Below are 70,747 nucleotides of genomic sequence, written 5' to 3' on the forward strand. Positions count from 1 at the left end.
ACATCATCCTCCTTCTACACTCATTAACCTTATGGTAAACCTTATTGAAAGCATAACATTTTCAATTAAATGAATGAGATGTCTTCTAACTTCTACATTCACTTTCTTTATGTCTAAATTTGTTGCAAGAGAAATGATTACCATTAAAAAATGGAAAATACTTGATTTGAGTAGGAGTATGATACCTCTCAAAATCCTGCTTGTTTTGAACTAGAGGGAAATGGTTTTTATTAGAGTTCTTTGCTTCATCCATAACCTTTTCTTTTCAATTATCATCTTTATTCAACTTGTTCATGAATTCTCACTTGTCTTCTACTACTATCTTGTCTATCAAACTAGGTACCAGTTCCAATGTCCAACTTTCCTCTATTAGATTCAAATCCTCTTCCACGATCTTTATCCAACTTTAATATTTTGAAGCATCTTTATCTTCTATAGAAATAGTAATTAACTCAATATTAGCTACACCATCAATCTAATTTTATTCCTCACAAACTTATGCTAGCAAACTATTTCCTGCACTATTATCCTTCACATTGCAAACATTTCCATCAGTTTTTATACCTTTTGTAACTAATCTTTCAGAACTACCTTTTATTATTTTACATCCAAACCCATGAAATATTACCTTATAACCTTTTTTTCACATCTAACTCACACTTAGGATATTGTTTCTCAAGCCCTTAACATAATAAAAATCATCAGTCTTATGCTTACCATCAATTGAAATATTACTTCAACCATATCTAGGTGTAGCTTCCTCTCTTGCAAATTTTATAGATCCACAATCATTATTATCAAGATCAATGAACTTTTCTTTTTCTCCTATCATATGATTAGAACATCAAGAATCAATTATCCATGCCTTAGACTCAACTTTCACATGTAGTGCATGCTTCACATAATTCACTTGTTTTTTATTGTTCTCAACTCCTTTTGAATTACTGAACCTTTCATCACTCTTCTCTTCTATATCTAGAAACAATTATTCTTCTTTTGAGTCATTTCAATCTTCCTCTTCAAATTAATCACTGTCCATTAAACATAAATTCTTCTTAGACTTGTATCTTTCATCTATTATCCTATTTCTATTATTCATTTGTGATTATCTCTTCCTTTATTGTCATCATTAGATATTCTATCATAGTCTTCCTTATAAGTACATCTACAAGAATAATGACCAATTCTTCCACAATTGAAACATTTGAAGGGTAACTTACCTTTGTACATTCTAGATCCTTTCCTTAGTCTTCTTACAAATCTTGCTTCTATCTCATCCATGTCATTGATTAGTTTAGGTTCATCTTCAATCTTCCTACTAGCCTTGAATGCAACATCTTTCTTCTCTTTCTGTAACTCATCTAGCTCAACAATCTCAAAGGAAGATAATGAGCCATAAAATTGATCCAAAGTGTACTTGTCCATATCATGACCTTCTTCAATAGCATAATTCTTAGGTTTGTATCATTTAGGTAGTGTCATTGTCACCTTTATCACAACTTCACTTTCTTTTAATGTATCACCAATACCCTCAATTGCACTCACAATCTCATTTACCTGGTGTATATAGCTTTCAATGTTGTCACCATTAGACATTCTTAGTTTCTCAAACTTATGCATCAGATTTGTTAACTTGGCTTGCTTTGTCTTCTCATCACCTTCATATACACTACTTATCTTCTCTCATACCTCTTTAACAAATTTCAACCCAACAACTTTAGAGAATATTGCATCACTTAAATAGTTGATAATTGCAACTTCACCCTTAGTATTTTTCTCATGTGTGTTAACCTCATTCAAAGTCTAAGGACTGTTTTCCAAAGTACTATACCCATTCTTGATACTCTCCCATATCCTAGTTGGTAGAGATTTCAAATGACATTCCATTCTTTCCTTCCAATAAGAGTAACTTGTACCATCAAACCATGGTGCTTTGAAATTTACTTCCTATTCCATTCTATATTTTCCTCAAGAAATTACGCTTCTCAAAGAGGAACCAAGCTTTGATACCAATTATTAAACACACCATAGGACTGTGAGGGGGGAGTTAATTTGTCCAAACCTGAAAACACTTTGCTTCTAATTAATTAAACTTCAAACCATAATTAACTTGTTGTCGCAATTATGAAACATGAAAGAACAAATAAAAATGCACATGAACACCAATTTTTTGTAGAAAACCATGGTGAGAATCACACTCACAATATGAATAACTTACTACAATGTTTAGGCTCAAGGCCAAGGATCTCACTCCCTCTTAAAGGAATTGCAAGAGTAAGACCCACAACCTTAGGGAAAGATAAAAATGTGCACAAACCACCAAAAGGAACACACCTTATTTTGGTAGGTGTAGAGGATTAAATGAACTGAAATGAATAAGATCTCTTGATCATGAAATTATCCTTGAACCACTGCATCAAGTGACCAATGTCATCACAAAAACATCAAACTTAAAACTTTGTCTCAATGCTCTTCATGACTGTGTTTTACACTTTTTCTATACCAAATCTACTTGCACATCACTCAAATCCACTTCACATAAATTCACATACATCCCTTTTACAACACACAAATTCTTCATTCCTATATATACAAGATAATTCATTGAAACCATAGATAAGGGGCGACCACAAATGGATCAAACAATATTGACAAATTTAAGCCACCTGGGTCTATAACATCAAATCTTATCCACTCCAAGAAATATTGTAATGTCTGCCAAAATACCCTAGAGAAAATAAGCATCTAACAAGCTAAATGAGATAAAAAAAATAAAATTATTAAACATCTAATATCCACTAATGCAACACATAACTCCATTTATAATTTATATCTAATAGAGATTAAACATTAGGAACATGATTCTTAAATACATTAACAAAATTACGGAAGTGTAATAACATAACATCTCAACCATTACAAATATCTCCATAGGGTACATTAACATCATTACTTAATTAACTACCATAAACATTAACATCTACTCATTTGATTACTACACTTATCATCAATTAATCCTTAATCCTATCCAAATGAAACATGTATATTTTTTTCCATTATGATATGAAAACTACTTGATCATTTAATCCTTATGAGATGAACTCTACTCTAACATGATACACTTATTCTTTTCCATGCAAGCCTAATCCCCTTTCTTAAGTTCATTTTATGATCCAAATTCAAATGTGTTTTAACCCTTAATCATTTACTATCTACATGATCATTATTCATTTACAATGGTAAAATTGCAATTCAAATGCATAGGCATATTTATTCTTACTTATCTATTATCCACACTACACATGAATTCGAATTCCTAACATAATCATTTCCTTCATCTTGAATCCTATATGCATTAATGCAAGAGTCTTAATTCTTTTCTTAATCTTATATCATATGCATACTTCTTAACTTCCAATGCATTTGCATAAACAACATCATATCTACATCACATCATTAATTATCCGTAATTCCTATAGTATATGCATTCCATTTTCTTAAGGCCATTACACATATAAGTCTACTTCTAGATAATGGCCATTAAATCTAAGCTAATACAATAATAACATGAAACCACCCCATTACAAATATAATTTCCATTAAAATGTCTAAGTAAATGAAGGTCATATATACATTAATTATACAAGAACATTACCATACATCTCATGGTCACAATAATACAAATCATGTCATAATCCTAAGGTATCAACTACAATACAATTATATTTATAATCATATGAATAATACATCATGAGCATGGCTCTTCCTAATTCATCTACCCTATTTACATGATAATACATTGCATAAATCCAAGATATCCATTGTATAAAACTGCTAAAGAAACATCCATATTTGCTTAAGAATCCACATCCACACATGAAAAATCCATATCCCAATGGTTGAAAAGCACTAACCACCCAACCATGTGGAACCAAAGGAACCACCCCCTATGCTAGGAGATGACACACAAGGTCCCAACACACACTCTACATCTAGGATGACACTCAACAACCAAAGAGACCCAACACAACAAGGACTCTCAAGCATGAACCAATCACAAAAAATCACAAGTAAGAAACTCCCAGAGGCTTACAAATCCACAAGACATAAATGCAAATCCATAAGGCATAAGAATAATCATCAAGGGGACACATGTAGGAGAGGGGTGTCATCACATGTCGTCCTATAACAAATACTATACATAAAGGCACAAGCTTGATGGACATGTAGAGCCACTCAACCTATGAGAGACTAAGGGAGATTGACCTGCCATCGCAATGGCCTTCCAAAGCTTATCCTAAAACATCCTCCCTAGGATCAAGTCATGGGGCTAAACTAAAAATTATCTTGATTAATGAATCTAATTACCCATCCCATTAATTCATTATTAATCTTATCACTTGTTTACAATCATGGTAAACTTGCAATGTGCCCTAGCGACCTAGACTTCATGCATCCTTACAAGGAACCTCATGCGAGCCTATCTCTCATGATCCCAGTCATCACAAGGAAGACCACTCCCCCTAACATGTTCCCAAACATAAATATAACAAGAGTCTCATAATCAACAATCAAATCTAAAAACATAATCAACATCATGCAGCCATACGCATACATGGACATCCAATAATCATAAAGCCAAATAACAACGAGCCTCATAAAAAAGTATCACATAAAAGCTATAAATAGGCAGTCAAGTATACTCAAAAAATGAAATAAATACCATCAACAAGGCACATCAACGTACTAATTAAGAGAAATAACTCAAACCTCTCTATCACGGCTTATCAACATGATAGAGGACTCAAAATCTTAAAAGAAATCCACAACACTAAATAGAAGTAAAATCCATCAAGAATCATCAACCATAAATCTAGAAGACATCATCAAATATCTAAAAATCCTTTGGTATGAATCAAACATAGAAAAATCTAAAAATAAATCACCAAACTAACAAAATACATTTTGACTAGAGATTAGCGCATCTGGTTAACAGAATAGGGCATTTTACCATTCCTGAAGCGCTTTTGATCGGTTCTAAAGCACTTCTAATCATTGTTTTAGTGCATTCACCAAACAGAATGGTGCATATATCAGACATAATAGCGCATATGATAAACTCAGTAGCACATTTAACAAAATGTTTAGCACATATGACTCAGATCAGAAATTGACAGAAAAAAGTCCAGAATACAATCCAATTTAAAAATTAAGGAAAAATTCTAAGGCATAAAAATAAATTGATAAATATCGCCCAGAAAAGACATGGTGAGATAAATAATCAAAGTTACAAAAGATTAACCACATAAAGACTTATCATTAGATTTCTTTCAAGCTATGGAACCGAAAAAACTACTCTCGGAGACTTATAGAGAGTCTCACCAAGATAAACAACAAGTTTGAACATCCACAAACTCTAAACAAGGAATGAAGACACATTCTAAAAATCAAACAAGGGCCTTCAAAAGAGAGAGATGAGGAAGAATCTATGGAGTTTCTTTCCCAGCCAAGCCAGATCCAAAAACTCATAGACTCCTCATCCTCACTCCAAAATCCTTTCAACAAAATAACCAAAGCAAAGAAAACACCAAAACCCAACCTCTTACACAAACACAAACAAGATTCATTCATAGGAACAAGGTATCAAAAATTACAGAATCGTGCATTCACGACAAACCAAACCAACCAATAGAAAAGGAATATTTTCCCCAAAACCTATAGTTTCAACTATATAATATATTTTATGTGCATAAATCTTTCCCATTTACTATAGTCTAAACTATATAATAAATCATTTCTCCCCAAAATAAATGCACATAGCCATTTCTACATACACGACGCATACACAGGAAGAAGTAAAAATATACAAGAGAAAAGATCTCCAACCTACAACCAAAAGTGATGGAATGAAGTTGATGAGGAGATCCCAATCCAATCCAAAAACCAATCCAACCAGCTCCAACAATCCAAAATCCAAAGTTGAATCCAAGAGCCAAGCAAACTTGCAGAGAAAAATTTCTAGAATAATCCAACTCAAAAAACCTCTCGAGAAACAAAATAAAAAAGCCATACAATAAACCAAAACCCTAGCCTCCACGAAAACCAATCAGAATACTTGATTCTAGAATATATTTTACCAACCCACTATATATTATATTTTTACCTCCCATTTCAAATTCAACCAATGAGAGTAAGGGGTAGGTAAAGTAAAATATGAAATCTGTTTATACAATCTAAGTGGGAATTTTATTATTTTTATTTTAAAGTGTTTATACACCCCACTTAAATAAAATTCAAGCTATATAACTAAAACATAAGCCACCATAAATAATCAAATGGGGGATATAATAATAAATAAACCAAAGGCACATAAATAAATTAAAGAACCAAATAAAATATTAAATACCAAATAAATATTAAACTATAGGAAATTAAGTAAAGAAATAAATAAATACCAATTAAATAATCAAACCCCGATAAAGATTAAATCATAAATATTAAATAAATATTAAACAATAATAAAATCAGTAAACATTAATTACCAAATAATTAAATACCTATTTAAGCCAATAAATTAATATATTAAATAAACATTATTAACTATAAAATCACACTCATCAAGGATTAAATAATAAATCTAGACATAATTAAATAAATCAACAATTGTTAACATACTCACAACACTGAGAAGATCAATCTTACTAGCTAACATGGTGAATTACGCTAAGACATTGATGACACACAGTGAACAACTTAGACCCAGAGTATGTGTAGGGAACTCATGTCATCTCTAGACCACATAAACCATTGGGATTAAAGAAACACGGAGACCTGTGAAGCTAGGTGGAGTTGATGTCTAGTACCTACAAATCTTGCAACCACAAAGCAACGATACAAAATATACAGATATCTCATAATAGACAAGTGAGAGGGAATCGCAATGGGACATCCCACTCACAATGAGTGATGTGGCATCATCCCTCTCACAAAGACAATCATACAATAATCAAACACATCTCATAAACATCTCATCATAAGAAATCATGAAACAGGGTTAGTGTAATCATAATAACATCAAATCGATGGTCAATATAAGTCATAAATAATCCATCATAGAGTAAGCATATAGAATCCATGAAATCACATATATCCATCGAATCACATGATCAATAATGATAGCATCATCATCCATATAAACTTTTAAAATAGCATATTATGTCCAACAATGTCTAGCATCATAATGGGTAACTGAAACACATATATAATCATAATCCAAAACATTATAAAGAGTCTAAATAAGTCTATCAAGCATGAAATAAAAGTCATGTCTAGTCAAATCAAGTCAAGTCAAGGGTGGACACTACAAATGGAAAGGACCCAAATACATCACTACACATCCTTTTCAAATGATTACAATGAACCACACACACTAACACACCCTCCAAGATCTACATCAAATAAAACATGTAGATAGACAATGTAGCACACCAACCAGTGAGCCCAAAAACCATTCTCCAATGCACAAAATAAAATGCAAATATACACATGACATGGTGAGACCCATATCAATATCAAAATTCAACCACCAAAGTATATCTAGGCCAAACATGCATGATCTAGATAGGATACACCACCTCGGTCAACCAAAAATTAACCCAGCTAACAACATTGAACTTAGAATGCCATAACTTAACTTTCCAATCAAAACATCACTAGAAAATTGAATTGGAACATTGCACAAACCAAATAAACATGTCTTTCAATCTGTAACACTTGAATCCACAAACTAGAGAACTACTAAGCTTTCTCTAGGCCAGTTCTGATAAACCCCCACTTTTAGAAACAACAACTAACTCCACCATTCGAGCAACAAATTACATGTAAAATTGATAGTACAATATACATAGATCATAAACATTATATCTAGAACCGCACTCCATATTATTTACATACCAAATGAATGCAAAGCATTTTTCCACTGGCAAATTAAAAACTCTTTCCTGCACAAATATTATTTCTTATATATTGAACCTTCCACTACACCAACCTTCCAAAAATACCTCAATATCACTACTATATCACACAACAACATCAAAACATGTATTTATGCACCATCTACAACACATAGTGACATCAATGACAACACCAAATAGGCTGACATCAATGACAATACAAGATAGGTTGGCATCAATGATAACATAAGACAACAACTCAAGTTTCCAACAAGTGATGTCTACTAGGTGGTTGTACTAGTCAAAGGGGGGTCAATGGGCACTAACTTTATACATAGTTTGGTCATAAGGGCCCAAAATCACTTTTCTATAAGCACCACATATGTGGATGTCCTATGAAACATGTGTTAATGCTCATAATAAATGAGATAGGTATATTAAACATATATATGAGGATTAACCTACATTAATATTCTAGTAATGATAGCATACCATGACTTGGTTGCACTAACTATGGTTGTGAGTATTAAATGCTTTATTGATTGGACTATACTTATAGGTACACATTGACTTTAGTGTATAGTTCATAACCCTTGGTGATACTAAATAATGTGTAGGAGGGCAATAATTATGGAGGAGTAATGGAATGCTAAGTGAGAGCGTCATTTGCATGATAGTATGATGCTATTCCCCTTAATTGAGAAGCTTTTTGGCTAAGATTACACCTTGTCAATGGATGAGGTCATCAAAAATGTCTTTGCACTTATAAGTAGAAAGCATGTATGTAACTATTACATGATATCAAAAAAGTTAGCATAATATATAGCCTAACCTGGAATGGTATTTGAAAGTTTCAAGATAAATGTACGATGCTAAGAAAATATGTAATATTAAGATAGATATATGAATTTGTGTAGCATTACCCTATGTTGAGTTTGGTTGGAAGATGCATTTATGTGCGAGGTGATAATTTATCACCTAAAACTAGTGCTTTATTTACTAGGTTAATCCTTGAATATCCTATGATGATTTATTATACACATAAGATATGATATTGAAGTACAAGCCACTTCTACAAGTATGAGGACTACAATGAGTCCTAACAACCATGTTTATGGATGTGACATAATGGGCCCTTACTTCACATGCTACGGAATCATCTATTTTGTGTAACATAAATAATGAAATTGTTGCATAAAACCTATGTATTAATTATATTCATCTTGGCTTTGTAAATTGTTGCATAAAACCTATGTATTAATTATATCCATCTTGGCCTTATGTACAAATTGTACATTGGGTGTGCACATGTTATAATTATCCTCATGATGTTTAAGTGATTGAACAAGTATTAGGGATGCACACCACATAGTTTTATTGAGGCTTAATGACCTATCAAAAGTTACACAACATGTTGAAAACTTTTAAATGTTGAAAGGGGGGTGAAAAAGATATATTTAAAACTAAATCAATTTAACCATTCATTTATCATTCATTCTGGACATCATATGTGTAGAAGTGAGGAAATGAAAAATGACAAAGAAAACACACATGAACACCAAGATTTTACATGGTAAACCCAACAAGGGAAAAAACCATGGTGATAACTATTCCACTATATGAAAAGAAAGTTAGAAAGTTTTAGGCTCAAGGCTAAGGAGGCTCACTACTCCTGATTTTGAATTACAAGAGTAAGTTGCACAACATTAGGGAAAGATACAATGGACTTACAAATTTTGAAGATCACTTCTCTAAGGAAAGATACAAAAGATCTGAATACAATGAATCAAAATGGTTGATTTGTAGAGAAACACTTCCTCTGATATGTTGATTACAGATCACTATTGTTACACATCTAAAATTGACTTCACTTCTTAACTACACTTGAGAATATTCATACTTACAAGATACATAATGCAAAACTTTGCATCTCACTCATACACCATATCTCATCCTCCAAAAATATTTCATCTTAATATACCCTTCACAACCAAAGAAACACCAAGTAGGTCAGCCTAATTAGATGTAACATGTAGGATATAAACAATAGGCCCAAAAAAATCTCCAACGAAATGTGGAGGGTAAAATGTGTTGTGTGTGAAGTATCACAACATGTCAATAAATTGTCATGTCCATCACAAATCAATGCCTATTGTAACTAGGAATTCAGGCATAAGGTTCATAACACATAAAAGCCAACCACATAGCTAAAATGTTATGAAATAAATCCTAATACATTAAATGAAAGCATAAAAACAAAGCATTAAAAGGAAATGCAAACCAAACAAATGCTCCTTCCATGTTATTCCATTGTTCTTCTTTCTCCTCCAAATTGGGCTTGTGTGGATCTCACCTACAAGTTCAAAAGCATGAAACAAGATTGATTTTGATAGTGCAAGGATGCTTGAAAATAGTTGATTCAAAAGATTGATGAAAGAGACCAATTTATAGAGAAATTGGTGAAATCATGAAATTGTATGAAAGAGGATGAGAAAAGCAATTTGATTTGAAAATGGAAAATTGATTCGAAAAGAGAAGGCTTATGACACCTTCTATGTCACGACTATGATGAATTTCCCATGCAAGGTGTGAGGACAAGTTTCTATGTCAAGAGTTATGACATGTTGCTATTTTAGCACTTATGACAAATCAGAGAATCATGCTTCCAAGTTATGACAAAGGAAGCACAAAATTAGGAGCAACTAGAAGAGGATAATTAGGTGGAAATTGAATTTAGAAAATTAGAAAATGAGGTGGAATTAGGAAATTAGAAAAAATTAGGAAAATAGAAATTAGGTGACATTAATTAATAAATTATCATTTATTAATTAATTCACAAAAAGGGAGGAAATTCAATTAGCCAATTAAATAAATATTTAATTGTGACAAGAGGAGACTTAGGATTAAAAAAATAAATTTATTTAACCTAAAAGGGAAATGATGAATAGGATTAAATGAATAAATCATAAAACCCTAGAAGATGAAATAGAAATGAAAGGACTATCAATTAGGTCATGACAATAAGCAATTAATGTAGGTTCAATCATGATTTTGGTTGATAAAGGACCAATGTTGATAAATGACTAATATTGGTTGACAAAGATCAATGACAAATTGACCAAGATTGACAAGGAGATTAAATTGATAGGTGTCAACTAATGAGGACCAATGACTAATCGATCCAAATTGACGAGAGATAATGGTTGACAAACACCAATTGACGAAGACCAATGACTAATTGATCCAAATTGACAAGAGATAATGATTGATAACAGATTCAACATGATCCAGGATGACTGATAATTGATCCAAGATGATAGGAGATGATAAAGACCAAGAAGAAAACCTTAATTTGACATGGAAAAGGGTTGGCAATGTCCAAATGACATGATAGGATATTTACGACCATAGATTGCAATTCAAAGATGATGTCAACAAGACCTAATTGAAAATGCGAGAATCATAGTTGAAGGGGGAAGAAATGCAGAAGAATGACAAGATGTCAACAAATGATGAAGATCAAGTGCATGACATAGAAGAAATGTCAATAAGATGTGAAAACCCTAAAAGAAGGTTACGCGGACATGTTAAAGTATGGCACCACAAGGGTTAGCCATTTTTAGATGCCTATATTTTCCCCCCATTTGAGATAATGTGATTATGAGCATTGTTTCAAAGAATAAAGAAGACATATGCCCCAGACAATGACAACATGTATGCATGGCCCCTTGAGGAATTGGCTGGAAAAATCCAAAAAAGAGGCCAATTTATGGAAAATAATTCTAAGATTATACCAAGATGACTGCAAGGACTGACAAAAGAAATGTTAGTAAGAGGAAATTAGATGAAGAAGAATTAGTGGTGATGAAAAGCTTGCTTTCACAAATGCACAATAGTAGGTGAAAACCTTTATTTTGATATGGCAAAACGGATGCAGCACACCATGGCAATGAAGGCCAAGGTGGAAATACAATCCCTTTGCATAAAAAGAACACATTGTAGACAAGGAATGAGTCAAAAATAGCCTAAGACATACATGCCCAAGAATGCTATGAAACACTCCGCAAATAGAAGACAAAAACAAAAAAGGACCATGAGCCATCCCAGCCACTCTAAATCACTCAGTGACATCATCAAGAAACATAGGAACATGGTCAAAGCCAAAGATAAATCAATAAAAAGACAAGACGAGCAAATTCAAAAAAGTTAAACAAACATCCTGATCTTGGTTGTCAAAAGTGATAATGTTGTGATAAAAGGATGATCATGTTGTTTGGTATCAAGGAGTGTAGTACCCTATATAAGACCCATGATAATACTGATAAAGGGATCGATAATGTTGATGTTGTTGATTGATATGACAACTTTGTTCAGTTTGAATGCTTGATTGGTTAATAGTTCATTTGTTGATACGTGATTTTGTTAAGTGCAGTGTTTATCGTGTTTCTGTTTGATGTCTGCTCAAATATTTGTCTATGTACAAAAGGGACAGTTTATTGGCAAAATGAAATGCAAGTGATTGTTTTTGGATTTTTCATGTTTTTTTATTTTTAGAGTTTTTTGAAAAAAAAAAAATTGTGCTTTTTTCAGGACATTTTACAATTTTTTTGTGATTTTTTCATGACATTATCTACTTTTTAGGTATTTTTTAGGACTTTATTTTATTATTAGGGAATTTTTTTAGGACTTTATTTGATTTTTAGGGATTTTTTATTTATTTTGCTCCTAGTGTCTAGCAAGGCAAGGAACATGACAAATGAATAAATAGGCTTGCTGAAATGTTGGTGGATAGATGTAAGTCAAAGGCCATTTATGATGGAGACAGATGATTCAATTCCCAAGGGTTATTGCATGATGGGATAAGAGATGATATATGACAATGTAAAGCAATAGACGAACATGAGGTACATGTCAAGAGGTTTTTGAAACCATGTGTTGCATTTTACGTCCTTGTGTTGGATCAAGATCAAGGGACAAGAGTGTATGGACGGTGATAGGATTATGAATAGGATAAGCAAGAAAAAAATGGATAAGGGATATAGACTAAAGGTTGTGATAGGCAAAAGGATAGTGACAAAAGGTTGCAATAAGCCAAGGAATATGGATGAAAGGTTGTAATAACCCAATGGATAAAAACCAAAAGTTGTGATAGACTGAAAGTTGTGAATAGGATGCATGGCACTCATGAAGATCCTTAGCCTTGTCAAGATCGAAGGTGGAAAAGGGGATGTGGACAAGATAGGATAATGGAAGATATGACAGGGATATGATAGGATATTAAAAATGATAGGATGGTAGGATAGTGAAGAGCAATAGGATAATGAAGGGTATGATAGGATAAATGAAGGGTGATAGGACATGATAGGATAGCATAAATGGAACCTGCCCCAAGTGTGAAATGTAAGAAGTTCATGGATTACACATGACACCTATTTGCCAGGTTTTCATCATGGTACTTGTCCAAGATGCCTGTTTGCCAGGTTTTCACTGGAGAACGAATGATTTCTTTACTATTTTTTTTTGAATTTTTTGAATTTCTATTTTTATTTTGGATTTTGACCTTTTGGAAGAAAATGGGCATATGATAGGGGATGGAAGGACTCAAGCATCTTGTTATTGGGATAGTAACCTTGAAATTTGTACTATAATGGACAATGGATAAGAAAGGTATGCTCAAAGACATTGGCATGATAATGACATGAAAATGAGATGAGACTAAGGATTTAGGCCAAGGATTGGATAGGATGGATGAAAGGATGGAAAAGAGGTGTTGGATAATGGATAAGATATTGGAATAATTGGGATTGAGGGGATGGAAATTCTGGCAAGATCAATATTGCCACACACCTTGAGGGGTGGTTGAATGATGGAAGAAAAATGGATTTTGGATATTGAGATTTTGATGGAGTAAAGGATAGGGATTTTGGGGCATAAGCAACCAAAATAGATGAAGGAGGTGATGGAGGAATAGAAATTTTGGATGCCAATTTGTATGCTCCTTTAGGTTGTTGTGCTTCAAGGATTTTGTTGGGAATCCACATAGTTTTTTATTTTTCATTCTTTTGTGGTTCCTTGGAACGCATTGCTTGCACAAGGGATTTAGGAACCCATATAAATTTAGACTTCACTTTCTTTTTCTCAGTGGGCCTTTGTGGCCTTTTGAATTTTTTCTTTTCTTTTTGGATCATATGTTTCTTTGTTTTGACATGTCAATTAGATGGGACATGTTAATCCTTTAATACATGTGGATTGCTAGACTTATGACTTTTATGCTTGGCATCCAAATTGCATGTAGGGGGAAAGGAATGTGTGTGTGGATATTGATGGGATGGGGTTTGGGATAGACTAGCCTAGTCTATGCTCTTGGATCCTTTCCTTGGATCACCAGGTGCTCTAACCACCCCTAGGGTCTCTAGGACTTCCCCTACTTATGGAATCCCCTAACCTTGCCCAATCCACCCACCAACAACTTGAAAAACTACTCCTAAGGTCTTACCTACTCATGAGATTCAAGAACCCTTACTTAGGCTAATAAGGGTTTGGCTTGTTCACACCTTCCTAGGTCTTAGAAAGGTTAGGTCAGGTCTAATACATTGTTTTTCCACCCATTCATGTTCCCCCAAGAGGTTTCAAGCTTCCTACCCCTTACCAATTTCACAATTTTGTCTTTTGCCTACAAAATAGGGCTACAAGGATTGTGACCAATTAGGCCTCCTACCTAGTCCTTTAGGGCTCCCTCTTGCAAACGATGCACTTTCTTGTGAAACTTCCTAAAAGACCTGCTATTCATTTGGCAAGGGCTCAAGGATTTTTCTAGTTTTAGGCCTCCAAGTGTCCGTACACTACCCTAGGTGGATTTTAAGGTTTTTAAGGGTTTTTAAGAGGGTTTTTAGGCCTGCCAAGGTCACAGTGTAGGTTTGGTTCTCTTTCCACCTTGTCTAGATTATTGGAAGCTCCTCCTTCACACCAATGGTACTCCACTCACCCCTCTATATCTCCTCCAAAGGGTGCCTCTTCCCCTATCCTTCCTTGCTCTCCAAGACCTCTGCAACTTAACCCTTCCTAGTCGGGCACTGTCCAGTCTCGCCTAGGAGTGGGTCTTTAAATGGCCTCCCTACATATTCAAGGGCCCTACATGCTTTGAAGTATGGTATAGGGTTTTAACTCTCATTCCCCATGGTTTCATGGTGGTTCCACAATGGGGAATGGAGTTATGAACCCATTGACACAAACCAGTCCAAAATTGGATAGTGAGTAGGCAATTTACAAAAGATTTACAAACACACACAACCTACAAACAAAACCTAATCTAAATGCTCATAATGAAATTAAATACACCATACAAGACACTCAATACAGTTTTTCTCAAAAATCAATCCATTAATGATCTTGTCTTACTCCATTTTGTGTCGACTGGCAACAAAATTGCAGTCACAGTCAAGTCACTTTTCTTGGGCCGTACAACAATTGACATCCAACCCCTTCTCTTAGGGTTTTCAACTACTTATACTACCCTTTCCTCAATCTATGTGCTCATATTAGGGTTGTCCATGCTAAACTAAATATTTTGACCTCTAGGTGGAAAAGTTGCTTGACAACTTTGAAAAGTTGTCATGCAACTTTTGAGCAACTTTCTCAATGTTGCTTTTCTTGACTCCTAGGCCCACATTGGGCTAACCTAAGGACACCACCATGCTAAGAAGGACCCCTAAACACCATAAAGGCACACATACCCTCTATTTTCAAGAAAATCTCAATCTTGACTTATGACCCTAAGACCAAACTAGGACCTAAACTAGGACCAATGAGCACATGGCTCTTATTGTATATACAATGGCTTCTTAAAGAAGCAAGAACACAAGAAAAATCAAATGATGGGAGCCCTTTTAAGGGGATGGAAGGTGCTCAAATATGTATGCCTTTATTGACCGTTCATAGGGGATGAAGGGATATAAGGACCTAAAATGGATAGAAGTGATGAAGGGGAAAGCATATGTTTGGATTTTGATGAATGGATACCAACATCTTGAGGAATGTTACTGACACCATGACCATTAATATTTTGACTTGTATGACACTTTTTTCTTTGGGAAGGAGACATGAGTCCATCATGAGGTGGACATGATATGCTAGAAATGATGGAATCACAAAATGGATCAGACTAGACCAAAGTGGAGGAACTCATTGTGCATGTAGGGGGGTCACAAACATCTTGCATAGATATGTTATAATCATGAGGGGGATTGGGATCATGAGGGGGATGAAGATCAATGAGAGGCTCTTCATGAGATGGAATGAGAGGAATAATGAGATCATCAAAGGAAATGAGGTCTTGGATTGGACATGGAGGATTAGGACATGAAGATGGAGGGATGACAACATCTTGTGGTGGACATAAAGCTAAAAGGATACTTTGATCTTGACAAGGGTAATCACTAGTTTTCCTCATTAAATGTGATTTTCTCTTGACTTTCAGTGAGATCATTGGAAAGGATGGAAGGCATATTTTGACCTTGTGTAAGGAGTGGAATTTCAATGGGATTTTGGATAGGTTGGACAACAATAGGGGGATCATCATGGATGTCTGGGGAGATGAGATCCTAGTCAACAATTGGATTTGATGATAAGGTTTCAAGATGTTGATCTTCATTTGTTTTAGGACTCATTTCTTCATGCTCTAAATAATCCTCTTGACATGGGGTTGGACTTTGAACATGTGTGGGGTATTCTAGCAAGGAATCATTTCTTGGACATAAAGGAGATGGTATTTGAATGGGATCTTCTGCAATGGGTAGTGGAAAGGATGTGCATGGTGGCTTTGGGCCTGGTATTTCTAAAGCATGGTAGGGACTTGCATCATTAATTGGATTAGCATGGAAATAAATTATGGACAACCCTTGGGGAATTTCATCCTTGGGTGTATCATTTGATATGGATGATGTGGAAGACCCTTGAACATTTTCAAAAGGTGTAGGAATAAATGCCACTGGAGATTCAATTTTCTTATGAGGGGATGAGTTGTTGCTAGACATAGGTAAATGATTTTTATCTTTCTCAGAAGGATCACTTAGGATTTTCTTTAAGAGTTGTATAAAAGAGATATCTTTCTTTTGAGATACATTTGAATCCTTGCGAGGTTTTGACATGATTGGCTTTGGATCTTGAACTTGTTTGGCAAGAATTTGTCTTGGCTTGATGTCATGTTTTGATTTTGAATTGGTTTTTGGTTGAATTGCTCTGACATGTTTAAAATTTGGTCTGGTTTGTGTTGCAACTTTTGTTTTTGAATTTTGGTTGTAAGTGTTGATATTGATTTTTTTATTGAAAATGTTGTTGATATTCCATAGTTGGTTGAACCACTTGTTGACATGGTATGTTTGGTTGAGCATATTGTTGAAATTGCACCATTGGTTGTATATGTTGGACCATTGGTTGTTGTTGGATCATTAGTTATTTTTGGATAATTGGATGTTGCTAGATCATGGGTTGTTGATTCAAAATTTGATTGAATGGAGTTTGATCAAATGAGGGTTGATAGATTTGGTTGAATGAAGTTTGATTTAGAACTTGATCAAACGAGACTTGATTTGGAACATGGTTAAAGTTTGTCCTCTTTTCTTGAAATTGTTTCATAATCTCTATTTGTGAGAGGAGAGTAGGTATGTCTAGTTTTTGAATGGGATTCTTCACATCAACTAGGTCAAGGTTTGTATTTGAACTTTGAAATTTTCAAAGTGTTTTCATCATTTGGGATCTAATCTTGTAACTATTTTTTGCTTTTTCTTCTACAATCTCTATTTCTCGAGCTACTTTTTCCTCCAATTTTTGTATTTGGACACTTAAATCATCATAATAAGTTTGATCCAAGTTTTGAGACATGTAGAAATTGGATTGACATGATTGACTATTCAATTTTGATGACATTGCTTCATAAGAAGGTTGGGACCTCATTTCAACAAACATGTCACTATGCAATGCAACTAATGGAACTGACAAATGCAACTTAAAAGAACAACAATGAAACTTATGTTTTTGGACTCGTTTTGGATTTTTAGAATGACAATGATATGCAACTAAGTGCAACCTAGATGATTGACAATACACCTTATGTTTCTGGTCATTTTATATTTTTGGAATGACAATGGTATGCAACTAAGTGCAATCTTAAAAGATGATAATGACATCTAGGGAAAAAATGCAACCTATGTTTTTGTTTTGATTAATTAAAAACAGGTTTTTGAAAGGAACCTGGAACCTTGTTACAAAGCAGGAGAAAGATAAAGTATAAAAGAGGCAGATTGATCACTGACACATAGAACAGTTCCCAGCGAAAACAAAAAGGGAACACAAGACAAAGGAAGCAACACTAGACAGCCAAAGGAAAGCACAAAGACAACACAAGGATAGCTAAATGTTTCTCATAATTTCTTCAGCATGAACCACCATCTGCTTCATATTGATCGCATAATTTCTCATTTCTTCTAGCTCTTTTTCCTTGATATCAACCTATTTTCGAGCGTTGGCCCTTGTTCTTTTTTCATGACCCTTCTTCTCCATCTGATCCTTATCACCCTCCTTGCCTTTAATCTGTTCAAATTTGTTAATCAGGATGTTAATATGGTCAATAGTGTCCTTAAGGATCTGGAATTTTTGCTCGGCAATCCTCTTCATAGTAAGCTCCATCATATCCATTCTGTTGAACAGATTGTTCAGGTTAATATCCAAACCCTTAGCATCTTTGTTCCCTTCTAACTCCTTCACCTTCTTTTCCATTTCCATAATTTTACTAACCATAGCCTCAATTGCTTCAGCCTTGTTAATAGCAACCATTAACTCTTGTATATTTTCAGAGAGAGGCTTCTTGCCCATAGTAGCCTTTTTATCACATTGAGGTCAATCTTCAAGTCACTAATCTCTTTCACCATTTTGCTAATGACCTCATAAAAACCCTTGATGTTGTCATTACCAATGTTACCATGATAGTTATTTTGATTTCCCATGTTGTTCTCCTGACCCTCATTCTACATTCTCTATGTGCTCAGGTTCTCATGATCACCATCCATCATTTCATCTTCCTCCTTACCCTTCTTATTATTGGTTTTTTCAACCTCAGTATCCTCATCAGAAGAAATAAAAATCTACCTTTTCACCTTGTTTATCCCCTTATGGGTCTTCTTGGTCCTTTGGGTTTGCTTACCCATACCCTTTCTCTTCTTTCTTTTTATGATTTTATCATCAAAAGACTCATGCTCAGAGTCTGAAAGGTTAGAATCCACAACAGTCCCCTTTCTCTTTCCCTTGGTCTTCCCCTTGTTGCTGAAATCCTCAAACTCGCCTTCAGTTTCAGAGTAGAGATTGAACCCACTATTCTCACTTTCAGTATCATCATCTCTAATTTTTTTGCCTTTACTAATGGGTTTCTCAATAGTTTTTCCCTTCAATAGCTTATAAACTAAAACCATTAAACCCTGGTGGAGGGCATGGTCTCTTTGAGAGTCTTTCTGCACTTCTCTAATAGTATGATCCATAGAGAAAGCAAGATAGTAAGGCAGACTAGCCTTGTCACCATGTCGGACGTGATTAAGCAGCACAAAATGATGCCCATAAGCCCTTGTGAATTCCTCATCGAGAGTAATGTAGCTGATGGTGGCAAACATCACAAACCTCCACGGCCTACAAATATGCTTAGGGGAATGGTAGGGATTATCCACCTTCACCAATTTCCTTTTTTCTCCATTAGTGATAGGAAACCTATCCATAGCCTTTTTAGACACACTTTAGTCTCTATAAAATTTAATACCTTCTTTAACCATACCCATAGCTTCAGCAATAACATCTTCATCCACCTTCTTCATCTAGGTACCACAAGAACCTTACCATTCTTCCATTTTTTTATGAAATTCTTGGGTCTTTGCTGCAGAGCCTTTCCATAAAAACACTCAAGCCTTCCTCTTGAAGAATCTCCCAGACTTCATTGTTTTTCTTCCAGTCCAAGAAAGAAGTCAATTCAAACCTCTTTTTATTACCTCCCATATTACCCTTAGTTTCACAATTCTTCCTTATCCCAACTCTGTTATTTTCTCTGTGATCTCTATGAAGAAACCTAACAATTTTGTTGTTGTTATGAAGAACCACCCAGAATCCGTGCAAAGTAAATATGATATGACTAATAATAAAATAAGCCACACCATCATAGTGAACAATCATAGAAAAATGAGGAAAAGGCATTAGAAATCATGATTAGCAAAGACACGTTGCTTCATCTGGATACGGTCCGATTCAATCATAGATTTTACCTCACACTTGAGATTACTCTCACCATAAAGGGCAATGATTTTGTCAGAATGGCAAGCTAGGTTGGCAGCCCAATCAGCACACTTGTTGGCTTCTCTATATACATGTGTGAAAATACACATTTCAAAAGTTTCACTAATTTCCTTCGCAGTTTTCATGGCATTGTGTATAGACCAAGAGGGAGGGAAAACATTATTCAAGCAATTAATAATGTTCAAAGAATCACCTTCAACCCAAACTTTAGTGCAATTGGAATCCTTAGCAAGAACCAACCCATGATAAGCAGCAATGGCCTCGGCAACATGGTTGGTTTGATTACCTATAGGAATACATTTGAATTTTTATCCATCCATGAGGGGGCATTCCCATCTCGCCTCTTCTCTAGGGTTAGCATGTATGATGTCACTCCCCTTTATTCTCCAATTCTTGAAAATGATGTTATCATCTTGATCTTTAGGGTTGGTTATTCCACCAGTGATGTAGAGGTTCTCCACCATATGTCTTTTGATTTTCTCAAAAATAATTTGAGCTTTTGAAGCCTTATCTCTGAACACTATATCATTTCTTTTTTTCCAGATTCCCCAACAAATATGAGGTAAAGAAAATCTCCATAACAAAGTAATTGAATTGTTCTTCAAAGGGTGGAACTGGGAATTAAAAACATCTTGGATAGCTTCAGGGAAGACCCATCTAACATTGAAGTTGTCCAGACATCTAGCCCAAATATCAACAAAGAAGGGACAATGGATAAACATATGATTAATGGTTTCCTCATTCTGCATATAAAGATGACAAATACTAGGCAGACAAAAACCTCTAGTTTTGAGATTGTCACTCGTCAGAATCTTATTTTGAAGGACAGTCCAGAAAAAATATTAATTTTGGGAGTAAGTCCTTTCACCCAAGCCTTAGCCCAACAAGGACTCTCTTGACTACAATATTGCTGAATATAAAGAGAGGAGACAAAAAATTTACCATCAGCAGTAAGTTTCCAGATAAGTTGGTCCTCGTCATCAACCACCACCATAGAATTCATAAATTTATTCAGATGATCAAGGGAAGGATCAACAGAGGATAAGTCCTTCCACTGGCGTAAATTCCAATAGTCAGCCATAGTAGTACCAAATTTTTCCTTACACTAATCTTGAAACTTAACCCAATCAGGATTTTCACTAATGGGAGAGTCTAACAACCAAGTGTCTTCCCAGAATTTAATGAAATTACCCTTCCCCACCTTCCATTTCACTCCTTTGACTATTATATCTCTAGTTCTAGTGACATTTTTTCAGATGTTGGAATCAATCAGAATATCTTCAGGCTTGAGGAAACTATGAAGGGTAGGGAGCTGTCTTTTATACTTATTGTCCTATATCAATTTCCATTCTCCCTTGGTATTATAACCTCTCCATATATTCTTAGCCATGAGAAACCCATTCATATCTCTGATTCTTCTAAGACCAAGGCCTCCTTTTCTTATAGGTTTGCACACCTTATCCCATGCAATCAAATAAATTCTCTTCTTTTCCTCAACCCCAGTCCAAAGAAAGGTTCTTTGAATTTTTTCAATAGCCTCTGCAAACTTAACAAGAATTCTAAAAAGATTGATAGCATAGAGAGGGATACTTTGAAGAGTAGATTTCAGAAGCTGGACCTTTTCGGCTTGGCTGAGCAAAGAGCCTTTCTATCCAGATAACTTCTTATGAAATTTATCCACAAGAGCACCCCAGAAGGTATCATGAGGCACCTAACATAAAAGGATCCCAAGATAGGTGGCAGGGAGATTCCCAATTTGGCTACCCAAAATGTTACTAATCTTTGTTTATCTTCTCTTCGGAGTGTATGAAATAAACAAAACTTTTAGACTAGTTAATCAGTTGACCAGTAGCAATCCCATATCTGTCTAAAGCTTTCTTTAAGCTTCTAGAATCTTTCACAGAAGAATTCCCCATAATAATCAATTTGTCCACAAATTGCTGATGAGAACAAACTTGGTCAGCAGATGAAGGTTTAAGCCCTCTAAACTCTCCCTTCTCAACTAGTTTTCCAATAAATTTGCCCAAGCATTTCGCTATGATTATGAAAAGAATAGGGAAGAGAGGGTCCCCCTATCTGAGACCCCTAGAGGACTTGAAAAAGGGGGAAGGGGACCCATTGACCAACACAGAAAAAGAAGCAGAGGAAACTAGTTGCATAATTAGACTGATGCTTCTAGAACAAAATCCAAAGGCAGAAAGAACAATCTGCATAAATCCCCAGTCAACTCTATCATACACTTTAGATAAGTCAAGCTTCAAAAAGAAACCTTCTTTTTTAGCCCTAGAAAGAGAATGAATGTTCTCATGGACCATGATTATTGAGTCCAAAATTTGCCTCCTAGGGACAAAACCACTTTGTTGGGGAGATATGATAGAGGGGAGAAAAGTCAGAATTCTAGAGGTCAAGACTTTAGAGATAATCTTGTACAAAGAATTGCAGAGGATGATAGGTCTAAAAAGATCCATGGAGTCAGCTCCCATCATCTTGGGAATAAGAGAAATGAAAGTACCATTCAATTCTTTCAAAATTATCCTAGCACCAAATAATTCTTTCACAACATTGGAAACATCCCTTCCAACAATATGCCAATACATTTGAAAAAAGAACATAGGGAAACCCTCCAAGCCCGAGGCCTTATTACCTTCAAAAGAGTTGATAGCTTTCAAAATCTCACCATTAGTTGGGATAGTAGTAAGATAGGAGTTCTGATCAGCATCCAAGATAGAAGGGATGCAGTCCATAAGGTCACTTTGAGCTTAAAGGTCCAGGTTTTGATCCTTAGTCAAAAGATTGGAGAAGAATTCCAAGGCAGTCTTCCTCATAGAATCTTCATCATCAATAGTTTTGCCATTGAATTTAAGTTGAGAAATCCTGTTGATAGCCTTGTGTTTCAAAGTGGACATGTGAAAGTATTTAGTGTTTCTATCCCCCTCCTTCAGCCAAATATTCCTCAACCTTTGTTTCCATAAAGTTTCTTCTTTGGCTATGATATCATGATATTTCATAAGAATCTCGTCTTTAGCCTCTCTAGAGACATTGTTGTAGCCATTATTTTGAATCTCATCTTGGATATCTTTAGATATAAGAGAATGGTAGCTTTAGAGACAAAAATGTTCCCAAAGGAGTCCTTATTCCATCTTTTAACATTATCTTTCACAAACTTCAACTTGTTGACCACCTTATACATAGCATTTCCTTCAACTCTAACCTGCCACCAATCCTTGATTTTGCTTTCAAGGTCTAGGTGTTTGGTCCACATTCTTTCAAATCTATAAGGGAAATGCCTCCTTCCCTACTTGGGATCAACAGTAAAGATATAGGATAATGATCTGACCCGGCTCTGATATGAGCAGATAAAGAACAAAAGTAGGAATTAAACCAGTCATGAGAGATTAAAGCTCTATCAAGCCTGACTTGAATTAAGTCTTCACCACTCCTTCTATTGGTCCAAGTGTATTTAACCCCTTACAAGTCTAGATCATGGAGAGCATGGTTAATAATGAAATCCATCAAGTCCAATCTGTTGTCCAGATTGGTTTGGCTCCCTCCTTTCTTCTCATATTCTCTCAGAAGGGTATTGAAATCCCCCATGATAATCTAGCTATCTTCTACAAACTTACTTCTAAGCGAGGATAGGTTTCTCTTGAAAATACTTCTACCAGCTTTGGTGTTAGGGGCATACACAATAGTCAAGACCCATGAAGTACCATCTTTCAAATGCTTAATACAAGCCAAGTTGTTATATTGAATCAACACCTCTCCCACCTCTCCCTTAACATTATTATTATTCCAAAAAGTAGCTATACCCCCAGATGCCCCTTCAGAACTACCACTACTAACTCCCTCATTACTGAACATTTTCAGACATTCAACCTTCTCCCTAGACATTTTGGTTTCTTGAATCAAAATAATATCTGGGTCATTGTCTCTACTCGTACTTTTTATTAAATCTTGTTTATGAGGATTATTCAATCCTCGTATATTCCAGGAAATAATCTTCATAATTTTTTGGAAATACCTGCTTCAAAGATGTTTCTTTGGGTACCATCTGCTAGATTCTTACTGGTTTCCATGGTCCTCTTCTTTGCATTTGAATATCTTCCAGGTGATGTGTGGTGAGCCCCCATATCCCCTAGTCTACTTCTGGTGTTTCTGGTAGTCAGATGGTTGTTATAATTATTATTGTTTTTTTTTTGTTCTTGCCCTTTCTTTTGTCCTCCGATATTTCTTCCTCCTCCTAATTTGTCCCACTCTTTCTCAAAGCCTTTTTTATGTCTTCTTCATTTCCCCATATTGGAGCATTTTCCTCCGAGAAAATCATCTTGACTTGGGCTAGAGAAGCCATAGATATCTCCGAGATCTCTTGCTCTAGGATATTATCATGTTGAGCATCTTGAAACCAACTTACTCCATTTTCTGACCCAGAAGAAATTTCTTCTTTGTTAAGAACATCTCCCTCCTCCTTATTGTCCTTGGTTTGACTATCTCCCTTATCCATCTAACTAATTTCCCACTTCTCACTCTCAACTATATTTTGATTTGTCGTGTCCTTTTGGTTGTTTAGGCAGTTGCATTGTGAGTTCTTCTCTCCATCATTAGAATCCCTTCCACTTTTCTCCTACTCATTTTCCTACTAGGAAATCTTATCTTGTACTCCATCCACCATTTCATTTCTTGATTCCCTGGCTAATTCCTCCTCATTTCTTCCAATCTAGGACTGTTTCTCCTAATCCAAACCATTAGAAGGAAAAGCTTTAAATGATTTTTCTATATTATTATCTAGGTTCCTTTCCACCTTTTTCCAAACCCTGGTTTGGGTTTGAGGTTTGGATTCTTTGTTTGGGCATTTTTTTGCACAATGCCCAACTCTCTTGTAGTGAAAATAGGCAAAGGGAATAGATTCATAAATGATTTTTTGCATCCATTTGCCAAGTTTTGAATCTATCTCTATCTCCTAAGGCATATTCATATCAGGCCCAACCCCTACACAGATTCTGGCATAAATGAGTCTTCTTCTGGATGTCATCACTGGGTCAATGGAGAGAAGCTCCCCGAAAGAATTAGCTATCCCAACAAACACATCTTCCTCCCAATATTCCATTGGAAGACTTGGAAGCTTTATTCAAGCAGGCACTTGGACTACAAACTCATCATCCAAACCTGAGTTAGGGTACCATTTTTGGATATACATTATATATTTACCTATCATCTAGGTTCCATTGCAGAGGATTTATCTACGGTCTTCCTCACATGAGAAAGAAAATGAGAGATAGCCTTTATTCATAGCTACCACATCCACCTGCCCTTTCAGATTCCATTTTCTCTTAACGAATCCATGAACAACCTCAATGTTAGGTCTCGCCCCAATGAATTTGCCTATCAGGGTACTTTCCATCCAAGAAATATTATGATCTATAATTTAATCAGGAATGGAAATGGTGTACTTTCCTTGAGAAATATTTGAGATATTTTCGATAGGAGGCAAAGTCAACTTACCTTTGGGTTTGATGCCAAAAAGAGAAGACCATTTACTGATCTTCCCAGGCCTATCACTGTCCAAGGGTCCATGTGATCTAGGACCCCCACTTGGGTCCCTTGAATCCAAAGGGGCATCAGGTTCCATATCATCTAATCCATCCCCCTCCAAAGGGTCAGAGAATCTGCTTGCTACCTACTGTTCTGATGTTGCTCCAAGTCTCCCACCCAAAAAAATTGAATTTTGGGCCTATCCATTCCCCTTGTTCGCTCCATTTGGAACCTTTGGCTACTTGTCCTTTGAGTGATTGAATAATAAGTTCCTTGATGATAATCAACGTATGTTTTTATTATTTTAAATATTTGGACAAAATTTGAAATGCAACCCTAAAGATGTGACCCAGGAAATTGAAATGAATTCAAGATCTTAAAAGGACAAAGGAAAAAATGACAATAGGACAAAATGACAATGTCTCACCTATATGCTTGGATACTAAGCTAGGTTTGACAAAATGAGGTTGATGAAAAAAGGACAAATGTTGGACAAGGTCAAGACTTTCTAACAATGACATAGGGTTTAATCTAAAGTTTTGAATTTTCAAGTTTGGCAAAACCAAAATTTGAGACTATTATGCATAAGGACAATGATAATGACAAAGACCTAGGGATATGAACCCAAAATATGATATGAAAATGATGTCAAGATGTGTTATGAATTGGAGATATGAAACGATATGACAAGATCAAGCTAAGACAAGACTAGGGTTTGGACTATGCAATGATAAAGCCAATGTGATATGGATATGTGAGGACCAATGACTTTGGAAATACAAAAATGCAACCTAGGCCAAGACCTAATTTTAGTATGACAATGATAATGCAAAAATGTCCCCTAAGTGAAAACCTAGCTTGGGTATGACAATGAAATGAAGACTTAGGGAAATGATTTTAAACCTAAGTGCAAAATGGGGATGCTAAAATGAAAGATAATATCTATGTGACCTAAAACCTAGGGTTTGAACTATGCAAAACCTAACCTAAGTGACATAAATTTTAAAACAAGGGTTTCCAATGTTTTGACAAGCCATGTTCAAATGTTGGATGAATACTTGGACAAAATTTGGACCTTTGTTTGTACTTTGTTTTGATCTTGTTTGGATAATTGTTTGTACTTGTTGAAAACTTGTTTTCTTTTGAAAATCAAGGTTGTTTATGACCACTTGTGAGAATTGTTTTTAATTCAACCTTTAACAAGAATAGAAGACAAGATGTTTATTTGAGTTTGACCCAAGACAATCATTCACCTTCAAAAAAAATCCTATGGCTGGTCGGGGAAATATCTATTGAATCCTCTATCCATAAAATACAACACCTAGCCAGATAGCTAGACGCTTGGTAGCATTGGCTCCCCATTACAATGTACTCACTTCTCGGGCATACCAAGCTTCGAGTTCAAGGGGAATCACTTCCCAAGAACTTGTTATCTCTAACTAAGGAGTACATGAGAGGTGTCTTCGGCATGCACGTATCACAACACCTGAGCCAACAAATAGAAGGTTTTTGGTCTCTACAAACAAAGGGTTCTAGTTAGGGCATCCGTTCAGGTGGACGTAGATCTGGTGAATTTAATCTTCGCTATGCCACTCCAACACTTGTTGTCTACAACTTTCATTGCAACCATAGTTATTTAGAGTGGGTTGGAATAGCTTGGCCTTAGCCCCTCACCACTTTGGGTCATTCCCTCTCACCAATGCCTGTGCGAAGTGCCAGGAAAATTAGGAGGTAGGCCCACTTCTAAGGATAAAAACACAAGCAAAATAAAATGGGACATGACAAGCAGTAATTCTTTAACCTTTAAAAAATGAAATGAGTTTATTGATCCATTTTCATCCCAATTAAGACTAGATGAGGTTAATTCCACATTAATTTGAAAAGGATTTGATCAATTTAAACCATGATTAAATGCAATTTGTTGTTCATTTTAAACCCTTTTCATGTTTGAAATGTGAAATTTGTTGTTGTTCTTTGATCCAAATCCTAATTAAAACTATGTGAGAATAGTAGGATTCATTCAAACCTCCTAATTAGGCTATGTGAAAAATTGTTGTTCATTAAAACCTCCTAATTAGGCTATGTGAAAAATTGTTGTTCATTAAAACCATCTAATTAAACTATGTGAAGATTTGTTGTTCATTGCATGTTAATAAATCCTGCATAAATAATTGTTTAAACTTCATAAAGCCCATGTCCAACATTAGATCCTCTCATAAAACCTGCATACAATAACATATTAGTGCAAAAAACCTACTGCAATAATGGATTAGTCCAAAAAACCTACATGCGACAATAGATTATTGCAAAAAACCTGCATGCAACAATGGATTATTGAAAAAAACATGCATGCAATAAGAGATTAGTGAAGAAAACCTGCATGCAAAAATAGATCAACACATAAAACTTGCATGCAAACATAAACAATATCTAAAACTTGCATGCAAATATTAGACTCACAAAATTATCAAAATTAACATGATTCACGTCAGGTTCAACATAAAATGTAACTAGGAATTCAGGCATAAGGTTCATAACACATAAAATCCAACCACAAAGATAAAATGCTATGAAATAAATCCTAATACATTCAATGAAAGCATTAAAAGGAAATGCAAACCAAACAAATGCTCCTTCCATGTTATTCCATTGTTCTTCTTTCTCCTCCAAATTGGGCTTGTGTGGATCTCACCTACAAGTGCAAAAGAGTGAAACAAGATTGATTTTGATAGTGCGAGGATGCTTGAAAAGTGGTTGATTCAAAAGATTGATGAAAGAGACCAATTTATAGAGAAATTGGTAAAATCATGAAATTAGTATGAAAGAGGATGAGAAAAGCAATTTGATTCAAAAATGGCAAATTGATTTGAAAAGAGAAGGCGTATGACACCTTCTATGTCATGACTATGATGAATTTCCCATGCAAGGTGTGAGGACAATTTTCTATGTCAAGAGTTATGACATGTTGCTATTTTAACACTTGTGACGAATCAGAGAATCATGCTTCCAACTTATGACAAAGGAAGCACAAAAATAGGAGCAACTAGAAGAGGATAATTAGGTGGATATTGAATTTAGAAAATTAGAAAATGAGGTGGAAATGATGAATTAGGAAATTAGAAAAAAATAGGAAAATAGAAATGAGGAAATAGAAATTAGGTGACATTAATTAATAAATTCTCATTTATTAATTAATTCACAAAAGGGAGGAAATTCAATTAGCCAATTAAATAAATATTTAATTATGACAAGAGGAGACTTAGGATTAAAAAAATAAATTTATTTAACCTAAAAGGGAAATGATGAATATGATTAAATGAATAAATCATAAAACCCTAGAAGATAAAATAGAAATGAAAGGACTATCAATTAGGTCATGACAATAAGCAATTAATGTAGGTTCGATCATGATTTTGGTTGATAAAGGACCAATGTTGATAAATGACTGATATTGGTTGACTAATATCAATGACAAATTGACCAGGATTGACAAGGAGATTAAATTGATAGGCACCAATTAATGAGAACCAATGATTAATTAATCCAAATTGATGAGAGATAATGAATGACAAACGCCAATTGACGAGGACCAATGACTAATCGATCCAAATTGACAAGAGATAATGATTGATAACAGATTCAACATGATCCACGATGACTAATAATTGATCCAAGATGATAGGAGATGATAAAGACCAATGACAAAACCCTAATTTTACATGGAAAAGGGTTGGCAATGTCCAAATGACATGATAGTATTATTACAACCAAAGATTGCAATTCGAAGATGATGTCGACAAGACCTAATTGAAAATGCAAGAATCATAGTTGAAGGGGGAAGAAAAGTAGAAGAATGACAAGATGTCGATAAATGATGAAGATCAAGTGCACGACATAGAAGAAATGCCAATAAGATACAAAAACCCTAAAAGAAGATTACGCGGATATGTTAAAGTATGGCACCACAAGCGTTAACCATTTTTAGATGCCTACACCTATAACTATGCATGCTATTGCATAGACCAAAATGACATAGGTCAGCTCCAAAGGATAGAACCATCAAAGCACACCAACCAAACTTACTCAAAACATTATGTGGACCACTAAAAATCTTGTAGATGTACAACATAATATCACTTGACATCAACATAGCTAAAATATTGAGCTGCACCACAAAAATAATTGAAGGTAGAGGAATGTAACACATTCTTGCAAACTATCATACTGTCACTATACAAGTTGATACTTAGAACATCACAACTTCAACTATAGATCAAATGAGAACATACAAATTGTGATATATCAAGCATTTTCATGCACTGGCAACATACTATAATCACAAGAAATGATGAAGAAATGTGCCACTATGTGGACCATAAACCTACACCTAGTCTAACAAATTGCTCACCTGGATAGTCATAGTTAGCCAGCTTCAACTGCAGAGCATAGAATAAACCTCCAAGGTTTTGGAAGTCATAAAACAACCAGATATACCACCTAAATAAACCACAATCAATCTCTGCACATCCACATGAACTTATAACAAATCCTATAATATTGCATTACTCTAGAAGATAATTGATCAACCTCCTAGACCAAGTTATCATCAATGACAACAAGTTTGACATCAATGAAAACACAAACTCATATTTGCAACAATTTCCCCTTTTTTCATTGATGGCAACACTTGTGCCAACTCCAAACTATTATCATATCACTCCACTAAAAAACTTATCTTTCCACAATTAATTATCTCTTCCTTTAACATCAAGGACAAAGGGTGTCTCCACAACACAACACAAACTCAAAGACTATATACAACCCCCCTATAAAATCAACTCCCCTTAGGGTATGAACAAAATTGAAAACCAAAATTGTATTTCACCAAGCTTCAACTTATCTGGATATGTATGTATAGGAACATGATTGTCTTACTAGTAAAAATTAAGGATTTTGCATATATGGGGGCATAATACTCTCATGAACAAACTTGAGATGAGATAAAGTGGTCTTCCAATCATTCTCCATATATCTCAAAATGTTGTGCTGAATTTTCATCTTCAAAAGAAAATCCTCCACCTCACTACAACTTCCCAAAACCTTTACTGTCTGATCCAACTTCTAAGAGTCATCAAGAAGTCTCACCATGCTGGTGAGTTGCAAATATACAAAATCTCTATTATCACCAAATTGTGTCTTAATCTTGTCCTTTTGATTAGTCAGTAGATTTAACTACATATACAAATTATATATCTGCCATCTACCATTAATATCTGCATCCTTCTTCAAGTATATAGAACTAAATAACTATGCAATTTGTGCTTCCAAAATCTATAATTGACCCTTAATTTCTTTGGTGGATACAACCCACTGGTGACAAAATTGATATTCTATTACAACATCCTCCACACTCTTCTCAAACACTCTTATTCCTTCCTACAATCAGCTATGTGCAACTACATATTTATTCACTAACTCTTCTAACCTCTTTTCTTCTACTCTCTTTTCAACATCTTTCAAAATTGTTTCTTCTAAGTTAGAAGCATGATCCTTCAATTCATTAATTAGAACCTATAACTACTCTGCATCACTCAAAGTTTCATCTAGCACAACTTTCGGAAGTTTGTCATGGTGAAAATTCACTATATCATTAATCAACAAAGATGTGTTCTACATTTGTGATGTAATAAACTTCTTGCATGTCAAATGGTGAAGTATGTCACCCAAATGTAGCATGTACAAGGGATTCAATAGGTTTAAAGTTCAATTTAATCTTGAGACATAGTTACCTGAAGTTGCTCAATGGTCATTATTGGTTCAAATTATAACTGCAACTTCAACAATTCTAATGTAGAGTCTCTGGAAGGACCAAAAGATTCTCCACCAAACATAGTACTCCTTTCCTCCTTTGTCTTCTTCTCCTATTCTTGTTCTTTCTTTACTTCCCTTTCTTTGTACGCATCTCTGCTGGAGAGAACTTGGTTCTCTTCTTCTGATTGAGAGACACAATTTCCTCTACCTCTTCAACATCCTCTTCCTTAACTGTTGTCCTTGCACACCTCTTTCTAATCACAAACTTTTCATTTTCTACCTTTTCATCTATGTTGCTACTTCTATTTCCTCCACTTCAATCTCTAGACCTTTCTTTCCTCTTGTTGCCTTTTATTTAGGTCTTCGACCTTTCTTCTCACTTAAAACTTCTCTTGATGTTGTTTTGAAGGAACTAATCTTCATCGGAGGAGGGGCAGACACTAACTTAGTTATTCTGTGTGCTTTCTTTCCAAAGGCTTCTTCTATTGTGGGGAGACTAATCTTCTTGTATAGGTTATTCATTTTGCATGAGTCTACTCACACTTCTTTAGTATTATTTTACTCAATATTTCAGTTGCAACCCCAAATATTTCTACACTTTGATCTATTGACAACTACAATAAGGTATCTATATTCTTCTCTGTGTACTCCTCTGATATTTCATAAGGTAAATCAGGTAGACATGAAGTCCTTGGCTCTATTGCTTCAATGAAGAAATGCTCCTTACTGACTAGGAAGGTGATTCCATTTATATATTTCTAGACCAAAATGATAGGAACCCTCTCTATTTGACTACATCTTAACTTGAAAATTCTTGAACCAACTAGAATATGAAATATTGTATGTCTTTGTGTCATTGTGGAAACTCCTAATGTGTTGTTTAATTTGAACTCCAATAGGATGAAACTTGTCCCATACCTTACTTCTTATACTTGGATACTCATTCATAAACTTAAATGCTAGACATATGATCAGAGACCCATTCCTAAATGGATACTTTGAGTTCTTGTTCTTCTCTAGTTTACTTAGTATTTGTAGTCACAAAAGCTCATATAGATCAAACTTTTCACCATTAACCACCATCTGGTAGGCAACATAAGTTATAGTGATAGTAGTGGACCCCTCCCAGTTTTGAAAGTATATCTTCTATGCCACATCCTTGGTCACAAACGAGACACCTAGATCAACAATGTCCTCCACACCCATGACCCTCTTATCAAACATCAAACCAGTTAGCTAAGTGACCATCTCATTCTTCACCATCTTCAACTCAAGGATAGTGTCGAAGCATCACAATCCAGTCAAAACCCTAATGGCTTCCTTTGTAATCTTGTGCATTTGGTCCAAATACATCACATCATCATGAATGTGACTAAATATTTCTTATCCACACATGCTCGTAGTTGAAATCAAGGAATTTCTTCCACTAGAATGTGCTCATATTTTTGTTTGAGTGTCATCAAGTCATCTTCTACTAGCTTCTTTTATGCATATTATTAAACTTCACATGACTAACCTTTGCTAGGGGTACATGGATATAAGCCCTAGTGTTCTTCATGTATACAACATCCAATGGTACCTTTGACAAGGCTCCTTGTTTATCTTTCTTTGTCACCACAAAGGGATAGGGTTCAAATTATATGCGTGGCTTCAAAGAAATGTCAAAAATAATCATTGAAGCCATCTTGATCACACAAACTGAGCTGAAAACATAAATTTTGCAAAATACCTCGAAAGATTCTATTGCTAGGGTTTGCACCAAAAATTTCTTTTGCACACAATAGATCTCGAATTTTCAAGATCACATATGATCAAAATGAATTTAAAATCATAATTTATCTATTAACTTCACCAACTTAGGGTTTTTCCCTTAAATGCATTTGACTATTGCATACTACAAAAAGATACTTTGTTATAACAGTGATCACAAATACCATCATGGATCACTGCAAACATTCAAAATGTTTAAAAAATACCTTCCTAACCTCTGTCGTGCTAAAACCAATCCAACATCCACACAATAAGGGGGTCCTTAAGATCTTCAATGAGTTCTCTTCCTCAGATAATGCATTTTATCTAGTTTATGGAGGAAGCATCTGTACCACCAATACATACAGATCCATCCACTATCATTTTATCTACATGAACTCATCAAATTTCTTCATCCATGTCTTCTACATCTTCTCGTCATTAATGTCAATTTCCTTTTCTGGAGAAGAGGTCTTCTCATTCTTTCCCTTGCACAACCTAGCAATGTGTCATGATTTATTACAGTTATAACAAGTCAAACCTTATTGTAGATCACTTTCATTGCTTCTAACATTAGATCTGCACTCAACAACCTTGTGCCCAAATTTATTTCATGTACATAGCAATATCCATTGAAAGATTGGACATTTCTTCCATAGTTTGTATTCACATATCCATTCCATACTATCCTACTTCTCAACCAAATGTCCAAACTTATTGCAAGTGTAGCATTGACCATCAAATGGTTGAGATCTTATCTGACTTCTATATTCACTAGCTTTGAATACCTAGTTTGAGCAAGAGGAGGCTTCTTGAAGTTCTTCATGTTTTAGACTTGAGTAAAACCCCTTTGATCTTCATTAGTCTTCTTAGATTCATCCTTAAACTTTTCCTTTCCTTTGTCATCTTTGTTGGGAGTCTTAAAAAATTCACCTTTGTCAAAACTAAGTTTTCCTTTATCCTTAGTTTACTTTGAGCACTTAGCATCACATTAAGCAATTCACTGTCGCACTTAAGCTTCAAGATGTTACTAGTTTTTCCTTTTTCTTCTTTCAATTATTTCCTCAACATGACCATTTCTTCTTCAATCTCTTTGCACTCTGTAGATTCGATGGGTAGCTTTGGTTCAATATCATCAATGGTCTTCTTTCCTTCATCAATTTTCCTTTTCAGATGGACAAGATGTTCTTCTACCTTCTTGAACCTTTTTTTATAATCATCTAGATCATATAGAGTTGGCCTTAATTCTCCTTCAAGAGCTACAACTACTTGAATATCCCAATCTTGTGATTACATAGCATCCAAATCTTCAAAATTATTGTGGTCAAATCCTAGATCTACCTCGACCATTAGAATGCTTCTTTAGGAACCTCACTTTGATACCAATTGTTGAACACTTCCAAATGCTGAGGAGGGGAGGAGGTTAATCAACATATATAAAAACATAATCAGTTTAACCATTCATTTATCATTAATTTCAATCACCATATGTACAAAAGTAAAGAATTGAAAGCATTGAGAAAACACACATGAACACCAAAATTTTATGTGGAAAACCTAATGAGGTAAAAAGTCATGGTGATAACTATCCCACTATATTAAAACATGTTATAAAGTTTTAGGCTCAATGCCAAGGAACCTTACTGCTCCTAGTTTTGAATTGCAAGACTAAGGCACACAACCTTAGGGTAAGATATAATGGACTTGCAAATGCTAAATATCACTTCTCCAAGGCAAGATACAAAATATATACATATAATGAATCAAAATGATTGATCTATAGAGAAACACATCCTCTGATATGCTAATTATAGATCAATGTAGTTACACATCTGAAACTGACTTCATCATTATTTAACTGCACTTGCAAACCAAGTTGCATGTATAAGACACACCATACACAACTTTGCATCTTGCTCATACACTATATCTCATCCTCCAAATATATTTCATCTTTATAAACCATTCAAAACCAAAGCAACATCAATTAGGTTGGCTTAATTAGATGTAACATGTAGGATATAAATAGTTGGCCCAAAAATAATCTCCAAAGCAATGCATAAGGTAAAATGAAATGCGTGAAGTATCACACCATGTTGACACACCTTCCTATCCATCCTATATCAATGCCTACAACTCTGCACACTACTGCATGGACCAAGACTGCACAGGTCGGCTCTAAAGGATAGAATCGGTAAAACACACCAATCAAACTTACTCAAAACGTGATGCAGACCACAAAAACTCTTTCATATGTACACATCACCTGACATCAACACAACTATATCATTGAGCCGCACCACCAAAACAACTGAGGGAGGAGGAATGAAATGCATTCTTATAAACTATCACACTATCACTGTACAAGTTGATACTTAGACCATCACAACTTCAAATCTAGATCAAATGAGAACATGCAAACTAGGATGTATCAAGAATTTTCATCCATTAACATCATACTACAACCACAAGAAATGATGAAGTGATGCATCACAATGTGGACCATAAAACTATACCCAATCTAAAATATTATTCATTAGGACAACCACAATTAGACAACTACAACTATGGACCACATAATATCTTGGTTCCTAAAAATGAGTGGGTTTACACTGCCACAGAGAAGAGACCAAGCTGATTCCTCCAAATATCTATGTAAAGCCACCTCCAACTATCAATATCCGTTAGGATTGGAATAACTTTAACAAGGACACAAGATACTTCTACACTTCGGGGTCTACAGGACCTGGGAGGGTGATCCCTTTAGCAATATTCTTGTTCTCTGCAATGATACTCAAGAATTTACTGAAAACAAAGAAGATTATCTCATAAAAGGACTCAATAGAAAGGGAGAATTCTCAAAGATGGAAAATTCCTTTAGTAATCCTCAACCTTAAGTTGGAATATGAGATGGGCAAGACAACTTTCAAAAAATACATAAAACTTAACAGATGATATTCTGATATTTTCAAAGGTTTGATGAGATTCATCAGTTAAAAGAAAAACAAGGTTGATAAATAAAACCAGTTACAAGCATTGATTAGTGCCTTACTCCATTAGGCACATGAAAGATATACAACGTAAACTTAAAAATATGACAGGGTTTGATCTGATAACATAAGATCTAAGATAATACTACCTTATAATATATCTCATTTGCAACCCCAACCCAAAACTACTTATCTAAAATCCTTGCACAAGACTCATCATTTTGCAACTATATTTTAGCAATTTAATTGACCCCTTGGGATGAAGCATAAATAGAAAGCTACATACATCATAACAATGCACTAAATGAAACAAACCCTTGATTTATTTCATTTAAAAATTGATAGAATCATGCAATGGAGAGAAAAGAGTCAAAATTTTGTTTTTCTTTAAATAAAATGTTATCTCTGTCACAAGATAAAATTTACATATAACTCCTTCAAGAACCTGTACAGAATTTGACACTAAAACATTTCTTTATTTGCTCTATAAAATATTTTACAACTTGTTTGCTTCACCTAGAATCGCTACTAGAAACACACTTAGGAAAAACCCAAGGAACAAGAAAATTGAGCCTACAAGTCATTCCCAACAAACATGAACCTTTCTTCTAGCCATGATTTCCCTTTTTATAGAATAAAGGGAGCAACAAGCTTCCGACTAGAGGACACATGTCAATAGCAAATTCATTCCTAACAATTATCCCTAAAAGGCCGTATGCAATTCTATTAAAAAAATCTTTACATATCCATGTGCTGGCATCTGTGAATCATCGTTCATAACTAAAAAATTGGTAGGGGAAAAACACCCTCACACCTTCAAATGGAGTGTGAGATGTTGCGCTTCTATCCTATTGAGCATATCCCTTCTAGGAAAGGAAACAAGGTCCCGACAAGAATAAAAGTTGTCTCTATACTAGAGGAGGAGCTTCAACCTTCATGCCTAGGATCAGAGGCAGTGGGAGGGGGAGTTAGGGGGGAAAAATAATATGTTGGGGAGGGGTTGTAGCTTCCATGCAGCTACATGGATGGATTGATGCCACTCCCTACCTAGACATGTTCCTTTTTCATTCCTCTGTGGGTTCTCTCTCAGAATCCCCTACCATCTAGTGATAGAGTAGACGCAAAGGTTGTGCCATGTGTGGCCTTTCTTCATAAGAAAAGGATTTCATGCCTCCTCTAGCAATAGACACATTCACACATGAGAGGAAAAATCCATCCAGTATCACAGAGTATATTGCAACTCCATTTACAAGCTTTCTCAAATGTCATTCCCCTTGCAGAAGGAAAGACTGCATTTAGAAAATGAAAAGGCTTCAAACTCTCCTACCAATTTATTCACCACCTTGTTATATTTATAATTGAACAATACTTCATCAAGTAGTGCCTGTTCGTGAAAAATCATCACTCTAGTGCTCTTAATTCAATCTTCCAGCTATGGACACTAGAATTCATGCATATCACATCCACTGTATTCTTTTATCAAGGTTCATCCGATGCGAGTGAATTTATCCTGATTTTATTCTTCCATGGGTGTACATTCTTCTGCTTTAGGATCTCTGTCAACAAGCAAATCTCTGAATTCATCAGAGAACTCATGACCCATCACACTTGAACCAGAAGCTTATCCTAATCCTGTCACATCTCTGAGATATAGTCATTGCCTTGTCGAATTAGTCCTTTGCTCAATAGAAAATTTGAAAATAATCTTCCTAGACTAGGTCGGCATCAAAATCTCCCAACTTTTCATTAATCATCCTAAGTCGACAAGTCTGTATCCTTTTCATCTCATCTCTGCCGCGCGAGCTATGACAAATGCCTTCAAATATCGCTCCTAATTTCACATTTGAAACTCAACCACAGATCTTACCCAACTTGGAAAATCTAAAGATCATTGTTTATCAACATGACATTTGACCCTCGATCTGTATCAGTGGACCCACCAAGTCTCGACTAATCAGCGCTATATCATCTTTCGACCAAACTCTATTAGCAACTTCACCATAGGTCTTCTTGGTCATCCCGGGACACGTGGCATCATCTCATGATGTCGTGGTCTATAACTTCCTTGCAACTTCCATCATGAGGGTACGAGGAACCATCACATCTATTCACTCTTTACTGCTTCACACAATGCCCATTGGATCCTCCAGATTTAAAGATCGAGCACCTTTTACCTCCAGACATAAGATCACCATTCATTTTGAACACATGCAAACTAATGGGACTATTAGTAAACCAACTTTTACTGCCTGAGAACTAGTAGCACAATACTTCGACCAGCTATACTACCAACCTTGTCGGTTTCTTCTCAAAACACGTGGCACAATCTCGTGATGTCGCAATATTTATCATCCCTGCACTTTTGACCAAGGGGAAGCACGAACTGTTGGATCCATTCTATCTTTAACAATCAACTGAAATACTTAGGACTTTCAGACTTAGGAGAATTATGGGTGTGGGCACAAATGTTTTGAGGGAGACCGGTTACAAGAAAATTCTATGTGCCATAGAAAATCATATTTCATAAACCGGTTGACCACCACTTAATACTTAGGGAATAAAATGGCCCTGCCCATTGTAAACAACCCTTGGCTTTAAGTGGGAAAAGGTAATCACATGATATATCAATGCTAGGTTTTTCTTTATAAAACATAAGAAACTTTGATAAACCCTAAACCCTAGTCCTTAGACCATTTACAGAGGATACAAATAAATCCAAAAAACCAATAGTTTAAGCTCAAAATTGAAAATTTTGTGCAATCAATTTTCATAGCTATCAGTGGATCTAGTTGGGGACACTCATTTCAGAGGAATGAGGTGAGAAACCAGAAAATTTGGATGAAGCATACCAATTGCAGGGGCAAACCAAAAAGAAACTACCTGGACGTGGTAACTTCAACAGAAAAGGAAACTATACTACCAAAGAAAACTGAACTAGTGCTCATGGAAAACACCTACTTTAAGAAAAGTAGGACCTCAAAAATTGTCCATGAACAGGCAATTTAAGAGGGAATTTTTTAATAACTCCATTGGGCATAGAGTCGGAAAAATTTACTCTACCCCAAATTGTTTGTGGCCTGCAGGGTCAAACCACATATGATGGCCCAATGCCATCTGCCAATTTCAACCAGTGCTTTCATATGTCATAAACATGATTTTCTTCTGAAAGCATCAAATGTAATTTAATAACATAAGTGGAAAACCATTTTTCAAACTTGCTGGCTACTTTCATCCAACCACTATGCTTAAATTTATCACTGCAGTTACTACTAAAAATCTGAAAATTATGCAATGATATAGAATATTTGTTATTATGTGACACAGATGCATTGTATTTAACATAACACACATCTTGAGTGCAACCAATATCCCATTATGTAAGGACATCATCCAGTTGAAAAAGGAAAATCTCATATTCTGGCACATAACTGAGAAAGCATGCCTCACTTGCAATATCAGCCTGCCTACTGAAATAGGGACTCTCTGAAAAATCCACTTTCTTACTGATCATAACAAGCAAACTGTTATCAAGAGGAGGAAAAGGATCAGAGATGACCCCTTCATGTAATTGCAAATCATCAAACTAGACACATATTTCATCCTTCTGCTCTGTATCTAATTTAATGTCGACAATATCAACAACAGGAGAAAACTGATCATTGTTACTTATCATTAATTTAGATATTACACCTTTATCTTTATAATATTCCATTTCATAAGTTGATATAATAGTGTTCGGATTCTCAATTGTTTCTTCATACAAAGGGTTAAGAACAATATGAAAACCCTACTCAAAAACATTATAGAAAAGTACCAATTGATCTTCATCTGCATCTTCATCAAATAATGCATTGATATTTTCACTAAAACCACTACTCATCTTATCTTCGGGTTCATCAGGAATAAAGGAATTAGAATCTAAACTGGAGCAACACCCAACAATACAATCCTCATAGTATGAATGTTTCATGTTAAGACATTCATAAGCCCCAACAAAGCTACCATGATCATTTTGATTCTTTTGAACTAGATTCCTCTTAAACATGCAGGTCAACTCTGGGACATTTTGGAAGTGAGAGCAGTTTAGAACAGTCTGGTCCTCAATGCTAGAAATGACTTGTTCAAAGACAATCTCCTCATTTATACACATCATGTTGCTTTCTATCCCAATAATATTATTAACTAAAATTGGTGGCATCTTATCATCTGAATTTTCATTATCATATATGATTGATTCCTGAGAGACTGTATTCATATCATCAAAATCTTGAATATTTGCATCTATATCAGACATAACGCTTTCCAATTCTTCATACTCACTGTTGGATCTATCTGAAACACAAGACTACAAACAAATCTCCTGTGAGATCTCATCTCTGGAAAAACCATTGTTACTATCACTAGGTAAAGTAATTGACATCATATCCACCTCTACATCCAATATTTGAGATAATTTCTTATTAACCTTTTCTTCATCAATATGAGGAATAACCACTATCTGGGACAAGTTCTCTTCACTCATATTTTTATTCAAATCATAATCAATAACAAGGCTAATATGATCAATAGGGATATAAGGGTCTTGATATGAATCTTTATCTTCTAACTAATACCTTTCTTTTAACCCCAAATATTGTGGGATAGCACACCCTGGCAAATAGATAACCCTTAGGGATTCCATATCTCAAGTTGTTCTCAATATCAATGGCTATCCTATAAGCCTGATGCAAGGTTTTAGGATCTTTATCTCTCAACAAATAACTCTCTTCCTCGTCAAATGCAGCCAAATAAACAACTAAGCACACTACATCATTTGGTCTATAACTACTAGGAATTCCATCCAATGCCCTAGCAAACCTAACATTAAAAGCAGGTATTAACTCACCTTCTTCCTTTTGGATACCCATGAACATTTTCATAACTAAGATTGGATTAATTCTTTCACCAAACTGTTCCCTAAATGCTACCTTTAGCTCATCCCATGATGAGATAGAACATACTGGCAGGTAAGAAAACCAGTCTATGGCATTTTCCTTCAAAGATTGAATAAACAACTTCATGAAAACATCTTCCTGATTTATCTCAAAATCCTCTATTAACTTAGAAAATTCCTGCAAATGTTGTCGTGTTGATTCTGACTTTTTCCCAATGAATTCTAGCAATTTTTCCCTAACCTTTGCAGGAACGGGATTTGGAAAACTTTGGATACCATTAAAGTTCAATGGCTTATATCTCTCCATAAAGAAATTTCTATGGTTATTTGGCAAAGGTCGCACATTTATATTTGACATTTCATAGGGAATCACATGCACATAATACCTATTTTCATCCATTTCCCTATTTCTTTCCTTTTGCCATAAATATTAAACTATCACATTGCAAGGCTCAAAACATATTTCGTCTAATCTCATACAAAAAATGGAAACTGAATCATAGGAGTATGTAAAATAATCATTACCATTCCCTTCCTTAGTGCTTCTTTCACTCTTTAGGGAATATTTTTTCACATAATTTTCATGAAAATACACTTGACCCATGAAAATCAAAATACCTGGAAATGTTCAAGTTGTTGATGCTTTCTTTAACCTGGGACTTGTAAAATCCCTTTCAATCCTTCAAATCTTTAACACTGATCTTTGACAGAGTCACCACCTCCTTGTAGAGGACAAATACTCAAACAACTGGAATTCCTTCACAAGTCAAACTTGCTTCACACAACACTGCAACACTTCCTTATCATCAAATGGACTTATATGGAATCCGTCCTCAGCTTGTCAGGGTACTTCATCATAAGAGCTCAAATCTGCTTCATCTTTTCTGCAAATTTCTTGGTTCTTCTTCAAGCAAACACACATTGGTGCATAGATCTCAGAGTCTTAGAGTCAGCACTCACAACTTGTGAGGTATTACAAATAATCTTTAAAAAATGGACAGATTTGGACCAAACTCTTGACAAAAGATGAACTATAGCAGATTCTCCAGCAACATTTATGAGAATTGACTCAAATCGACAAGGGACAGGTTAAGAAATTTTTTTCACCCTGTGGGCAAAGATTTAGTCTTGCGACGCGGGAGCAACGCTCAACCATCAAATCATAAAAGACCCAGACAACTTTATGCAACATTTCCTAGCAGAGTCACCATTTTTATTGGTGACTCGGATGCGATAATCTCGACTATATATTTAGCAAATCTTTCATACCAGAGATTCTTTCAATTCATATTCTCCCCAGCAGAGTCGCCATTTTTGTTGGTTCCCAAAAATGAATGGATTTACACTGCCACGGACTAGAGACCAAGCTGATTCCTCCAAATATCTATGGAGAGCCACCTCCAACTATCAATATCCATCAGGCTTGGACCAACTTTAACAAGGACACAAGATCCTTCTACACTTTGGGCTCTGCAAGACCTAGGAGGGTGATCCCTTCAGCAATCTTTTTGTTCTTTGCAACGATACTCAGGAATTTACTAAAAAACAAAGAAAATTATCTCATAAAAGGACTCAACCTAAAGGGAGAATGCTCAAGGATGGCAAATTCCTTCAGTGATCCTCAACCTTAAGCTGGAGTATGAGATGGGTGGGACAACTTTCAGAAAATACATAAAAATTAACAGATGATATTCTGCTATTTTAAAAGGTTTGTAGAGATTCATCAATTAAAAAAAAAACAAGACTGATAAATATCACCAGTTACAAGCATTGATTAGTGCCTTACTCCATTGGGCACATGAAAGATATACAACGTAAACCTAAAAATATGACAGGGTTTGATCTGATAGCATAAGATCTAAGATAATAGTGCCTTACAATATATCTCATTTGCAACGCCAACCCAAACTACTTATCTAAAATCCTTGCACAAGCCCCATCATTCTGCAACTCTATTTTAATGATTTAATTGACCCCTTGGGCCGAAGCATAAACAGAAAGCTACATACATCATAACAATGCACTAAATGAAACAAACCCTTGATTTATTTTATTTAAAAATTGATAGAATCATGCAATGGAGAGAAAAGAGTCAAATTTTTGTTTTTCTTTAAACAAAATGTTATCTCTGTCACAAGATAAACTTTACATATAGCTCCTTCAAGAACCTGTACATAATTTGACACTAAAACATTTCTTTATTTTCTTTGTAAAAGATTTTACAGCTTGTTTGCTTCACCTAGACTCACTATTGGAAACAGACTTAGGAAAAACCCAAGGAATAAGAAAACTGAACCTACAAGACACTCCCAACAAATCTAAACCTTTCTTCTGGCCATGATTTCCCTTTTTATAGAATAAAGGGAGCAACAAGCTTCCATCTAGAAGACACATGTCAACAAAAGCTTCATTCTTAACAATTAGTCCTAAAGGGTCGTATGCAATTCTGTTACAAAATGTTTACATATCCATGTGTTGGCACCTGTGAATCATCATTCTTAATAGAAAAATTGGTAGGGGCAAAATTGTTTGAGCCATGTTGTTATCGCCCTAACACCTTTGGATGGAGTGTGAGATGTTGCTCTTTTGTCCTATTGAGCATTTCCCTTCTAGGAAAGGAAATAGGATCCCGACAAGAAGAAAAGTCGCCTCTAAACTAGAGGAGGAGCTTCAACCTTCATGCCTAGAATCAGAGGCAGTGAGAGGGGGAGTTAGGGGGGAAACATAATTGTAAAGCGGAAAAATCAAACCCTAGTTGTTCTCCCCTCCCCAACTCCAAGGAGAGAGAAGGGAGAGTCACTAGGGTTGATGGTTTTCACTTTAGGGGAGACTTTACATTCAAAAGAGGGGTTGAAACCCACAAGATCCAATCCCACGCAATGCAAGATTGGATTCTATATGAGTTTCAAGGGTTGTGATAGCAAGGATACCCTCTTTTGTAAAGAAATGTAGATAGAAAGATTGAACTAGGAATGCATAGAAAGTAGGAAAGATTTGCTTATAAACAGAGATAGGGATATGATATGCAGCTGCGGACCTGGAATTAGCAGTAAAATGTCGAGATGGTGCTGTTCTGCAAATTTGAGCAAAAGTTGACAGGACGATGGCGCTCGGCGTGCACACGGTCCTCCGAAAAATCCGCGAAACGAAGGGGGATCTGTTCGTCTCTGCACAAGGATTCCAGATCTTCAATTACAGCCGCGTACCTGCAACCTACACACAGAAAAGAGAGGACGATTGGGGGGTTAGGGATGAGGGGTTTTCCTTTAGGTCAAACCCCGGGTTTTGGAATTAACCAAGAAATGAGAAATTGCTATAAATGTAAATGATTGTAATGTAAAACAAGTACTAGTACCTTGTTGTAAGAATGTTTGTATTCTTACATGCGAAGGTGTAGATGTTGTTGTATGTTGTATGTTGTATGTGACATGTGATCTCCTCTTCAATGGTTGAATCCTTGTCTTGAATGCAACACTTAGCCTTGAATGGAGACTTAGAACTATCAATTGCTTGAAGGAATGCTTGAATGCTTGAATGCTTGAATGTTTGAATATCGTTTCCACGTCTTGTACACATATGTCCTTCCTTCTCAAAATGGGAGAGGAAATGTAGTTTATATACTTGTCAATTAGGGTTAAAAGACTGATTTTTCCGACCTTGGGCCGACCAGGAAGTACTATTTTCCAAATTGCAAACATAAAGACTCGAAGCCCCATAGGAGACCGGGCCCAAAATAGGGCCAGGGACCAGGGCGTTGGGCACCATGGTCCTGGGGGACCAGGGCGCTGGGCGCCCTAGTCCTGAAGGACCAGGGCGCTGGGCGCCATGGTCCCACCTCCAGGGACAACAATGTGCAAGGAGGATCAGGCCAGGGTGCTGAAAAATGCAGTTTTTGATGTCATGAACAAGTTTCGGGGTCTCCATTCAGGTTCCATGTTGCATTGCCATCGTGAAGACCCAAATGCGGTCAAAATTGCAAGAGTCGCAATTTTAGGACGCTACAATAATATGCTAGGGAGGGGTCACAACTTCCATGCAGCTACATGGATGGATTTCTGCCACTCCCTACCCAAACATGTTCCTTTTTCATTCCTCTACGAGCTCTCTCTCGAAACCCCCTGCCATCCAGTGACAAAGTAGATGCAGAGGTTGTGCCATGAGTGGCCTTTCTTCATAAGAAAAGGCTCTCACGCCCCCTCTGGCAATAGACATACTCACACATGAGAGAAAAAAACCATCCAATATCACAGAGTATATTGCAACTCCATTTACAAGCTTGCTCAAATGTCATTCCCCTTGCAAAAGGAAAGACTGCATTCAGAAAATGAAAAGGCTTCATACTCTCCTACAAATTTAATCACCACCTTGCTATATTTATAGTTGAATAATACTTCATCAAGTAGTGCCTATTCGTGAAACATCATCACTCTGGTGCTCTTAATTCAATCTGCCAGCTATGGACACTAGAATTCATGCATATCACATCCATTGTATTCTTCTGTCAAGGTTCATCTGATGTGAGTGATTTTATCCTGATTTTATTCTTCCATGGGTGTACATTCTTCTACTTTAGATCTCTGTCAACAAACAAATCTCTGAATTCATCAGAGAACTCGTGATCCATCACACTTGAACCGAAAGCTTATCCTAATCCTTTCAAATCTTTGAGATATCGTCCTTGCCTTGTCGAATCAGTCCTTTGTTCGATAGAAAATTTGAAAAATAATCCTCCTAGATTGGGTCGCCATCAAAATCTCCCAACTTGTCATTAATCATCCTAAGTCGACAAGTTTGTATCCTGTTCATCCCATCTCTCCCATGCGGGCTATGACAAATGCCTTCAAATATCCCTCCTAATTTCACATTTGAAACTCAGCCACAAATCTTACCCAGCTTGGCAAATCTAACGATCATTGTTTGTTGACGTGACATTTGACCCTCTATCTATATTCGTGGACCCACCAAGTCTTGACTAATCAGCACTATATCATCTTTCGACCTGACTCTGTCAGTGGCTTCACCATAGGTCTTCTTGGTCCACTCGAGACACGTGGCATCATCTCATGATGCCACGATCCGTAACTTCCTTGCAACTTCCATTGCGGGGATACGGGGAACCGTTAGATGTGTTTACTCTTTACTGCTTCGCACAATGCTCGTTAACTCCTTCAGATTTAAAGATCAACCACCTTTTACCTCCGAACATAAGATTGTCATTCATTTTGAACACGTACAAACTGATGGGACTGTTAGTAAACTGACTTTTACCGCTTGAGAACTGGTAACACAATACTTTGATCGACTATACTGACAACCTTGTTAGTTTCCATTGAAAACACGTGGCACAATCTCGCAATGCCGCAATATTTATCATCCTTGCACTTTTTGACCACGAGGAAGCGCGAACCGTTGGATCCATTTTGTCTTTAACAACTAGCTGAAATACTTAGGACTTTCAGACTTAGGAGATTATGGGTGTGGGCACAAATGTTTTGAGGGAGACCGGTCACAAGAAAATTCTATGCCCCATAGAAAATCATATTTCATAAACCTGTTGACCACCATTTAATACTTAGGGAATAAAATGTCCCCACCCATGGTAAACAACCCTTGGCTTTAAGTGGAAAAAGGTAATCACACGATGTATTAATGCTAGGGTTTTCTTTACAAAACATAAGAAACTTTGATAAACCCTAAACCCTAGTCCTTAGACCATTTATAGAGGATATACATAAAACCAGAAAACCAATATTTTAAGCTCAAAATTAAAAATTTCATGCAATCAATTTTCAGAGCTATCATAATACACCTTCAATTTTTTGAAAAAGTCATAAGACAACCGAATATACCATCTAACGAAACCATGGTTAATCTCCACACATCCACATGAACTTATAACCAATTCTTTGATGATGCATTCCTCTAGAACACAATTGATCAACCTCCTAGACCAAGTTATCATCAATGACAGCAATTTTGACATCAATGACAACACAAACTCATATTTGTGCAACATGACATACCTTGCACAAGGTTTTATGTATTTGGTGTGCACAATACAATTTAGTTGCAACATGAAAATATTATAATTGTATATTGTGCCTAACAATAGGTAATGAACAACTCCTTATAGATGCATTTGATCTTGTGCTTTTCAAAAAATTATTACTATCTTTGTTTTATTTCCTGCATGTGTTTTTCTAATGCATCATTGGGGTAGGCATCACACAATTAGTCTTATGATGAAGGGCCTATAATATATAGGGTATACTAGGAGACAAGTACATGATCTATTATATATACAATGATTTAAAGTGCTTTTTGTTTAATGAATGTTGAGCTATTGTAACTTCTCTTTTTTAACTTGTAAGAAGGATCAATTGTTAAAAACTTAACCACACTTGGTGATTATCAATAAGAGAAGTTTTAATAAAAAATATGATTATGAACTAGTGGCTTGTCTTTAACCCTTGTGTCTATTTATGTAGACCTATATTGTCACTCTCTTTTAAAGAAGTGGTGGTCTTCATATATTTGATGAACAGTGAAATTAAATTGAACTTAAAATGGAGAATTTGTAAGATAGAAAAAGAGAGCAAAGCTTAAATAACTAGCACTTGATATTTGTTGTTCAAGCCATCAAAAATCTAAATAATTGATATGCTTATTTTTGTAGACCTCAAAAACCTAAATATGTTTCACATTTAATAATAAATAATTTGTAAGATAAACAAGGAGCAAAGCATAACAATCAATACTTGAGATTTATTATTTCAAACATTAAAGATCTAAAAGATCTAAATAATTGATACACTATTTTTTTAGACATGACAAATCAACACGATCAACATATTTGTTGGTTGAGATTTCAAAAACTTAAAATAACTAAAAATGTACTAATGTGTTACTTTAAAATAAATAAAAAGAAGGAAGAATTAATTAAAAATGAATAATTGACATCCATCATTTGTTAGTTGATCTTTCCAAAACTTCTAATAACAAACATCCAAAACTTAAAATAACAAACAGTACACCCACTAACCATGGCAATAGGCATTATATAATTGCATTAAGAGGAAGAATGCTTCTTAGAAATAAAAACAAAACAAAGCCCACATATAATTAAAAAATAAATCTTTTAAATAAAAACATAAAACCAACATAATATTCTAAAACAAATATTAATATAACAAATATAATAAAATAATTTTAAAGTGAAATAAAAAACAAGTCTTAAAATTAAAAACATGAAGTTGTCACAATTCATATGATCAATATAACAAATTTCTAGATTGGGTTGGGTTCAATTTTCGTTGTTTACATTTTAGATCAAACTTTGTGATCCATCATTAAGATTCATTTCTCTCTTCCTTTTGTTGTAACATCTAGATGATGGATCATGAAGTTTGATCAGAAATATTGGTGATAAAAATTGCAAATGGTTCATTAAATTGAAATTAACTCCTAAGTAAATAAAGAGGATACGCTTGGAACTCAAATTGTAAGCTTATACTAAAGCTTTGGGTTCTTCCCATATAGGTCCAAGGTTCAAGTTTCACCAAGTATACTTGTTGATGATTGGCTTTCGGGTTGTTGCTTTCAACTAACGATTTATAGGGGAGAAGATATATCGACATATTTTGGATAGTGATATTATATTTCTCGAAACCAAAATGTTGACTTTGTTGTTTCTAGATTTGATTGTGTAAGAAATTTATACAATTGAATCCAAAAAAAGAAAAAGATATGCTAATTAAATCTTTTCAAATAGATTTAAAAACAAAAAATAGAAAAAAACCAAAAAAAACAAAAAAAACAATGTCCAATAATTGTGGGGAGACAATTGGTACATGGGGATCACTCTCAGTTGAAAATCCCCACCTTGCTTTTGTTCTAAACGTGAGGGCATTGATGATAAAATGGAGCACTGCCACTCGTTCCACGCCAGCAAGGCAAATGCGTTGAGGATGACGACAAGCAGAAACGCTACAAATAATGAGCGTTGTAATCAACAATGCTGAGCTGTCCACGTCAGCAGGGTTCATCGACGTCGACCATTTGTCATCACCAGCCTCCACTACACATGGATTCCTCGCCGACAGTTATCCGCTTACCTTTCTCTGACGTTGATCCACCGCACACTTTCCTTCAATTGCGATTCCCAGCTCATTTAATGGCGCCTTGAATTCCAGTCGAAAAATTCATACAACTAGTTCGATCGCAGCATTCGCTACGCCACAGATATTTCCGACTATGGATGGCAGCGGCAAAGGCGAGGGCAAATGCATTGAGGATGACTGGAGCAACATATTTAAGCTAAATCCGGCTTTCGATCCAGTCTTGGAATACAAATGTTGCCCTGCGCCTCCTCCATCGATGGAGAACAATCATTTGTTCGATGGAGTGATCGGCCCTAGTTCGCCTCAGGCTCTTCAGCTTTGCACGGAAGGGTTAGGGTTTGAGAGCTCGGATGAGACTGAAAGCCCTAAAATTCAAGCCTTTAATGGCGATGATAAGGCCGAGGAAAATTTTGTGGAGGAAACGGAACAGGGGACTCCCAGGCGGCATAGAGCACCTTGCAATAAATTTCCGCCACCGCTGCCATCAATAGCGCGGAACGGCCACGCAGGCTTTTTCTTCAAGTCCTGCAAAAAAGACGGGAGATTTCTTTTGCAGGAAGTGAAGCTTCCTCCGCATGAAGTTCTCCACGCATGGCGGGGCGAAGGACGCCTCCAGTTGCATCTTGCGCATAATGATGATTTTGACGACGGGTAATGCACGGGAGAAGGGCAAAACTGAGTCATTTTTAGCGTTTCTTTTGCATTTTATCTGTCATTAAACAAGATTATATCTTTTTCGCTTTTTGCATCATTTCTCTCCTCTTAACTACTGCAGTTGTACATCCGATCGAAAATATATAGGCATATCCTTCAAGGACGCCTCCAGTCGCATCTTGCGCATTATGACGACTTTGCAGACGGGTAATGCACAGGAAAATGGCGACACAGAGCCATTTTTAGCGTTTTTTTTGCATTTTTGCTGTCATTTAACAAACATATTATCTTTTTTTTCTCTCTGCATCATTTCTCTGCTCTTACCTACTGCAATTGTACATCCGATCGAAAATTATAGGCATGTCGTTTAAGTTTATATTGTCGTCAACCTTGAGTTCTGCGATGCCTTCATTCTGATAAATTATTTCGACTCTACTGTCACACATTAATGGCGGCTTCGTTTATTCATCAACTTTAATTTTGCGCGTTAAACAGTTTCACAGTATTAAGCTGCATGAATCCATCACACTTTTCTGCCGTGTGGCGGGGAAGTGTGCAAAGTGTGCATGCTTCCAACCATGCGGATGCTGTAAAGCTGTTCTAATTATATAGTTTGTTTATCTTTTTGTTAAACTTTAGATCTGACAAATGAAAGGAAAAACCAGAATTTGTAGAGTTAGAAGTGGTAACTGGAATTAATATGATCCAGACAATTCTTTCTGTACAAGGAGAAGAGGAGAGATTTTATATACCAAGCTTCACTCAATTATTAAGCTGTTATATATGTATCGGTAAATATTAGTATTTTTAATTGTTAAATAGGATGTGTTATGTGTAGATTTATTTCATAGGGTTTTGAAAATATTTTAGAGAGTTCTAGTATATTGATCATTATAATATGCTTGATAGAAAGTTTGAATATATGCACATCGGTAGAGTAGGTAACTCTTGAAGAATTGTATTAGGGTCTCTATATTCATGAAGGTTTTCAATAAATATAATAGATACCATTCTTTGCGAAAAATTTACTTAAAAATCAATCATGATATTGCAACATTGCTTTTGTATGTTTATAATTTTATGATAGATTATAAAAATCTTACACAAGTTTGAACGTCTATTGTAACAATGTTACATCTATTGGACTTGAACCATTACCACATGTTCCCCATTCCTTATCCAACTCTCTTTAATGTTGAGGCACAAAAAAACCCTTTCCATAACCATGCTCTTTGGTGTCCTTTAATTATGTGCAATACTAACATCATCAAAACTGACATGCACTTCATCACAAATTATAAATAGATTTTCATCCTTAGTTTGTAGTTAGTAAACACTAAAACAAAAAGCAATTGAACTATCAACATACTTTAAACTCTAACACTTGAAAAAACAAGCAAAGGATAAAAGTTGCTCATCTTGACATCAAATTAATGAGCATAAAATTGAGTTCCTACGACCATCCTTGTCATGAGCATGCAAATGCTTGTAGTGGAGCCATACATCAAATGAACCTAACAATGAAGCCACAAGTAATCCATTTCTACATGGGATATAAGTAAAAAATTCAAAACACATTCAAAGAATGAAATAAGTGTGCAATATTTAGGATTGTATATGAAGACAAAATCTTAAAACATTATTTCATCAACAAGAGTTAAACCATTTTCAAACTTGAGAAAAATATAACTAAAATTATAAAAATATTCAAAAGATATGTACATTAAGGAAATGCTTAGGTTTATACAATGGGAAATCCATGTATGATCCCACACAAGAAAGCTAAGAAAAAACCCTCAAATGAAGAACAGGGAAATAGAAAATGGACAAATGTCAAGAAGGCTCCAACATCTACCAACGAATTCTTAATTAATACAAAATTCCAGAAGTTTAGAGAAGGCACAGTCAAGCAATTAGGAACTCAACCAAGAGGCAACCAAAGCCATGCTAGATCACATTAAATACATGGGCAAGTCATATTGCATTCTAGTGCAATACTTCTACATTTTAATTTGATGAAGAATGAATCTCAACCATTGGTTATAAATGTTGGTTTGTTGAAAATACTAAATAGACAAGGAATTTTCCAAACATTAGATTGAGAATGCCATGTTAGGATTGACACTGAAGAATGGAAAGATTAATCTTAAAGAACCCACAACTCATGTCAACCCTAAAGCTTTACATTCCCTTAGGTAGTTAACTTGGTTCATAAGTCTCAAACAAGGAGAGATGATTTTTTACATTGAAATGATCATTGTAAGACATGAATAATGATAATGGTTAACACATAGATGTCTTAGAGGATTTTAATAAGATAATATATTTTATAAAAATCTACTTGTATTGAAAAAATCACTACTATCTTAGTAAATTCTTAGGTGCAAGAATCAAATTTAGAAGATTGGTTTCCTAGAATCCATTTGGCATAGAGTTAGGAAGAAACAAGGTTAATCCATGCAACAACAACTATGGCTTACCTTGTTCACAATGTTAACAAAGGTGAGCCAAATACTAGCATATATTGAAGTTGTTGAGAACTCTGCGCTAATAAAGAGAGAAAGAAATGGGTTCCAAAAAGGGAACAAAACAATTACTAAGAGGAGGAGAACTGCAAATGATGTAGGGAATAAATGCATGGATCTTCTACTAATGGAGCTTGAGAATCTTGTTTATCTTTTTGTTAAACTTTAGATTTGACAAATGAAAGGAAAAACCAGAATTTGTAGAGTAGAAGTGGCAACTGGAATTAATATGATCCAGGCAATTCTTTCTTAAGAGGAGGAGAGATGAGAGATTTTATATACTAATAATTTTATATATGTATCACATACACATACACATACACATACACATACACATACACATACATAGTTGTAGGAAAAATTTCTCAAAAATCAACTTCAACAAGGGTAGAGTAGGTGTCTCTTGAAGTATTGTATTAGGCTCTCCATATTCATGAAGGTTCCCAATAAATACAATAGATCCCACCTCATGCAAAAATTTTACCTCAAAAAAATCAACCATATTATTGCAACATTGCATTTGTATGTTTATATTCTCATGGTAGGTAACAAAAATCTTACACAAACTCGAACATCTACTATATTAAAATGTTACATCTATTGGACTTAAACCATTACCACATGATCCCCATTCCTTATCCAACTCTCTTTGATGTTGAGGCACAATCAAATTCTTTCCATAATCATGCTCTTTGGTGTCACTAACATCATCAAAAGTGACATGCACTTCACCATAAATTATAAATAGATTTTCATCCTTAGTTTGTAGTTAGTTAGTAAACACTAAAACAAATCAAAATAAAAAATAGTCACTATCGACATACTTTGATCTCTAACACGAGTAAAGGATAAAAGATGCTCATCTTGACATTATACTAATGAGCATAAAGTTGAGTTCCTACAAAAACCATCCTTGCCATGAGCATAAAAATGTCCGTAGTGGAGTCATAATAATGAACCTATCGATGAAGCCACAAGTAATCCATTTCTATATTAGAAAAGGAAAAAATTCTAAACACATTCAAAGAATGAAATAAGGGTGCACACAATCTTTAGGATTGTATATGAAGAACAGAATATTAAAACATTATTTCATTAATCAAGAGTTAAAAGATCAATGACCAAACCATTTTCAAAAGAGAAAAATATAACTAAAATTATTAAATATTCAAAATATATGTACATGAAGGAAATGCGTAGGTTTAAACAATGGGAAATCCATGTATGATCCCACACAAGACAACTTAGAAAAAAACTCAAATGAATAAGATGGAGATAGAAATGGGATAAATGTCAAGAAGGCCTAAACATCTACCAAATAATTCTTAAATAATCCCAAATTAGTAGTATAGAGAAGACACAATCAAGAAATTAGGAACTTGACCAAGAGGCAATCAAAGCCACTCTAGATCACATTAAATGCTTGGGCAAGACATATTTAATTCTAGTGTAAGACTTCTATATTTAATTTGATGAAGAACGAATCTCAAGCATTGGTCATAAATGTTGGGTTGTAGAAAATAGTTGATAGTCAAGGTATTTTCCAAACATTAGATAGAGAAGGTTGTGTTAGGATTGGCACCGAAGAATGGAAAGGTTAATCTAAAAGAGCCCACAACTCACGGCCCAACCCTAAAGCTTTACATTCACTTAGGTAGTTAACTTGGTTCAAAAGTCTCATACAAGGAGAGAGAAATTTTTACATTGAAATGATCAATGTAAGATAGGAATAATGATAATGGTTAACACATAGATTTTCTAGAGGATTTTAATAAGAAAATATATTTTATGAAAATCTACTTCTATTGAAAAAATCACTACTATCTTAGTGAGTTCTTAGGTGCAAGAATCAAATTTAGAAGATTGGTTTCCTAGAAGCCGTTTGGCATAGAGTTAGGAAGAAATATTGTTAATTCATGCAACAATAACTTTGGCTTACCTTGTTTACAATGCTAAATAAGGTGGGCCAAAGACTAGCGTATATTGAAGTTGTTGAGAACTTGATGTAGGATCATCCCCGTTTGTTGAGCAATCTTGCATCATCCAAAAATATTTCCTTTCATTTTTGTTCTTGTTTAGTTCTTTGTGCAATTTTTTGTGTTCTTGTCAGTTGGTACCGGTAGTTGCTTGTTCTTTGTGGCAGATATTATTTTCGGTTTCCAGGCAGTTTCGTGTACTTAATTCCATGTTTCTAGTTCTTTTGGGTTCTTTTCCGATCAGTTATTGCTTTCGGTTGACTGTTTCTGGGTTCCTAGATAGTTCTTGTGCTTACGGGTTGGTTTTCCTTCATTACCAACATGATTCTTGGTGTGTGGATCTATCTTGGGTCTTGTCCGATATTCTTTGGCATGTGGTTGACCTTCCTTTTGAACCGTATCACTTGGTTGTTGTTCTCCATGAAGATTTATTTAATTCTTAGGGCCGACCTAATTACACATTTCATTTCCTGCATTGGTAAATGTAATCTTATGAGGCTGACCCATATATGTTCCGGTGGGTATAAATATGTTATTATGCAATCATTTGTAGGGGCAGAGGAAGTAGAATTGGGGAACAAGGATTTAAATTCACATATTGTGATCTGGTTGATTCTTTGAGTCCCGGATTGGATTGTATCTGGCTCATAGCCTACATGTAACTGGTTTATTGTTAGATGTTCTTGGATGACTATATGATGATTGTCGGATGTTTTCCGGAAGTTCTAAAGAAATAATATGATATGTTTATGTAAACTTGCTATATTTTCAAGTTGTTTTCATTGTGCTACTCTTGCTACATAAGTCGATCAACTCTTCTTAAGGGTTTTATCAGTTATGGCTGCATCAGAACTCTACTCTATAGAGAGAGAGAGAGAGAGAGAGAGAGAGAGAGAGAGAAATGAATTCCAAAATGAGAACAAAATAATTTTTACGAGGAGAAGCACAAATGATGTAAGAAATAATGCATGGATCTTCTACTAATGGATAAAAAATTGGGCATGTGTGATGCCAAGGAAAGGAAACCAAAGTAGGATTGTATGGAGGACGAATAATGATATCCATTAGATAAGATAGAGCAATGGAATTAGGTGCTAGTTATTTCCATAGGGGAACCAACAAGGATCAAATCCTACAAGATTTATAGAACTTGGGTGGGCTAGCACCATCATCACTAATTGAAATGGGAACAATGAATGGTGTTGGATCTAGGGGTATCAATGATACATATTTTAGAATGTTGATTGGGATGAGGGTACATCTAGGTTTCAAAAAGAAAAATATGTTGGTCACCAAGCAATATAAGCCCACACTAATGTCACTATTAGCTATGAAATATTTCTATGTTGTGAGATAAAAAAGGGGAGATCAACAATCTATGGGAATTATGAACTATTGATTAAGACACACAAAAGTGTTGTGAGAAAAAATAAAGTAACTCTTAGGCATTGAAAATGGAAGAACTTAGATCTACCAAAGAAGGACTTTCAAAATACTATGCTTAAAAAAGGACAAAGTGAAATAAGTTCTCAATAATTTTATTTTTCCTTGTCAAATCTTGCTTTTCGTCTATGCGTATGTGCTAAAAGTCATACACGCTATTCTGGATTTTATATGTGTCATTTTAATTATTGTATGCACTATACTGTGTTCTATATGCGCTATTTCATCTACCATATATGTTGTTTTGTTGACCATATGCGCTGAAGTATTGCTTATGTGTTGTTTTAAGTGTTATATGTGCTAAAGTGCTTTGTATATGTGCTAATATGTTATTCAAATGCGCTATTCTGGTTCTTAGATGCGCTAATCTGTTCTGTAATTGTGTTTTGGATATTTTTGCTAGTCTAGTTTGATTTTTTCGATTATGTTCTTTTACCAGAGGCTTTTCAATGATGATTTCCGAGTTTTCCAGCATGGCCTTATGTCTCTGGCAAGTGATTTGGCCTTGTCATAGAGGTTGTTTTATTGCTCCAACATGTAGATGTGTCTTGTTGTTGAGGCTGTGTTCTTGTTATACTCTAGCGAATTGATGAGCCTTGCTATAGAGGATTCATTTGTATGTATGGCAGATTTTGATGGATTTATGCATTATGGCCATTTGATTTATTGCTTATTTTGAGGCTCTTGATTGTTGGCATTGTTGGATTTGGCAATTGGTTGCATTGTGTATGCTATGCTTATGGAATTCTTGTTGATGTTGCATTGAGCATCCTTTTTGTTATTGGGTTATTTCCCTTGTGGTCTTGGAACATGGTTAGGGGGAGTGGGCTTTAATGTGATGACCGAGATCATGAGAGATTGACTGCTAGGAAGTTCCTAGTAAGGATGCTTAGAGTCTAGACCATTAGGGAATATTGAAAGGTTTCCTTGTTGTAATAACATTAATAATTAATTAGATGGGTTGGGTAATTAGGATTCATCTAATAAAGATAATAATGGATGTGAGCCCCAAGACTTAGTCCTAGGGAGGATGTTTTAGGATAAGCTTGGGAAGGCCATAGTGATGGCAAGTCAATCTCCCTTGTTCTCTCATAGGTTGAGATGGCTCCACATGTCTATCAACATGATGCCTTCTATTTGAGGATAGCATGTAGAGACATGACTATCAAGGTGGTTCCTTCTATGTGAGGATAACATGTGATTACACTCCACTCCTACATGTGTCCTTGTCCTTGGTTCTTGTTTCTAATGCCATGATTGTTGATACACCTCTGGGAGTTTCTATATTTGGTGATTAGCCTTGTGATATGTTTTGGCTTATGTTATTGAGTTGCTTCTTGTTGATCTCTCTTTGGTTGTTAGGTGTCAGCCTAGGTATAGAGTGTGTATGGGATCTTGTGTCATCTCATAGCATGAAGGTGGTTCCTTCGGTTCCACATGGTTGGGTGGTTTGATGCCTTCCTCCATTGGGATGTTCTTCGTTGGATGCTTATTGCATGGATGTGGATTCTTCAATTCTCAGCTTATGCATGGATAACATAGCAAATGGATGTACTTGATCTTATGGAACATGTATACGTAGACATTATGAAAAATTGTATCATGTATTTGTTGTATGTCTTTGAGAGCTATGCTCTTTATGTAAGTTGGAAAATGACTATGTAATAATAGATGATATCTTAAGACTTGGCATATGATATTAGAAGAGAATATTGACATGTATCATGTTGCATCTTGCAATGGATAAATGGTTTTGGATTCATTGTAGTGTAGTTGAATTTGTGTGATTAGATCATAATGGAATGGATTCATTATGCTAGATTACAAATGAGAATATGGGAATATGAACATTTGGTATTGGTGTTTTAAAATGATCTTAATGGGGTTAAATGGAAATTACATTGTTAAGGATTGCATTCATGATAGATAGATTGGAAATGATTTTGCATATGTGCATGGAAATAATAATTGATAATAGAGTTAGAATGCATTGAATGGTGGTAGTGATCATAATGTTATTTCTTATGTTAGTAGAGTAAGTAATGGTGTTGAGGTACCCTAAGGAAGTTAATGTTAAATTGTGTTTATTTTCGCTAGCATTAATAGTTTGTGTGATTATGTTTATATGTTCATGGTGTTTATGTGCATATTAAATGTAAAAGGATGTTCAATGCATATGAGTAGATAGTTATATGTGTTGCATTAGATGATGTTTAAAAAAAATTATTATCTCTATTAGTATGTTAGTTTGCTTTATTTCTCTAGGGTATTTTGGCAGGCATTACATATTATTTCCCATACCTACCCTCTAATCCAAGTAGATTATTTATCCTTTCAACTCTTAATCCTAGCCCCCCATTTTTAAGGTACTCTTTATATAAGAGGATTGTTTCATCCTTTCCAAACCCTAACTAATGCAATCATATTCCTAACAAGAAAATCAATCTGCATCTAATCAAGCAACCAAGCGTCTACACAACCACAATCCATTCTTTGTTGAGCTCTTGTGCACAATACAAAATTTTTGAGCAACCATATCAAGCAAGATCAATGGAGATAGGAAACAATGAAGAGAAAACCCTACTAATCATGCGAGTGGTAGTATCTTTTTATTTTATTGTGATTTGCATGTTTTAGGTTATGGTGGATTTTCATTGTAGAACTAGGGTTTTATGTGGTTAGATCTTTGTTGGTTTTACAATAGTTTAATGTTCCATTTTCACTGCATACAAGAGGATTGTTTTATCTAACTACTTGAAGACTAGATATTATACAGTCTGTTTGTTTGGTGGCTATATATTAGGCTTGTCCTAAGCAATCACATGATCAAAAAGTGAAGAGGATATTCAGATATTTGAAAGGGGCTCCATTTATGGGTTATGGTATAAGAAAGATGATGTTTCACATTGAAAGAATATACATATGTTTAATGTGGTGGATGTGTTGATGACAAGAAAAGTACAATTGGTGGAGAATTATTGATAGGAGACAAATTGGTCTCTTGGTTGAGTAAAAAACAAGACTCGATATCATTATCTACTATAGAGATACAATAGATTGCAGCAACATCTTCTTGCACTCAATTCACATGGATGAAACAAACTCTAAAAGATATCAAGGTAATATATGATGAATTAATTCCTATTTTGTGTAATTATACATGTGCTACTAATATTTTAAAGAATCTAGTAATGGATCCAAGGACTAAACATATTGCAATCTGGTATCATTTCTTAAGAGAGATAGTCGCAAAGAAGGAAGTTAGATTGGAGTATGCACCTACTAAAGAAAAGATTGCAAATATTGCTACTAAGGAATTAGAGAATGATATTTTTGAGTATCTCTAGTAGAAGTCAAGAGTCAGTGCCCCTCCTTTTTTTTAAGCTACATTCATTTAGGTTTTGCATCTATCCAAGAAGAGTTCTGGAGTTTATCTTTTTCTTCTAGATTAATGGGGTGGTTGCTCTTAGTAGTAGTTGTCAAAGCTTATCAATAATGGAGAGAGAATTTAGTAGGGTTCCCTTTGTCTTTGATGTCAAAGGGGGAGAGAAATACAGATTGGGAGAGAGATCAATTATACATTCTCTTTGTTGGTGGTGGTGTTGCCATTAATGACAATGGGAGAAAATGTTGGCAAATTGAGTAGTTGTGCTATGTTTTTATTGATGTTAACTTGTCTTCTGTTGTCATTGATGTCAAAATGAGTTGTAGATGGTCTTGAAGTGAGTCTTTTGGTAGTGTTGTGTGATCTGGTGAATATTTTGAAGTGTTTCTAGAAGGTTAGTGTAGTGGAAGTTCCAATATGCAGGATACAATATTTATGTGAATAATATGTGTTGTGGTTCTAGATATAATGTTTATGCTCTATGTATATTATACTATCAATTTTGCAAGTCCTTTGTTACTTAGATGGTAGACTTGGTTGTAGTTGTTCAAACAATGTATTTCTATTAGAATTGGTCTGAAGAATGCTTGGTGACTTCTGAATATGTGGATTCAAGTGTTGTAGTTTGGAGGACATGTTTATTCGGTTTGTATAGTGTTCCAATTCATTTTTTTAATGAAGGTTTTATTGGCATACGAAGTTACAATATTTTGAGTTTAGTGTCATCAGTTGATCTTGTTTCTAATTGACTATGGTGATGTATCCTACTTGGATCATATTCTTTTGGTCTGAGTTTTCTTTGGAGAATGAGTTTGGCTAGTGTTTTTGGTATCACCATGTTGTTTGGAGATCCACATTGTGTGATTTGCATCGAAGGAGAGTTTTGGGGCAACTGGTTAACATGCTTCATTGTTATCTACACATTTCATTTGATGTCAACTTTGGAAGATGTGTTAGCATGTTTAATTTACTAGAATCATTTGGAAATGATGCGTTATGATGTATTTGGGTTCTCTCTATCTCCTAGAGTGGATCCAAATGTTTTTTTTTGGTTTGGGTGGCTACATTTATGTAAAATTGTTTATTTTGTTTGTGTTTGACCTTGTCAAGGTTTGTAATGAATAATATTTTATATAAAAGAGTGTGGATGTGTGAATGAAGGCATGGGATGTGTGTGAATTGACAAGAAACAAATGTGAATGATTTGCAAGCAAATTTGATGTTAAAGATGTGAAAAAGTCAATTGTGAAGAGCTTTGATGATGATATATTCAATGTGATAGTGTTTTGAGATAACGTTTTAAGTGAGATGTATTTTCCATGATCTTGGTCACTTGACATAGTGGTTAAAAGACAGTTTCATGATTAGGAGATCTAGTTCTTTTCAATTCAGTTATTTCTTTCTTTGTCAAAATACAGTGTGTTTCTTGGTATCTTTTTGTGTGGGTAAATGCACCAAGATGGTGAACAAAAAGGGGGGTATAAGTGGCATTCAGAAAATAATTTTTTATTTTTATTTTTTTTCTAAAAGCAGGTAAACCCAAACATCAAAGAGTTATTTGAAGTTCATGCACTCAAAACTAGACATTGAGAAAAGAATAAGAATTGTAGTACTCTGAATCTAGTTTCTAAACTACTAATTTTTTTAAAAATTGGATAAGATTAAGAGGGTCAAACCTTTCACATATGAAAAATTGTTCCTAATTTTTTCAGAAAAACATAACATAGCTATTTTCGTGCACTACACAAAATATATAGTTAGATTTAGTATTTTGCAAAACCCTTTAGTAGGATGATAGGTAAGAGTGAGATCTAGAGGTTGTGTATTTTTTGTAATTTTCTGCTAAGCATTTTTTTTTTATGATTTTTTGAAGTGACCTCATCCTGAATATTTGGTACCTATTCATGCACTGGGCATAAACTGCATCAAAATAATAAAAAATGCAAAAAAAAATTTCAAGTGTAGAGAATTTACTGTAGAACAATAATTTGTAATTTATTTTGAATTTGATCAATTATATCAAAAGTTATTAATTAAATGGTAGACATGTCTGTGAGGACTATCAAGGCACTGATAAAGAAAATTAAAGTTTACTATGCTAATGTTGTCCAAAAATAGAAAACAATTTATGGTCAGAAAACTGAGAAGATGTGTGAGATTATGGTGGTAATTTTAGAGATACCCACTTGATCATTTGTAAACTTGATGACGATGAAGTCGAGAAATCATGTTGGAAGATGAAAAAACATCTAAAGGGACAAAAATGGGGGGAAAATGGGCTTGCAAGCCTTAGGGTCATTTTCCAACCCTCTTACCAAGCCAAAACCTGCATGGGTTATGTAAAACTAAAACATTTTTTTGTGTTTCACAAAACCCGTACGGGTTATGAAGACATAATAATGTATGCTTGTAAAATTATCATTTACTACACATATGTTAGACATACCTATATAATATGTGTTTATGTATGCATATATGCATATCTATAGCTATATATACTTATATTTATATAGATATATGTATATATGTTTGTATACATGCATGTATCTCTTCTTTTCCTCTCTCTCTCTCTCTCTCTCTCATCTTCCTTACCCCATCACCATCTTTGTCTATTCTAATCCCTAATTATCCTCCTTGAGTTCTATCTCATCTCTCTCTCCTCCTCACACTTCTCTCTTTTTCGATTCTCTCACCCTTTTCTCCTTCTTGTTCTCTCTCTACCTCATGTCTCTCATCCTCCTACTCTCTCTCCCTCTCTCTCTCTCTCATTATCCTATCCTATTCTCACCCTCTCCCCCTTCTCTCTCTTTCTCTCCCCTCCCTCTCCCCTCCCTCTCCCTCTCCCACCTCTCCCTCCCCCTCTCATTCTCTCTCTCTCTCTCATACTCTCTCTCTCCCTCTCCCTCTCTTTATCCCGTTCTCCCCCATCTCCACCCTCCCTCTCCCTCTCCCTCTCTCACAGTTTCTCCTCTATCTCTCCCCCCCCCCTCTCTCTCTCTCTCATTTTTCCAATCTCCCTCTCTCTCCCTCTCCCCCTCTCCTTTTCCCAATCTCCCTCCCTCCCCCTCTTCTTAACCCCTTCTATCTTTGTCTCTAACTCTCTCTCCATCCCCCTCTCCTTATCCTATTGTATTCCTCCCTTCCTATCTCCTATTGTATTCCTCTCTTCCTATCTCCTTCTCCCTCTCTCTCCCTCTCTCTCCCTCTCCCCCTCTCCTTTTCCTCATCTCCCACTCTTGTTACTACTTATTATAGTTGCCATCAGTTTTATATCCAAAGTCATTCTATATACTCTAGTCGGTTACTACTACCAAAACATTCAGTCGGTATGCACAGAGCAGTCAGTTATAGGAGAAAGTAGTCACAAAGCCTAGTATACATCGAGCTATCTACTGAGTAACACTGTATGACTACCGAGAAGCAATAATGATACACCAAGTTGATATACACCGAGTGAAATGTTTTACCAGATTCATTGAACCTAGACACACATGTGGAAACGTGTTACAAGATCGAGGAACATAGAACCGTTATCACATTGGAAATTGCACTTAAAGATTGTGTATGATTTTGAGGTCATCTATCCAATGAAATATTTTGTATGGTTATTCATTTGATAAATCATGTTTGTAAGATCGAAGCAATGAACCAAATCACGGACATAAGAGATCTATTTATACAGCATGGATTGAGATCAGATAGAGATATATAGAGGTATATGAAGCAAGACATGTGTGATACATAAGAAAGCACTAAGTGTTATGATTGTTACAGAGACACAGAGGTCACTGAGAAGGATTTCAGAGAGTAGTCAAAGAATAGATTAAACAGAAGGGTTTACCGAGTTATTCTATGGGTTACCAAGGTATGCTATAAGCAAGGTAATCTCATTTTGAGCACATAGAATCTGCTATAACATTCCAAATGTAAAATTATAGATATTTGTAAAGATTTTATTGTAATATTTTGAAGTTGTAAGAGAAACCTTTAATAGGGTAAAAGACTCTAACAAAGTCTATAAATTGTAAAGCCTTTAACCAGGTGCAACATTTAGAATAAGTGTTGTAAAATCCTTTAGCAAGGTAGATCTAATGATCTTGATACTCGTAACAAGGTAAGCTATCAAAAATAGCTGAACATGTAGCTCTAACCGAGCACTCTTTATTATTGCAGTAGTGAAGTTGTGGGTGCCATCCCCACCACAGTTTTTCTCTCTAACCAAGAGTTTCTGCATAACCAAAATATATGTGTTATGGAATGAATCATGTATGATTGTTATCTATTTGTTTTAGCTTTATGTTATGTTACAACAATTTGTGGTTTATGCATAATAGTAATGGTATTATTATTGGTCCGAACAATTGGTATCAGAGCTTGAATCTTGGAAAAGGGTTTAACAACCTAAAGAAGATCTTATCAATGGAAGGCTATAAACAATCTCGGAGAATTGTGTATTTGCAAGAAGAGTTAGATATGCTAATAAAGTGATTGCAGACATGCAAAGACAAATGCAAAAATCATTGAAAGTTAGAAGAAGATTATCTGATGATTTACAGGACTCTCAATAACTAGTGGAACAAATTGAAACATCATCTAAGAACAGTATATCTGAAGAGACTGAAGAAATGATTGTAGAACTGAAAGAAAAGAATAAAGTACTGACTGATCAACTAAAAGAAATGAAAAGAGGACATGAACATTTCAGCACACAGATGACTAAGAATCTTGATGCATTAAGGACAGCTAAGGAGAAAGTAAGAGATCCAGAAAGAGAAAAACAATAGTTTGAAGCTTTAGTATTTGAAAAGATTGATGAAATCACAAGGTTAACTGGAATTCAAAGTAATCTCTCAGATCAATTGGGTTATGCACATCATGAATCAAATATGAAGGATAATTAGAATCAAGCATTGAAATTTGAAGTATCAAGGTTGACCGATGAACTTGAAACAGAGAAGAAATCCAAAGAAACACTGAAGAAGAGTTATGAAGCATCAAAGATGTTGGATGAGCAACTGAATACAAGAAGACCCAACAAAGAAGCAGGACTCGGTTACAAAGGAAAAGACTCTACTGAGAAGGGAATCCACACTACTGAAAAAGGAGAATCATCAAAGCAAGCTGGAAACAAGATGAACATCGAAGGAAAGAAGCCTATTTGCAACTACTGTGGAAAACAAGGACATACTACTAATATGTGCCAAATCAAAAAAGGTAAGCAACCGAATGTCACTAAGTCTAATGATTATTGTAACAATTGCAATAATTATGGTCACACATCTAACCAATGTAGGACAAAGTCTGTTAGCAATTATCAGAAGGCAAAATTCAAAGGATTTTGTAAAAACTGCAATAGATACGGACATAGTACCGAGAAGTGTTGGTTTAAGCAGAAGAACTATATGTGGTTTGCACATTGAACAAATACTAGAGGCTACCGAACTCACATAGATCCTTACTAATAATATTCTGTAGTACCATGAGATTACAATACAAGGATATGGTGTGAATGTTGTGGAAGATATGGACATATAAGTGTCAACTACTTTATAGGGTTTGGAATGAAGAACTGAAGATCATGGAGAAATCTTGGTATGGCATGTTTTCATTGTCACAAAGTTGGACACTTGGCTAGAGATTGTAGAGATCAACCTAGAGGAGTCACTGAGGAAATAAAAGACAAATTACAGATGATTTGGAGAAAGAAGGAAATTGTGTCAAATGAAGAAAGCACCTTACCTACCGAGTTAGGTGCACCTATTCCAAATTAATCGATAAAGGTATGAAGGGACTGCATTCTTTCAAAGGTTAAATCTTAATAGTTCCTATTCTATCATGTACTTAATTCAAAAATCTGCATAGCTAAAGATGCATTAGGAAATTTGAAATTTTATCAAGTCTTTTGGAAGCCTGTCTAGTCAGTGAATACAGGAAGTCTGGCTACTTGGTAAAAGCATAAAAAGGAAAGGTAAATTGGTTTAAGGGAACCAAGTGCCTTTAATGTCTTTTGACCTAACTACATGAAGCTCGATAAGGTATATTGTGTACTTAAAAGCTTTTACATGGTCATTTCACACTTACCAAGTTTTCAAAAAGGCAGGGCAAAGCAATTCAAAGGCAATCAAACCACCTCCTGAGAAAATTTCAACGTATTTACATATCGATCTCAAGCATTTCTTAGAGCCAGCTACTGGGAAATATCAGTTGTGATTATCTATTTTATATTTGTTTGCCGTTTGAAAGACTTCGAACCCTAAAAATCTTTTGTTAAGAAATTATCTAAAATTTACAATGGCACCTAAGATCCAGAAGCCCGTTGTTGTTGAGAACATTGAAAAGCCCTCACTGAAATACTCTTTAACTCCCAAAGTAGCTTTTGAACCGGATGATAAAACTATATTTTCACTCATTCCGGATAGGGTTTTACTAGTTGAAGATGTCAGATTCTTCACTAAGTGTCGTGTTGAGGAACTAGGTCATGTTGAAATCAAGGACACATATGATGAATTGTGTACCGATGGGAAATTGGATAGCAAATATGAACACATCAAAATGAAGGGATTGACCGAAGCCCTAACCTATCCCTGTGTATTCAAACCCCAGTGGGTCAAGTTTGTTCTGAGTAGAGTTCATGATGATTTCACGTGGTTAGAAGAGCAACCATTTAAAATCACCAAGGAAATCATTCATTTGATCACCAGTTACCTTGTCTTTGATCATGCCCGAGCTCAGAAAATGATATCTCAGAAGGAATTGATCACTCTAATGGGAGTTGAATCTGACTATAGAGGACTGAAATTGAACAATGTAACAGATGCAGAGTTGAAGTTTGCCATTAGAGTAATAGGTTATTGTTTCTTCCAATCAGCAAGGGAAAACAATGTACCCTGTGCAACAGTCGATTTAGCATATAAAATTGTGAAGAAAGGAATGAAAATTGATCTTTGTGAAGTATTGTTGAAAAACCTGTTTGAGAATCTAAACACCATAAGGAAGCCGAAGAAGAAGAACTTGGCTAACACTCTGAAGTTTGGATCACTTCTAGTATGCATGTTTTTCTATTTTGAGAAATTCTTTCCATCAATCGGTAATATAGTTTGGGAGCTACACCGACCAATCACCCATCAAATCAATGACTTCATCAAGAAGCTAGGTGATAATTTTAATGATATTATGGATGATTATTTCAGCAAGTTTCAAGAAAAGATGCATAACAGGTACCGGATCCCACCCTAGTTAGTAGAGAAATACAAGGATGAAATATGTTTTGAAGTAGACACTGATTACTGCTATGTTAATGTTGTGGAACCGAGAACTCAATCTTTGCCACCTATGGGTTATGAGATTGATTTTGACATCACACAACAATAGATAGATGCTTGTCTTATATTACCAAGGCATGCTACCAAGCTGAGGTATGGAACATATGAAGAAGTAAAGGAAAAAGTAAAGATGAGCATTGTAGTACCCAAGACTACAAGGAAGGAAACAAAAATGATCAAGGAATTAACGGAGAAATTTGGAGAAGGTTCTTCGTCCACACCTATCAAGGGCACTATAGTAATCACCAAGGAGGAATCTGAAGCCCAAGAGGCAGCTATTACATTGAGCACCGAATTGCCTAAAGGGAAAGTTTTGAAAAGAAAGAAACATGAAACATCAAAGGTATCGCTGACTCCTTCAGTCAAGCGCCCAAACACAAGATCATCTGCAACATCACCAAGTAAGAAACCAAAGAATGTTGCCGCACCCAAGGTAACAAAAACTTACAAGAAATCTACTCGAAGACTCATTTTGACTAAAGAGTCCAGTGACACCGAATCTGGAGATGAAAGCAAATTTCAGATTGTCAAGAGTAAAAAGGTAAATGTACATAGTGTTGACAATTTTTGTACTAATCTGAAGCAATATGGTGAATTTGGAGCATTCAGATATGTTAAGTATGAATCCAGATCTGATGATGAAAAGAGACAAATAGAAGTTGTCATCTGCACACTATTGAAATTCCGATTGGTCCCATTGGAAGTATCTAAATCTCTTCCAAATGAATTATATTTGCATATTGACAATAGGTGGAAATATGCCATGGACTTAGAGAAACAAATGAGAGAAAGAATTTTGGTACATCTCTTTCCAGACATGTTGGTGAATGAGATCATCGAACATCTGAAAAACTGCCACACAAAATTCCTAGTCAAGCAAAGAGCCTTGAAATTGATGAATGGCCTTTACTTGGATGTAGAGAATGAGACAAAGGAAAAATGGCAGGAAATCTTTCAAATCAAGAATGCTGGTGAGCAACTTGAAGTTGAAATAGTTGATGTCACAGAGAAAGATCCTGATATCACCAAGCAAGATCCTGCTCACACTATACAAGTTGATGAGGATATCATGGACACCAAGGCACCTGAATAGGAAATGATAGAAGGGAATGCATATGCCAAACTAGTATCTAGTGAGTCAGTTTTGGAGAAAGTTTAGCTCTATCCTCTGGTCACTCAACCTTCTTCAACCAAGGCCCTTCAAGACACTGAGCAAGGAACAGAGGGTCACAAGTCTATAGAAGGAGAAACTACTTCTTAGGCTACTGAAGAATAGTCTTCTCATTCTCCTTCTAGCACTGAAAATGTTACATCTGAGACCCCAAGCACAAAAGCACCGAAGGACACCACAAAGGCTACATCAGAGGTTCAAGAAATTGATAAAAGTGTTGCCTCTACCAAGCAACCTACCGAGGGTCACCAAGCCTCACAAGCCATTGTGTTAGTTCAATCGATGAAAGGTAAAGAAAATAAGATGAAAAAACATAGTTTCAAATTAGATTTATCAAAACCAATAGTGTTGCCGAATGTTGACATATCCAAATTAAAAGGGCAAGCACTCATTGAATTTGGTAAACTATGCAAAGCCAAAGTTGAATAGGAGAAACAAATGGCTATTCAAAAGAAGAACAAAGTACTTCAGAAGGTGAAAGCACTATTAACAAATATGCTACCTAAAGCTATAGTGACAAAAGATGTAGCCATCCACATTCAACTGGATGAACTCCTAACTAAAATAGAGACATCTAGAGTAGATGCATCCAAATATTTGAGCAAGTTAAAGGACAAAGAGCTCACTGCTAAAATGATTGAAGAGGTACAGAAGGCTATTGCTATTGGCAAAGTAAAACTTGTCAAATTTATTGCTGAGTTGTCCCCTCAACTCAAGCACATTCTTTATTTATTTCAGAAACTCTATACATTTTCTTTATTCATTAAAGATATCAAAAATAAAAATGAAGTGATTGAGAAAGAGATCACCGATCTCTCAAATAAGTTGACCACTGAGCCAAATTCTATTCAGCATTTTTATACAAAGCTACAAAAGCTCATGGCTCAACAATTGGAACTTAGGAATGAATAACACAAGATAAGGATGGACATAATGACTCTTCAGACATTATTCATTCCTCATCTTTCATCCGTCCAAGAGTAGATCAAAAAGGCTACCTCCCTATCCACTCAGCAAGAGGGAAGCACCTTAGATGGACTAATTTCACTGTTAGCTGACATTACAACTCAGAATTCACTTATGGATAGTGTCAAGGATGCCCTCTTTGCCGCCCTTACCGATGCAAAGACAAAGTATAAATCAATTTTTGACCAGTTGCCACCACCGAATGGTAACTAAATTTTGATGTTTGTCAAAAAGGGGGATTGAGTATAGTATCAAAGTATACACGGGAGTGTAGTATACAGGGGGAGTATACTGGGCATAACAAAGTATTCATATGCACAGTTAATTTTGACAAGAAGAGCAGTGAACCGACTAGTGAACCAAGTAGTTAATAAAAAACATTGATCACTGAGCATGCAAAATCAGAGTTTTGTACAGTATATTGATAGGGGGAGTATATCTGAAACATACCATTTTGTTGACTAATATATATACTATCTATCTAGTCAAATTTTGTAAGTATATAGATTTTTGAGTTATGACTTTGAAAGTAGTTTTGTCAAACATCTCAACTAATGTCAAAAGGGGAGATGTTACTACCTATTATAGTTGCCATCAGTTTTATATCCAAAGTCATTCTATATACTCTAGTTAGTTACTACTACCAAACATTCAGTTGGTATGCACAGAGTAGTCAATTATAAAAGAAAGTAGTCACAGGGCCCAGTATACACCAAGCTGTCTACCGAGTAACACTGTATGACTACCAAGCAACAATAATGATACACCAAGTTGATATACACCGAGTGAAACATTTTGCCAGATTCATTAAACCTAGACACACAAAGTGGAAATGCATTACAAGATCGAGGAACATAGAACTGTTATCACATTGGAAATTGCACTTAAAGATTGTGTATGATTTTGAGGTCATCTATCCAATGAAATATTTTGTATGGTTATTCATTCGATAAATAATTGTTTGTAAGATCGAAGCAATGAACTAGATCACCGACATAAGAGATCTATTTATATAGCATGGATTGAGATCAGATAGAGATATATAGAGGTATATGAAGCAAGACATGTGTGTACATAAGAAAGCATTGAGTGTTATGACTATTACAGAGACACAGAGGTCACCGAGAAGGATTTCAGAGAATAGTCAAAGAACAGAGTAAACATAAGGGTTTACTGAGTTATTCTATGGGTTAACAAGGTATGTTATAAGCAAGGTAATCTCATTTGAGCACATACAATCTGCTATAACATTCCAGATGTAAAGTTGTAGATATTGTAAAGATTTTATTGTAATATTTTGAAGTTGTAAGAGAAACCTTTAATAGGGTAAAAGACTCTAACAAAGTCTATAAATTGTAAAGCCTTTAACCAAGTGTAGCATTTAGAATAAGTGTTGTAAAATCCTTTAGCAAGGTAGATCTAATGATCTTGATACTCCTAACAGGGCAAGCTATCAGAAATAGCTTAACATGAAGCTCTAACCGAGCACTCTTTATTATTGCAGTAGTGAAGTTGTGGGTGCTATCCCCACCGCAGTTTTTTCTCTCTAACCAAGAGTTTCTATGTAACCAAAATATATGTGTCATGGAATGAATCATGTATGATTATTTATCTATTTGTTTTAGCTTTATGTTATGTTACAATAGTTTGTAGTTTATGCATAATAGTAAAGGTATTATTGTTGGTAAAAGGATTTGAAGTACTGATTCACCCCTCCCCTCTCAGTACATTAGCTTTCCATATTGGGCCTAACAAGTCTCTCCCTCTCCATCCATCCCTCCCCCCCCGCTCTCTCTCTCTCTCTCTCTCTCTCTCTCTCTCTCTCTCTCTCTCTCTCTCTCTCTCTCTCGCCTTATCCTATTCTCTCCCTCTCTTCCTATCCCCTATTCTCTCT

The 70,747-nt window shown here is 35.3% G+C and overlaps 1 protein-coding gene across 1 annotated transcript; it reads left to right on the forward strand.

Moving 5' to 3' along the window:
• Positions 1-49,321: 49,321 nt before the first annotated feature.
• Positions 49,322-50,845, forward strand: LOC131040966 (uncharacterized). The gene is made up of 2 exons (XM_057973935.2): positions 49,322-50,062; positions 50,187-50,845. The coding sequence occupies exons 1-2, from the start codon at positions 49,545-49,547 to the stop codon at positions 50,434-50,436; spliced, it is 768 nt and encodes a 255-aa protein (XP_057829918.2). The 5' UTR covers positions 49,322-49,544; the 3' UTR covers positions 50,437-50,845.
• Positions 50,846-70,747: the final 19,902 nt, after the last annotated feature.

The sequence above is a fragment of the Cryptomeria japonica genome, chromosome 4 (assembly GCF_030272615.1).
Source record: "Cryptomeria japonica chromosome 4, Sugi_1.0, whole genome shotgun sequence".
Classification (NCBI taxonomy): Eukaryota; Viridiplantae; Streptophyta; class Pinopsida; order Cupressales; family Cupressaceae; genus Cryptomeria; species Cryptomeria japonica.

Excerpts from the sequence above, each read along its gene's own strand:
- LOC131040966 (XM_057973935.2), top strand. The coding sequence starts at position 49,545 with ATGGATGGCAGCGGCAAAGGCGAGGGCAAATGCATTGAGGATGACTGG. Across the intron at positions 50,063-50,186 it reads AATGATGATTTTGACGACGG|TTGTACATCCGATCGAAAAT; the intron begins GTAATGCACGGG and ends TAACTACTGCAG.